Source organism: Lactuca virosa, chromosome 4 (genome assembly GCF_052849685.1).
Source record: "Lactuca virosa cultivar CGN04683 chromosome 4, Lactuca_virosa_CGN04683_v6, whole genome shotgun sequence".
Classification (NCBI taxonomy): domain Eukaryota; kingdom Viridiplantae; phylum Streptophyta; class Magnoliopsida; order Asterales; family Asteraceae; genus Lactuca; species Lactuca virosa.
The window spans coordinates 417,667,272-417,739,360 of NC_136429.1; positions in this window are offsets into that span (position 1 = coordinate 417,667,272).

The following is a 72,089-nucleotide window of genomic DNA, read 5'->3' on the forward strand; positions in this document are numbered from 1 at the left end:
ATACATGCAAAAATACTTTTTTCCATGGTGCATAATCCTATCTAGCATACATGGGGAACTTTAAACATAAAGATAGCTAGAATTACATACCTTGGAGTTGATTTGTTTCCTTGAAAAAACCTTGAGAGCCTAGCACCCCAAGTGTGATGCCTCAAATGTTTCACACAACACCAAATGCTTTGGAATAACTTTAGAGAATGTGTAACACTTGTAAAAATCGGCTTGCCCTCTCTTGTTCTTAGTGTAGCCGATTTTGGTGAGTATCATGTTCCCTATATAGTGTGTCACATCTAGGGTTAGACCATTTAAACCCTAATGTGACATGACTCTTCATTTCCATGACCCATGTGTTTGTAACTCCCATGGAGCCTCCATGGAGTATCCATTGGGTTTACCCAACTTGATAATCCATGTAGCTTTTTAGCCCACTACATTATCCCATAATGTTTTTTTATATAATTGGGCTAACCGATCGGCCCAAGGAGAGAGGAGAAAGAAAAGATTTTTGGGCTTGAAGGGTAACCGAGAACTCCTAGGCCCAATGACGTTTTCGAGCTTTTTGGGCTTGGCTCGGCCCAATACTGGTTTCGGTTTAGGTGAGAGAGCCCAATAGAGATCTTTGGCCAATTAGGGCCCAAAGAATGGTCTTTGGCCCAATGAGACTAAATAGAAGAGTTTTCGGCCGAAAATATTTCCTAATAGAGGTATTCGGCCCATTAAGCTTTGAAATAATTATTCACGGCCCAATAAGGCCCAACAAGGGTCTTACGGCCCAAAACTATGTTAAATAAGAATTTTCGGCCCAACTATGGCCCAAATGTGGGTTCTCGGCCCATATAAAGGTTAACTAGGGCTTTTGTCCCAAAAAGGGTCCAATAAGAAGGTCTAGGTCCATTAAGAGGTTTGGACCGAGAAGGCTTGGGTTAAGTCCCAAAGTTGAGTGAACATAGCTTATTGGGTTAGATTTTGGGCTTACATGAGGAAGTTTCGACGTGAATCACAATTTTTGGATGTATAAACTTAGATAACAATGACGTTGATTTTTTCTACACGTACTGTTACATAGTTACACAAAGAAACTATATGTACATGGATAGAAATTCCTAGCCCCAAAATGCTAGTTGTGACATCATCCCCCCGTTAGAGGGAATTTCGTCCCGAAATTCTTTCGAAAGCTATCCTTAAGAACTAGAGAAGAGGTGAGGGTGCTTCTTCTTCATCTGATCCTCGCGTTCCCATGTGAATTCAGGTCCGTGTTTGGCACTCCACCGAACCTTCACAATTGGAATGCGGCTTTGTTTCGTACGTTTCACTTCCCTATCCATGATGTCAATCGTTTGTTCAACGAACAGGAGATTTTCATTTACCTCCATCTCATCGAGTGGAACAATGAGGGTTTTATCTGATAGGCATTTCTTCAAGTTTGAAACATGAAAGACAGGGTGTACGTTGCTGAGCTCCGATGGTAGCTGCAGCTTGTAGGCCACCAGACCGATCCTGGAAAGGATCTCGAATGGTCCGATGTATTGTGGGTTTAACTTTCCCCGCTTTCCAAACTGTATCATCCCTTTCCAGGGAGAGACTTTTAGCAGTACGCGATCTCCCACTTGAAACTCCAACGGCTTTCATCTTTTGTCTGCGTAGCTCTTCTGTCTGTCCCTAGATGCTTGGAGCCGTACCCTGATTTGGACGATTTTCTCAGTTGTTTCCCGGATGATCTCTGGTCCTGTGAGGGTGATGTTTGGTACTTGTCCCCTTGCCAGTTGGGTGTCCCCTACCTCAGCCCAACATAGAGGTGATCTGCATTTCCGACCGTACAAGGCCTCGAAGGGAGTGACTTTAATGCTTGTGTGGTAGCTGTTGTTGTAGGAGAATTCGATTAGTGGCAAGTGGGTATACCATGCCTTGCCAAAATCTATTACACAAGCTCGGAGCATATCTTCTAGTGTTTGAATGGTTTTCTCACTTTGGCCGTCAGTCTGGGGGTGGTAGGCAGTACTTGATGGGTTTTGAGCATTCTAACACTCTTATGGTGTACATGCAACCCTAGAAACCTTGGATCTATGTTTTCTCTAATATACATGCAAATTTGATTTTTCCAAGGTTTTCATCCTAACTAGCATGTTATGGGGAACTTGCAATATAAAACCTAGTATAATGACATACCTTTGTGTTGGATTAGTGTCTAAGGCTGTAACTATATTTGGTAAGTACTTGACCCGGTTATGCATGGTCCTTTTGGGTTGCCTTCACCATAGCAACTTGACAGGATGATTTGTTTAGAGAGAAGAGATATTATTAATATATTATGAGAATAATATATATTTAAGGAATAATAATATTATTTGATTAATATAAGTCATATATTAATTGAGAATTAATTTGGTGACTTAAAGAGGTTAATTGAATAAAGGGCATAAACTGTCAAATGTGTGATAGTTGTATTTTGGGCTATGTATCCTTATGGATATTGGGGTGGACGAAATTTAGGGTTTGGGAACCTTAAATTCGTCCAAGCCTTGTATCTAGAAGGATCTTGGATTGCTTAGGGCCTAAGTCATTCAATTAGGGTTAAAGGAGAAACCCTAATAGCTCATAGTATAAATAGGACCCTTGGGGTGGAGAAATCGGCACTCTTGCAAGCCAAGGAACCCTAGGGCCGATTTCTATCCCTCCTCCCTCTCTCTCAAGATCATCTTCTTGCTAGTTGGTGTTTGTAAGCCATTAGAGGAGTGACAATTGTGACTCTAAGCTCCAAGAAGAAGAAGTATCAAGCAAGTAATTCAAGGTATTCTTTCAGATCTGATTTCATATGATTAGATTCAATATATTACATTAGATCTAGTATTGCAAGTCTTGGATTCAATGCATGATCAATTAGAGAAACCTAGATCCAAGCAATTAGGGTTTGCATGTACACATAGGAAAGTTCTTATGGCTCAAACCCATCAGTGGTATCAGAGCTTTGATTGATTTCTATTGAATTGATGCATTGGTTGATTGCTTGTTGCTTGAAAAAAATTCAATTTTGTGATTCTGACTGCTGTACTCGGCGAGTTCCACTGTGGACTCGGCGAGTAGCTCCAACTCGGCGAGTCCATAGAGGTACTCGGCGAGTTCGAGCGTCAGAATGAGGAAGTTTCGGGATTTCTTGCTGTTTTACTTGAGGATACTTGCCTTAACTGTTTTGGGTCATTAAAATCCGATTTTAATCATATATATGAGTATATTCTTGACCTAACAAAAGATAATTACCAATTAGTTGAATAATAATTTCCTTATATGATAATTGTTGATTATTTGAATTGAATTGGTAAATTGTTTTGCAAGTAACATTAAATAAGATCAAATTGAGATAATCTAATTAGATGATTTATATTATTTGCTATTTGATCCTTATGCTTTGAAAAAGTTCAAGACTTGTCCTCAAGCTTTGAAATTTTAAATTTTGTGATTAAAAGTTTAATTTGGATAATTTTAAATTTCAATCCCTAGAATTTTACAAGTTTAAAATTCAACCCTATACTATTATATTATTACAAGCTTAATATATATATATATATATATATATATATATATATATATATATATATATATATATATATGATTTACAATGCTAGTCTTACCGTTAGTAGGCCTCATTCATGAAGCCGGTCTATAAGGTGGGTATAAGGTTGCTGCCTATAAAATGGCGCTTAATGGGTGTACATTCACACCTACCGCTTGCTTGACTGGTGGAGGGTCGTTAGCCGAACGGGTAGGATAGGGCAAACCTCCTCTCATTAATAAGTATAATGAATCTATATAAAGTAACTAAACATGTTTTATAAAATTCCCAATCTTAGTTACTTTAGGAAAAGTGAATTGATGCAATCCGATGAAATTACACTTTGTACCCTCGCTAAGACATTAATGGAGCGCGTGTGGTTAACCGGCACATTAATTGGGTTCTAAGCAAAGGTGACAAAGGATGACTCATCGTTCGTTATAGTTCAATGGAGCGTGTGTGGTTAACCAGCACATTGAATAGGTAACTGTAACAGTGAGGGCACCATGTACATTTGCATGGTTATTCACACCCACTTTGTGACCCTCGGCATCCCAGTCACAAACGAGAGGGGCATATCGAGATTTAAACATGCCATTGAAAGGTTCAATGAATCTCAAAGAAATCTAGGAATTCTCAATACATTTAAAAACTTAAAGCTTATGTTTTTATGGTGAAGAATTAGTGAATCGTCATTCACTTACCTCCAAATTATTTGCATATTGGATTACGTCATCCCTTTTCTAATGTGTAAATAACGTTGTTGGGTCCTAGCCCTAATTTTTCATTTTGGGTGTTAATTAGGGACTTAATCTAATCAAACTTTGTTCTTTCTATTTGTAGATGTCTAACGCAAACAACGCAGCTGCTAGCTCATTTCCTCTAATGAGCCTTTGTCAAAAAGTGACATTCGATGGAACGAACTTTGGCGAATGGATAAGATACATTCGCACAATCGCGCGTTACGAGGACAAAGAGTATGTTCTCGATGAGAAGCTCGAAAAGATCAATCCAGAAACTGCTACTCCTGAAGAAATGGCTGTCTTTGAGAACCATGAGCGTGATGCAACAAAGGTCCATTGCATCATGATAGCCACAATGAACTCAGAATTCCAAAAGTCCTATGAGGACATGTATCCTTATGAGATGCATCTAGACTTGATGGAGAGGTATCACCAAAGCACGAGGCAAGAGCGCTATGAAATCATAACGAATATGATTACTGCTAAAATGGGAAGTGGAGAGTCTCTTACTGTGCACTTGCAAAAGATGCAAAGGTATGTTGATCGTCTTCGCAAGTTGAATGTCAACTTTGGGGAAGATTTGGCTATCGACATTGTTCTTCACTCCTTGCCCTCATGCTAAAACCAATTTAGGATGACCTACCACATGAACAAGGAAGAGGTCACCCTAAGCAAACTCCAAGGGCTCCTGAGGACTGCTGAGAGCAACCTCAAGGACAAGTCTGTTGCACCAACTCCGAATCCACCCGTTGCTCCTGTTTTGGCTATTGGACAGGGAAGGGGCAAGAAGAGGAAGGCTTTTTCAAAGAACCACCACAAAGGAAAGTCCCAAAATGGTTCCTCTTCTAGTGGGACCAAGGTTGATCCTGCTAAGCCCAACCCAAACCCAAAGGAGGCAGAGTGCCACCATTGCCACAAAATAGGGCATTGGAAGAGAAGCTGCCCGGAATATCTGCAAGCCATCAAGGATGGGAAGATCAAGCCATCTTTCGCAGGTATTTACACAATTAAATCTAATGATTCATCTCATGCTATTTCTTGGGTTCTTGATACAGGGTGTGGTTACCACATTTGTTCTGATTTGTAGGGACAAGGAAGAAATAGGGATGTGGAGCTTGGAAGAATAAATCTGATCATGGGAAACAGAAGAACGTCGCCTGTCACCAAGATTGGAGTGTATTCTTTAGAGCTTAGGAATGGTTTGAATTTAGAATTAAATAATTATTGCTACTCGCCAGATATGGCAAGAAACATCATTTCTTTTCATGGTTTATTTAGACAAGGATTTAGATATTCGTTTAATAATGAGAATGGTTCGATTTATGCTTATCTAAATGGTGTTTTATATTTTAAAGCAATGCCTTGTAATGGAATTTATGAAACTGTTATGGTTGTAGATAACCTAGGAAATGATGTGTTGTGTATGGATTCTTCCAATGGTATGGATAAAGCATCCTTGTGGCATTGTCGTCTTGGACATGTCAACAAGAAGCGCATAGCCCAACTCCAAAAGGATGGAGTGTTGGAGTCGTTCGACCTTTGGGAAGATGACACGTGCAAATCTTGTTTACTTGGAAAGATGACAAAGTCACCCTTCACTGGCACTTGTGCGAGGGGTGAGGGTTTATTGGATCTCATACATACAGATGTATGTGGACCCTTTAGATCCACCACAAGGGATGCAAATCGCTTCTATGTGACTTTCACAGATGATTATAGCAGATATGGGTATATCTACTTAATCAAGCACAAGTCAGAAACTTTTGAAAAGTTCAAAGAGTTTAAACAAGAAGTGGAGAATCAATTGGGCAGGAAAATCAAGATGCTTCGATCTGATCGAGGTGGAGAGTACCTAAGTCTTGAATTCCACGACTACCTCAAGGAATGTGGAATAGTTTCACAATTGACGCCACCTAGGACACCACAATTGAATGGTGTAGCTGAGAGGCGTAATCAAACCTTGCTAGACATGGTTCGTTCCATGATGAGTCGTGCTTCACTACCTATCTCATTCTGGGGGTATGCCTTAGAGACTGCCGCCCATATCCTTAATTTAGTACCCACAAAGAAGGTTGCCAAAACACCTCACGAGATGTGGACAGGGAAAGCTCCCTCGTTGGCACATATCAAGGTTTGGGGCTGTGAAGTTTTCGTAAGACGAGAAACTCACGACAAGCTCGAACCTCGTAGTGAGCGATGTATATTCATCGGCTACCCACAGAAATCCTTTGGATATCTCTTCTATAGACCGAGTGACAATGTTGTCTTCATTGCGAGGAGAGGGGTTTTCCGAGAGCGAGAACTCATAAGCCAAGGAGACAGTGGGAGGCAAGTCGATCTTGAAGAGATTCAAGAATCTAGCGATGAAGGAACCTCTAACACTGGCGCTCAACCCGAGGAGGAAACTCCAGTTGAACCAATTGACGAGTCCTTACCTCTTAGACGTTCCGAAAGAGTTAGAGTTCAACCCCAGTTTTATGGTTTTCATATTACTACCGAAGGGGACACGTATATTAGTGATGGTACACTAATAAATCTAGATGAACCTAATAGCTATGAGGAAGCCATGGCAGGCCCAGAGTCTGTGAAATGGAAAGAGGCGATGGACAGCGAGATCCAGTCCATGTATGACAACCAAGTTTGGAATTTGGTTGACAATGTACCAGGTCGTAAGACGGTCGGGTGCAAGTGGATCTTCAAGAAGAAGACCGACGTGGATGGAAACGTGTACACTTATAAGGCGCGATTGGTTGCGAAGGGTTTCACTCAGACTCCTGGAGTTGAATACGACGAAACCTTCTCACCAGTTGCGAAGATAAAGTCTATTAGGGTGATGCTAGCCATTGCTGCATTTCATGACTATGAAATATGGCAAATGGATGTTAAAACTGCTTTCCTTAATGGGAAGTTGGCTGAGGATGTTTACATGGCTCAGCCAGAGGGTTTTGTAGATCCAAAGCATCCCAATATAGTGTGTAAGCTTGAGAAGTCCATTTATGGGCTTAAGCAAGCGTCTCGCAGATGGAATCTTTGCTTCGATGAGAAAGTCAAAGAGTTTGGATTTGTACGAAGTGAAGATGAATCATGTGTATATGTCAAGGCCAGTGGGAGTATAGTTAGCTTTCTCGTTTTGTATGTCGATGACATACTGCTCATAGGAAACAACGTCCCGACTCTGCAGGAGGTTAAGTCCTGGCTCGGGAAGTGTTTCGCTATGAAGGACCTCGGAGAGGCTTCCTATATTTTAGGAATAAGGATAGTGAGAGAACGAAGTAAGAGACTAATAGGACTTAGTCAGAATACTTACTTGGATAAGGTACTAAAACGTTTTAGTATGGAAAACTCGAAAAAGGGAGAACTACCGATACAGAGTAATGCCAAATTGAGTAAGACTCAAAGCCCGAGTACAGAAGCCGAGATAGCTGAGATGAGCCGAATACCCTATGCTTCCGCAGTTGGCTCAATCATGTACGCTATGACTTGTACTCGCCCTGATGTGGCCTTTGCTTTGAGCATGGTCAGTAGATATCAGGGGAACCTAGGTAGAGCTCATTGGATTGCAGTCAAGAATATACTTAAGTACCTTCGGAGGACCAAGGAATGGTTTTTAGTCCTCGGAGGGAGTGATGACTTAAAGGTACGAGGGTATAGTGACGCCAGCTTTCAGACCGACAGGGACAACTACCGTTCGCAGTCGGGCTGGGTCTTTACCCTTAATGGGGGAGCGGTGACTTGGAAAAGTTCCAAGCAAGAAACAGTAGCTGATTCAACGTGCGAATCAGAGTACATTGCAGCGAGCGAAGCGTCAAAGGAGGCTATGTGGTTGAAGAACTTCATTGGTGATCTTGGAGTTGTGTCTACCATAAAGGAGCCTATGGAAATTTTCTGTGATAATGAAGGAGCGGTTGCCTTGACCAAGGAACCGAGGGATCATGGTAGATCTCGAAATATCGACAGAAAATATCATTTTATTAGACATCGAGTAGAAGAAGGACACCTCGTGGTAAAGAGGGTATCGTCAGAGGATAACCCAGCAGATCCGCTTACGAAGGGACTTAGCAGGGTTAAGCATTTGCAGCACGCTAAGAGCATTGGGCTAAAGGACGATATTAGTTTAGATTAGATAGTTTGGAAACGTGTAATAGATAAGTGTAATTGACATTTGATGATTAAATAAAGGAGTATTATTTATAAGTAAAGCTACTGTCTTATGTTAATTGTTTAACTATTGTTTCATTTTGCATGTTTTGACTTCCTGAGTAATTAATTATTTGATAATAATCGAATTATTCGAATAGTCCACAGTCGTTCATATGTTGGAAGTAGGTATGAATGAAGACTGTCATGAATTGGTGTGTAGATTGTCTAAAGTGTATTAGACATTGCAAAGGTTTGCTGCAACGTTCATGAGTGCTTATGAACTTGATTTGAGCATTGGAATAAACCCGCACTTGTTGGAATCACTTCATGGAATTTATCACGAGTGATCACAAGATGGTAATATCATATAGTCTTAAAACCTAGATATATGGTTTATTGTTTGTTAATTGGTTATGCATTGATAATGCGCAAACGCATCAGTAACTTGATGTTATAAAACGTATTGTTGTGTGTAATTTGATTAGTGGATAATAAATGCATATAAGTCGAAGTTTATCTGTTCCTTTTATCCTAAGAGGGTAAAAGCGATATCAGGGCCCCTCGATGATTTGATTTGACTTATGTGCCGGGCCCGGTCAGAACTAAATTGATGTGTTCGATTAAGTTCTATGTCAACTGAATCTGAGATCGAGAAACAAATTGCAGGACAATAAGTATGACCATGTTCCATGTAATTGTCCGCACGATATCTAGAACAGAGGATTATACGATCCCTTATCTAAAGGACAGGATACTGATAAGATCAGAGTTGACAGCGTCTTTGAGAGCTACGATTGCTAATCGGATTGTGTTTGCATATATAGTTACTAGACTTACCCAAGTGGGAGACTGTTGGATTAGTGTCTAAGGCTGTAACTATATTTGGTAAGTACTTGACCCGGTTATGCATGGTCCTTTTGGGTTGCCTTCACCATAGCAACTTGACAGGATGATTTGTTAAGAGAGAAGAGATATTATTAATATATTATGAGAATAATATATATTTAAGGAATAATAATATTATTTGATTAATATAAGTCATATATTAATTGAGAATTAATTTGGTGACTTAAAGAGGTTAATTGAATAAAGGGCATAAACTGTCAAATGTGTGATAGTTGTATTTTGGGCTATGTATCCTTATGGATATTGGGGTGGACGAAATTTAGGGTTTGGGAACCTTAAATTCGTCCAAGCCTTGTATCTAGAAGGATCTTGGATTGCTTAGGGCCTAAGTCATTCAATTAGGGTTAAAGGAGAAACCCTAATAGCTCATAGTATAAATAGGACCCTTGGGGTGGAGAAATCGGCACTCTTGCAAGCCAAGGAACCCTAGGGCCGATTTCTATCCCTCCTCCCTCTCTCTCAAGATCATCTTCTTGCTAGTTGGTGTTTGTAAGCCATTAGAGGAGTGACAATTGTGACTCTAAGCTCCAAGAAGAAGAAGTATCAAGCAAGTAATTCAAGGTATTCTTTCAGATCTGATTTCATATGATTAGATTCAATATATTACATTAGATCTAGTATTGCAAGTCTTGGATTCAATGCATGATCAATTAGAGAAACCTAGATCCAAGCAATTAGGGTTTGCATGTACACATAGGAAAGTTCTTATGGCTCAAACCCATCACTTTGTGTGTTGATGATTCCTTAAGACCTTGTGAGCCTAGCACCCCAAGTGTGTTGCCTCAAATGTTTCACACAACACCAAAAACCCTTGGAATAACTTGAGAGAAGAATACTTCACCTCAAAATCGGCTAGCCCTCTTTGTTCTTGTCTAGGTGCCGATTTTGCTAGCCTATGGGGTCTTTATATAGTGTGCCACATGTAGGGTTACATCATGTAAACCCTAATGTGCATGGCTTTTCATTTTCCCCATGATCCATGGGTTTTAACCTCCATGGAGCATCCATGGAGCACCCAATGGGTCCTAGCCCAATCTAGTGAATCATGGATCACAAGCCCACTATATAAGAATGAAGGATTTACACAATCAATCCCCATATATTTAATCATTCTCTTTTTTATCACAAAATTAATTGCAAATTAATTTTTGTTCAATACTAATTAAATATTAATATATTAGAACTTATAATATATTAACAAACCACAAGTATTCTTTTCTCATTTGTCTATCCAATTGTTCCAATGCCATGCAACCCAAATGGACCATGCTAAACCGGGTCAAGTACATACCCAATATAGTTATGGACTTAGACACCTTATCCAACAGTCTCCCACTTGGATAAGTCTAATAACTATAGTTACCGGTATGACTTCAGGAACCGATCAACAATCGTAGCTCTTCAAAGTCTCGCGGAATTTAAGATGACTAGCCATTTAAGATAAGGGATCATATAATCCTCTGTTCTAGATATCAGCCGGACAAATACATGGAAAAATGTCGTACTTATTGTCCAGCAGTTTGTTTCCCGATTTCCGATTTGTTTGACATAGAACTAAACTGAACACATCAATTTGGTTCCGACAGGGCCCTACACATAGGTCAAAACAAAATCATCAAGGGGCCCAGATATCCCTTTTAATCCTCCAAGGATTAAAAGGAACAGATAAACTTCGACTCATATGCTTGTTCTACTACTTGTTGAATTATACACAAAAGCACGTTTTATAACATCAAGTTACTGATGCGTTTTCGTGCAATCAATGCACAACCAACTCATAGGAAACAACTCATATCTCTAGGTTTGAAGACATATATGATATTACCGTCTCATGATCACTCGACATAAATTCCATGAAGTGATACAAGTGAGCGTGGGTTGAATCCAATACTCAGAACTTATGAGCACTCATGAATGTTGTAGCAACTTTTACTATGTCTAACATCTTAGACATCTACAAGCCCGATTCATGACAGTCTTAATTCATACCTACTTCCAACATATGACTGACTGTGGAGAGTTTGAATAAAGTAATTATTATGGAAGTCAAAACATGAAAAATTGAAACAATAGCAAACGATTGACATAAGATAGCAACACTTTACTTATAAATAAACAACAACTTTTACTCAATCATCAAATGTCAATTACATTTTACAAATTTCAGAAATAGCTATCTAATTTGTAAAAATAATATCATCCTTCAACCCGATGCACCTCGCATGCTGTAAATGCTTAACCCCATACAGTCCCTTCGTGAGGGGATCTGTTGGGTTCTCATCTGATGATACCCTCTTTACCACGAGGAGTCCTTCTTCTATCCGATGTCTAATGAAGTGGTATTTTCTGTCGATGTGCCTGGATCTGTCGTGATCCCTTGGTTCCTTAGCTAAGGCAACTGCACCCTCATTATCATAGAAAATCTCCATAGGCTCTTTAATAGATGGTACAACTCCAAGGTCTCCAATGAAGTTCTTTAGCCATATCGCCTCCTTTGCTGCCTCGCTTGCTGCTATGTACTTTGATTCACATGTTGAATCAGCTACCGTTTCCTGCTTGGAACTTTTCCAAGTAATTGCTCCTCCATTTAGGGTAAAGACCCAGCCCGACTGAGAGCGGAAATTATCCCTATCAGTCTGGAAACCAACATCACTATACCCCACTACTCTCAAGTCATCACTCCCACCGAGGGTAAGGACCCAGTCCCTAGTCCGTCGTAGGTACTTGAGAATGTTCTTCACCGCAGTCCAGTGAGCCTTGCCAGGATTCCCTTGATATCTGCTGACCATGCTCAAAGCAAAGGCCACATCAGGGCGAGTACAAGTCATAGCTTACATGATCGAGCCTACAACGGAATCATACGGAACTCGACTCATCTCAACTATCTCAGTCTCTGTACTCGGGCTCTGAGTCTTACTCAGTTTGGCGTTACTCTGGATTGGTAAGTCACCTTTATTCAAATCCTGCAAGTTTAACCTTTTCAGCACCTTATCCAAGTAGATACTTTGACTAAGTCCAATTCGTCTTTTACTCTTGTCTCTCAATATCCTTATCCCTAAGATATAGGCAGCTTCTCCAAGGTTCTTCATAGCGAAACACTTCCCAATCCAGGATTTAACCTCCTGCAAGTTTGGGATGTCATTTCCTATGAGTAGTATGTCATCCTCATACAATACCAAAAAGCTAACTATACTCCTACTAGCCTTAACATATACACAGGACTCATCTTCGCTCCTCGAGAAGCCAAACTCTTTGACTTTCTCATCGAAACAAAGATTCCATCTGTGAGATGCTTGTTTCAATCCATAGATGGATTTATCAAGCTTACACACCCTATTAGGGTGCTTTGCATCGACAAAACCCTCTATCTGACTCATGTAAACATCCTCAGCCAACTTTTCATTAAGGAAAACGGTTTTGACATCCATTTGCCATATTTCATAATCATGAAATGCAACTATGGCTAGCAAAACCCTAACAGATTTAATCTTCGCTACTGGTAGAAGGTCTCATCATAGTCAACTCCCGGAGTTTGAGTAAAGTCGTTCGCAACCAGTCACGCTTTGTAAATGTGTACATTCCCATCCATGTCGGTCTTCTTCTTGAAGATCCATTTGCACCCGACCGTCTTACGAAACCGGTACATTGTCAACCAAGTTCCAAACTTGATTATCATACATGGACTGAATCTCGATGTCAATGGCCTCTTTCCATTTGGCGGACTCAGGGCCTGCCATGGCTTCCTCAAAGTTGTTAGGCTCATTCAAATTTACCAGTGTACTATCACTGATAAATGCATCACCTTCCGTAGTAATATGAAAACCATAGTAATGCTCAGGTGGATTCCTAACTCTTATGGAATGCCTCAGAGGTACGAACTCATTAACAGGAGTTTCCTCCTCAGGTTGATTGCTAGGGTTTGAGGTTCCTTCACCGGTTGACTCTTGAAGTTCTTCAAGGTCAATTTGCCTCCCATTGTTTCCTTGGCTTATAAACTCTCTCTCTCTCGAAAGACCTCTCTCCTTGCCACAAAGACCACATTCTCACTGGGTCTGTAGAAGAGGTAACCAAAAGAATTCTATGGGTAGACGATGAAAAAACACCGCTCACTACGATGTTCGAGCTTGTCCTGAGAATGACGTCTCACGAAAGCCTCACAACCCCAAATCTTGATGTGGTCTAAATTGGGAACTTTCCCAGTCCACATATCGTGAGGTGTTTTGGCAACCTTCTTGGTAGGGACTAGATTAAGGATATGGGCGGCAGTCTCTAAGGAATACCCCCAGAATGAGATTGGTAACGAAGCTCGACTCATCATGGAACGAACCATGTCTAACAAGGTTCGATTGCGCCTCTCAGCCACACCATTAAGCTGTGGTGTTTTGGGAGGTGTCAATTGTGAAACAATTCCACACTCCTTAAGATAGTGAAGGAACTCTGTACTAAGATACTCTCCTCCTCGATCGGATCGGAGCATCTTAATGTTCCTACCCAACTGATTCTCCACTTCCTGTTTAAACTCTTTGAACTTTTCAAAGGTTTTCGACTTATGCTTGATTAAGTAGACATAACCATATCTACTGTAATCATCAGTAAAAGTCACATAGAAGCGGTTAGCATTCCTTGTGGCGGTTCTGAAGGGTCCACACACATCTGTATGTATGAGGTCCAACAAACCTTCACCCCTAGCACAAGAACCAGTAAAGGGTGACTTTGTTATTTTTCCAAGCAAACAAGACTCGCAACTATCATCTCACCTTAAGTCAAATGACTCCAAGACTCCAGCCTTCTACAGTTGGCCTATGCGCTTCTTGCTGACATGTCCAAGACGACAGTTGCACAAGGATGCCTTATCCAAACTAGTGGAAGAATCAATGTGTAAAACATTATTTCCTAAGTTGTCTATAACATTCATAGCTTCATACACACCGTTACAAGGTAATGCTTTAAAGTAAAATACATCATTGTAATAAACCTTAATAGCACCGATTTCATTATCAAACGAAAAGGTAAAACCTTATTTGTACAAGCCATGAAAAGAAATAATATTCCTCGCTATTTAGGACGAGTAACAACACTTATTCAAGTCTAACACTAACCCACTACTTAGCAACAAAGAATAAACTCCAATCTTGGTGACATGTGAAGCTTTCCTATTCCCCATGATCAAGTTTATCTTTCCATGCTCCACATCCTCACTTCTTCTTAGGCCCTGCAAATCAGAACATATTTGAATACTGCAACCTATATCAACAACCCAAGAAGTAGTATGTGGTGAGTTATTAGACAATATAGTGTAAATACCTGCATGGGTAGGTTTGACCTTCCCATCCTTAACATCTTGCAGGTACTTGGGGCAGTTTCGTTTCCAGTGCCCCTTTTCTTGACAAGAGAAGCATTGAGCTTCTTTTGGGTTGGAAGAAGGAGTGACAGAACCACCTTTGGTTCCACTTGAAGAGGAGCCATCAAGGGACATTCCCTTGGTACCCTTCGAAGGGGTTTTCCTCTTTTTCCCTCTACTTTGCCTGATTGGCAAGACAGGGGCGGAGTTAGGAGTAGGAGTAGTAACAACCAATTTACCTTTGAGACCACTTTCGGTGGTCTTCAAAAGTCCTTGAAGTTTGTTGAGTGTGACCTCCTCCTTGTTCATGTGATATGTCATACGGAATTGATCATAACAAGTAGGTAAGGAGTGAAGTATGATATCAATAGCCAACTCCTCAGGGAAGTTCACATTCAATTTCAGCAAACGGTCCACATACCTTTGCATTTTCTGCAAGTGGCCTGTCATGGATTCACCATCCTTCGTTCGAGTTGTTATCATGGAAGAGATGATATCATACCTCTCTTGATGAACACTCTGATGGTAGCGGTCCATCAGATCCAAGTGCATCTCAAAAGGGTAGAAGTCCTCATATGACTTCTCGAGTTCACCTATCATTGTAGCCAACATGATACATGCCACTTTGGTAGCATCTCTCTCATGTGCCCTAAAGTCAACGATCTCCTCTGGAGTTGCAGTAGACTCATCAATTTCCTTCAGCTCCTTGTCGAGGACATATTCCTTGTCCTCGTAACGCGTGACCATCCTGATGTTCCTGATCCAATCCATAAAGTTGGAACCATCATAGATGACTCTCCTACAAAGGTTCATGAGAGAGAAGGAGCTGGTAGGGTTTGAGCCAGAAGCAGCATTGTTGGAAGACATTTGAAAAGAAGAAAGACAAGTTTAGATTAGATATAGAATCATTAATAAGACACCCAATTGTAATATTAAGGCTAGGACCCAACACAATACTTTATAACTTGGAAGAGGGATACCGTAATTCAAGCTATAAAATATTTGAAGGTAGGTGAATGACGATTCACCAATTTCCACCATTAAAACGAAATAAATTATTAAGTTTTAATTGGATTGAAACTCCTAGATCTTTTGAGATTCATTGAACTTTTCAATGGCATGTTTAAATCTCGATTGTGTCCTCTCAAGTTTGAGACTGGGATGCCGAGGATCACAAACAAGGTGTGAATAACCATGTAAATTAACTTGGTACCCTTAATCTTTATCACCTAATCGATGTGCCGGTTACCCACATGCGCTCCACCGATCTATGATAAACATTAAGTCACCTTTTTCCACTCTTACTAGTCCATGTTAGTGTCCCGGTTACCCACACATGCTCCACCAATGAATTGGTAAGGTACAAAGTGTAATTTCATGGGTTAGCACCAAATTCACATTTTCCTAAAGTAACTAAGATTGGGAATTTATAAAAAGTTTAGTTACTTTAAATTTATCATTATACTTTTAATGAGAATTTATAGTCCTTTTCCTACATGTTCGGCTAACGACCCTCCACCAGTCAAGGAAGCGGTGGGTGAGAGTGGACACCCATTAAGTTGCCATTTTATAGGCAACAACCTTATACCCCCTTATAGACTGGCTTCGTGAATGAGGCCTACTAACGGTAAAACTGACTTGCTATTATACATACGTATATATATATATATATATATATATATATATATATATATATATATATATATATATATATAAACTTATAGTACTATAAAGTATAAGGTTTCAATTTTAACTTTTAAAACTCTAGGGTATGGAATTAAAGTTTTCTAAAGTGACTTTACAAATTCCAAAACTTGAGGGCAAGTTTTGAAACTATCCAAAACCTTTCATTTCATAACCTATGAGTTTAATAGTCTATTAAAATGAAGACTCTTTATTTTATGTAACCTATGGTTCTTTAATGGATCTTTAAAAGAAATGAGTTTTGGTAATCCATAACTTGAGGACTAATGATGGACTCCATTAAAAACATTTAGATCAAGTATTAAACTAACAAATAGTTTGCAAATAATTCCTATGATCTACCAAAACTCATAAGTGTATGAACATTCATATCAACAATTTCAAGAATCATATAAACACACATAAAACTTGAAATTTTGATAATAACCTTTGAAATTAGATTAGCATAATCATTACCACATCAAAAACAGGTTTTATAAGTACAAAACAGTTTAGTGTAATGCTTCTAATCCAATTCCAGCTTAAAACTCAAAAAACTGCACTCTGGGCCTCCTACTCGTCGAGTGCACGGACCTAATCGACGAGTAGGATGAAGATACACTTGGAATCGTCGAGTCCCCCATTGCACTCGGCGAGTCCATTGGATAGTGAATAGATTTTTGATTTTTTCAAGCATTTTGCATCAAGTATATAGAAAACAAGCCTAGATTCTGATACCACTGATGGGTTTTGAGCATTCTAACACCCATATGGTGTACATGCAACCCTAGAAACCTTGGATCTATGTTTTCTCTAATATACATGCGAATTTGATTTTTACAAGGTTTTCATCCTAACTAGCATGTTATGGGGAACTTGCAATATAAAACCTAGTAGAATGACATACCTTTGTGTGTTGGTGATTCCTTAAGACCTTGTGAGCCTATCATCCCAAGTGTGTTGCCTCAAATGTTTCACACAACACCAAAAACCCTTGGAATAACTTGAGAGAAGAATACTTCACCACAAAATCGGCTAGCCCTCTTTGTTCTTGTCTAGGTGCCGATTTTGCTAGCCTATGGGGTCTTTATATAGTGTGCCACATGTAGGGTTACATCATGTAAACCCTAATGTGCATGGCTTTTCATTTTCCCCATGATCCATGGGTTTTAACCTCCACGGAGCATCCATGGAGCACCCAATGGGTCCTAGCCCAGTCTAGTGAATGATGGATCACAAGTCCACTATATAAGAATGAAGGATTTACACAATCAATCCCCATATATTTAATTAGTTTCTTTTTGATCACAAAATTAATTCCAAATTAATTCTTGGTCAATACTAATTAAATATTAATATATTAGAACTTATAATATATTAACAAACCATAAGTATTCTTTTCTCATTTGTCTATCCAATTGTTCCGATGCCATGCAACCCAAATGGACCATGCTAAACCGGGTCAAGTACATACCCAATATAGTTATGGACTTAGACACCTTATCCAACAGTACTCATATCCAGCTGGGTTCTCAATGCTTTTTGGAGTGACTGCCAAAATCGTGAGGTAAATCTACTATCTCGGTCAGAGATAATAGATATCGATACTCCATGTAGTCTCACAACCTCCTTTATGTAGATCCGTGTTAGTCTCTCCATTTTATATGTTTCTTTTATTGGTAGGAAATGGGCGGATTTAGTCAACCAATCGACAATCACCCAAATGGCATCCAGTCCGTCAGCCGACTTAGGCAATTTGGTTATAAAATCCATCGTTATTCGTTCCCATTTCCACTCGGGTACCACTGGTTGTTGTAATAATCTTGAGGGCTTCTGATATTCTACCTTAACCTTTGCGCAAGTCAGGCACTTTCTCACATAGGTAGCAATCTCTGCTTTCATATCCGGCCACCAATAATGTTGTTTGATATCCAGGTACATTTTATCGGAACCCGGATGGACGAAGTATCGTGTCTTGTGTGTTTCATTCATGACTACGTCTCTGAACCCTCCAAATTTTGGGATCCAGATCTGGTCCATGAGATAGTAAGCTCCGTCCTCTTTGATTTCTAGATTCTTGTCTATCCCAGGTAGTGCTTCGTTTGCAGAGTTCTCCGGCTTCAAGGCTTCCAGTTGAGCCTCTTTGATTTTTGAAGACAGGTGGGAATGGATGGTCATCGTTAGTGTTTTTAATCGGCGGTCCGAGTATTCTTTTCTGCTTAATTCATCGGCCACCATGTTAGCCTTGCATGGATGGTACTTGATCTCGCATTCGTAGTCGTTTAGCAGCTCGACCCATCACCGCTGCCTCATGTTCAGTTCTTTTTTATTCAGGATATGTTGGAGGCTTTTGTGGTCTGTGAAGATGGTGCACTTCGTACCGTTTAGGTAGTGCCTCCAAACTTTTAGAGCAAAGACCATAGCTCCCAGCTCGAGATCATGGGTGGTATAGTTTACTTCATGGGTCTTTAGTTGCCTGGATGCGTAAGATATCACTTTTCCGCGCTGCATAAGTACACAGCCTAACCCTTTATTGGAAGCGTCACAATATACTACAAAATCTTCCGTTCCCTCTGGCAGAGACAACACCGGAGCACTGCAGAGGGCTTGCTTTAGGGTTTGAAAAGTACCTTCTTGTTTTGCATCCAAGTTGAAGGGTACTCCTTTTTGGGTTAGGGTGGTGAGGGGCTTGACGATCTTGGAGAAATTCTGAATGAACCTTCTGTAATAACCAGCAAGGCCTAAGAATTGCCTGATCTCCGTTGGCGTTCTCAGGGTTGCCCAGCCCTCAATGGATTTGATCTTCGAAGCATCTACATGTATCCCTTCTTCACTGACTACATGTCCCAAGAAATACACCCTGCGAATCCAGAACTCGCACTTGGAGAATTTTGTGTATAGCTTCTCCGCCCTTAGAGTTTCCAAGACCTGCCTTAGATGCTGGTCGTGCTCTTCCTTACTCTGAGAATAAATGTGTATATCCTCGATGAATACAATTACAAAGTTGTAGAAGAATGTTCGGCAGACTCGGTTCCTGAGGTCCATAAATGCTATGATTGCATTCGTTAGACCGAAAAGCATAACCACAAATTCATAATGTCCATAACGAGTTCAGATGGCAGTTTTGGGGATATCTTCTTCTCGGACTCACAGCTGATGGTATCCAGATCTCAGATCTATCTTGGAAAAGTAACTGGCTCCTTGAAGCTAGTCAAATAGATCATCGATCTGAGGGAGGGGGTATCGGTTCTTGATGGTGAGCTTGTTTAACTCCCGATAATCGATGCACATTCTGAAAGACCCATCCTTCTTCTTGACAAAAAAGACCGGAGCTCCCCAAGGTGAGAAGCTCGGTCTTATGAATCCTTTGTCTAGGAGTTCACTCAATTGGCTAGATAAGTCCTGCATTTATGCAGGGGCCAATCTATTCGGTGACTTTGCAATCGGTGTGGCTCCTGGTAGAAGGTCAATTCGAAATTCGACTTGCCACTTAGGGGGTATTCCTGGGAGGTCTTCTAGAAATATGTCTGGAAAGTCGCGCACCTCCGGAATATCCTTGATATTCTTTTCCTCTTTCTGTTTGTCCACTATGTGGGCTAGAAAGGCATGATTTTTCTTGTGCAGGCACTTTTGTGCCTTGATGCTTGATATGAGACGAAGGTTTGCGCCAGGTTTATCGCCGTAAATAATTAGTGTTTTGTTGGTGTGTAAATGAAGGCGAACAGCCTTCTCGTGGCACATAATATCTTTATTGTGGGGGCTTAACGAATCCATACCAAAAATCACATCAAAACTTCGCATATTAACCGGAATCAAGTTGATTGGAAACGAGTGGTTATTTAGTGTTAACGTGCACCCTATGAAAATGTCTTTGGTTGTTTCAGTTTTCCGATTAGCCATCTCCACTGTGAAGGCTTCGCTTAGCTTTTGGTGGTTTTGATTTAGTAGGTGTTTCAATTTATGACTCACGAAACTCCGATCAGCCCTACTATCGAATAAAATGCATACGTAAGTGTTGTTGAGGGAAAAACGTACCAGTGACTACAGCCAGATCTTGTATCGCCTCCCCCTATCCGATTGCTAGGACCCTACCCGATCATCTTGCACCTTGAATGTTGGCTTTGGGACAATATTGTTGGGTTTTAGAATACTACAACATCTTATGGTGCACATACAACCCTAAAAGCTTTGGATCTATGTTTTCTCTAATTATACATGCAATATTGTTTCCAAAGCTTTAAGCCTACAACTAGCATACAAATGATATAACCAACATAAAATACTAGTTAGGAGTTTACCTCTTTATGTAGCTTATAGAAGTTGTAGTATTTGGCGTTTAAGAACTTAGCACCAATAGTATGAATGACTCAAATGGAATCACAACACACCATGGACAAAGGATGACATTTTGAGAGAGAATCCTAGCAACCAAAATCGTCCGTAATCTCCAAGAATACATATGTCATGATTTTGGCTATGGAGTAACATATTTATATGTGGGATTCCAAAGGTCATGGGTTAACCCTAACCCATACCCATGGGTTTATGATCCATGGTTCATGTGGCCCAAATCTTTATTTATCCATATATAAACTTAGTCCAACATGGATCATAAGCCCAACATATAAATATAACTAATTTACACAATTAGTCCCCATTGATTTAATTAGTCTCTTTTGATCACTAAATTAATTCCAAACTAATTCTTGATCAATACTAATTAAATCATATGATTTCATATTAATATATTAGAACTTATAATATATTAATAAACCATAAATAACCTCTTCTCAAAAGTCCATCCTAACAAATTGTCTTGATGATATGCAACCCAAATAAACCATGCTACTCTCGGGTCAAGTACATACCAGTTATAGTTATGGGCTTAGACACCTAATCCAATAGTCTCCCACTTGGATAAGTCTAACAACTATTATTGCAAGTACGACTCCAAAATCCCGACTAGCAATCGTAGCTCTTAAAAGCCGCTGTCTAACTCTGAGCTAGTCAATGAAGCGTCCATTAGGTAAGGGATCATATATTCCTCCATTGTAGATATCATATGGACTGAGACATGGATTATAATCATTCTCTCTGTCCATTTGTTTTTTCCCGATTTGCGATTTATGATGACCGGCTAATTGAACAAATCAAAACAGTCCAGGCCAGGCCGAGCACTTAGGGTTGTCATCACTAAATTATCGAGGGGTACACATATATCGCTTTTATCCATCCAAGGGTAAAAGGAATGGATAAACTTCGACTCAAATGCTTGCTTGTACTTACTCATCAAATCACACACAACAATATGTTTTATAACACCAAGTTACTGGTGCGTTTACATACGTCAATGTGAAATCGAATTGTCAACTACAACTCACATGTCTTGGTTTCAAGAATATAAGATATTATCGTCTCACAATCACTCGTCATAAAATCCATGAAGTGATTCAAATGAGCGTGCGTTGAATCCAATACTTGAATCTTATTCCAGGAGCAATCATGAACACAATAGCTATGTCCTACACAAACTACAGACTCATTCATGACAATCTTGCCTCAATACCTACTTCCAAAGTATGATCGACTGTGGATGGTTTGAATAACCTGGTTATTCGGGAAGTCAAAACATGCAAAGTGAAACACAAGAATAATACTAATCCTATATGGCCCCAAAACGTTTGAGCCATATTGATTACTCATTATTCATTGTATAATGTTTCGAATAATCAACTTAATACTAGAATTAAAAACAATAGTCATGCCATGCTCCAAGCATGCACACTATGTTTGTCTATGGTCCTTACTTTGTGAAATATATCAATTGACAATATTTCAATGATGCTCATTTCACAATCCCAAATCCTTACTGTAAACGTAAGAATATCAAATTCTTGCCATTTACTGTAATATGTTAGATTCTAAACTTATATGCAATGATCCTTTTGTAATGACTATGCACAAAAGTCACAGAGACTTTGCAACAACCATTACAAAGTATTCCAATGGAGAGCAATTCCATGGAAACGAAGTCTCACATTCAAAGTACATTCCTTTGAACATCCTTCCTGCATTACGTTTTCTAATCTTAAAAAGATTAAAAGAATGACTTCCACTTATGGAAACATTTCCATATTCCCATTTTGACTATCACTTCTAAACAAGAGTTGCCTCTTTTCAGAATATATCAATATGGTCCTTTCAAAAATTTACACCATACTTCTAAGTGTCCATGAGCAACCAATCTTTGGTAAACCTCAGATTGTCCTCGACAATTGCTTAATCATTTTAGTCATATCCAGTTCTAGTCCTTTTCCCTTTTAATGCCCTAGGCATTTGGAAAATTTAGAACGGATGAATATTACAACACATATAATCGATCCTATATCCGAAGCATATGAGACACGATTCATGATACCAAACCAGTCTTTTGCTATAATATTTCTATTTCTATTTCCCATGTTCTCATAATTCGAATTTTCATAATCGAATTTTAGAACGCAAATAATATTTCCATATATATAATTTCCTTATTTTGAACCATTCCAACATATCATTCATATATATACTTGACTAAATTTGATTAAAATCTCAATCTAAGCTTTTAGAATTGAAATGAAGTATGAATTCCTCTCCTTTAATTATAGAAAACAAAGGTTTCAATTCGCCAAGTTGCAGGGTTTGAAAAGTCGTTTTGCTATAATTAAATTGAGAGGAATTCATACTTCATTTCAATTCTAAAAGCTTAGATTGAGATTTTAATCAAATTTATTCAAGTATATATATGAATGTTATGTTGGAATGGTTCAACATAAGGAAATTCTATATATGGAAATATTATTTGTGTTCTAAAATTCGAATATGAAAAGGGATGCCGTAATCATAATCGATTAAAATTACTTATGTTGAACCATTCCAACATAACATTCATATATATACTTGACTAGATTTGATTAAAATCTCAATCTAAGCTTTTAGAATTGAAATGAAGTATGAAATCCTCTCCCTTAATTATAGCAAAATAACTTTTCAAACCCTGCAACTTGGCGAATTGAAACCTTTGTTTTCTATAATTAACATTGCTAACTTGCAACACTTACCATAATTGATTATGCTCCCACTAGCATAATAATTACTTTACTAGCATAACACTTATGCTCCCACTAGCTTTAACATTTACCTAGAAATCAGCTGGACTTCTATAAATCAATACTTTATTGACTTTCTTACCAAAGTTCAGATTTCTGATACGAGATTCTTTGATAAGATTTTATCAAAATCATACACCTTACCTTAGATATCTCACATGTGTGTCTAAACAATTATGAATAGGAATATCGTAATCATAGTGTTTAGAACTTTTGCCCCTTCTCACAATTTGAATTATGAAGAGGGATGCCGTAATCATAATCGAATTTGAGAATGCAAATCCCACAATTGCTATCTCTTTAAAATCTACTTATTGAAAGTGTTTCCTCACAATCATTTTCATGAATTGGAGAGAAACCTTATGAAACTTAGATTTTATTGTGTGTATGTTCCTATCCATGGGAATTTGTCAAACCATAATCAGAAGAAAAGGTTAGTGACAAATCTAAACTTATATGGACTGAACTTGATCAATCTCAATTTCTTGCCATCAGGCAGCACAATGGCCTACCGTTTCTTCCAAGTTGTTATGAAAAACAATTGAGAACTCATAGAACTCACATGCATAGTCAACTTTTAACTGGAATGAGCACAGAAATAAGAATATGTCAACACGATAGGTTACAAACCTCAAGTTGTGTGCTAGTGATAAACAACGGGTTTTATTCGTGATTAGTTCTTGAAACGCTTTTCAATATCATTAAAACTCCCACTGACACCATAACATATGAGATTCTCTTGTCAAGAACCATTCCTTGACAAACAAATATTCAAGAGTTAGTGCGGATTCTTATCAAGAAAAACACTTCACACTATTGGTCTTAGTTGGTCTTTGTTTTATCCAAAACATCACAACTTACCAATTTCAATTGTACAAGAGTAGAAAGCATTTTACTCTACATTTGACAAGTGTTATAAACCTTTCTTAAGATTATGTCACTCGAGTTACAATCTTGGAGTATGACTCTAAGACTTGTTTTGGAACGAATTATGACTCATCTTCTTGATTTAACCATTTCAACAATTCACGATTCCTCTTCTTAGCCAAACAAATGCACCAAGATGTCCTTAGAGGATCAATTGTGATATAGTTTTCCATAATATTTAAGATGATCATAAAACATGATACTGAAGTACTCTCCCATCTCTTCAGATTGGATAAACTTTTATCTTTCTGCCTAATTTGATTCTTCTCATTCGTCCTGCCATACATTGAAACTTTTCCAATGTTTCATAATTACACTTAAACTTGTAAGCATAACCATATTTACTAAACTTTAGTAAATCATGACGAATAGTCTTATCGATCTTTGTGGTGGACTTGACCAATGCATAACCAAGTGTACCCGATCCCCTAGTCCTTCACTTGACTCACATATACATGTGAACAAGGAATTAGTCTTAATTTCCCAAAGATGAAAATTCTCATTCATCACACAAGTTGCATGATTCCAAGTTTCTATCCAACTAAAATTGGGTGATGAGAATCTTTCCTTATTCGGAATTTTTTTGACACTACCACAAACGAAAGAATCAAATCCATTTTCCAATATTGCTATCAATGGAATCATATGAACAACAATTTTCACAAATCCCATTGTAAGGATACTTAAAATAAATAAAATCAAAATTTTCTTTTTATTTTAAAAAAAAGTGGAAAAACCTATCCCTACAATGCAAATACATATGAAAACTATGTTGTTATCCATTCCTATGCAATCTATCAAAACTCTTAGCAACAACTCAAAATTCTGATCTTCAGATAATGCGATCGAAATCCATCTCTTCACGATCAGAATTAGCTTATTCTTCCTTTAAGCTTCCTTTCTTTTCTTTGATTCTACAAAACATCAAATTGCGACCTAGTCACATCATGTCATAACAATCTCCGAATAGGAACTTAATAGAGTTAGATAGTGGACTTTACCTGAAGCATAGTCAAATTTTTTGACTTTTACCATCTTAGTGAACTTTCAGGTAAATAAGGCAGCTTCGCAACCAATACCCCTTCTTTTGACAATAGAAACATATGGACTCTTTAGTAATGGTACACGGAACTATCTCAGACTTAGCCTTTCTCTTTACCATTTGGTCAACCGTGTTGACTATGGCCGATCCCTTTCCATTGGGAAGAGAAGACTTTTCTGTACTTCCAATGTTTCCATTGTCAATGTCCATGTATGTTTGGGAAGTAGATATTCCAATCAAATTTGCTTTACCAGTGCTCCAAATCATTGATGATTCAGCAGCAACAAGCAAATAGGTAAGATCATTAAGGGTCATGTCGTGGTCTGTCACATAGTAGTCCTTAATGAACTCACTATATGTCTCGGAAAGTGATTGAAGAACCCAGTCAACAGTCAAATTCCTTTAGACTTCGACACCCAACTCTCCCAGCCTATCAATATGTGACTTCATCTCCATGACCTTGAACTTTTTCAAGTCTTTGAACTTGTGGGTTAGGGAGAATAATTGGAGGGGTAGAGAAAGTGAAATATGATTTCGACTCCCATTCATGCACGACAAAAGGATTAATCTTTCACCTTTATCGTCATGTGGGATATCATCTTCATTAGGAAAGCTTTATCCAAAAGGATAAGGAAGACCATAGTTGTCATAACTAGACATCTATGAGGGAGAAATTCAAGTTTAGTTGATTTAAGTCCTTAATATAACACCCAATTTGAAATATTAAGGCTAGGACCCAACAAAATATTTAACAAATTGGAAGAGGGATGACGTAATCCAATTTGCAAAATATTTGAAGGTATGTAAATGATGATTTACCAATTTCCACCACGAAAAACGAAAAAGAATTTTAGGTTTTAAGTGAACTGAAACTCCTAGATCTTTTGAGATTCATTGAACTTTTGAATGGCATGTTTAATCTCAATTGTGCCCTTCAAGTTTGTGACTGGGATGCCGAGGATCACAAACAAGGTGTGAATAACCATGCCAATTAGCTTGGTACACCTAATGTTACATCCACCTAACCAATGTGCCGGTTAACCACACATGCTCCATTGATCTATGATTAACATCAAGCTACCCTTTGCCACGCATTGTCAGTCCCAGATTAGTGTGCCAGTTAACTACACATGCTCCACTAACGACTTAACAAGGTGCAAGGTGCAATTTCATGGGTTAGCACCATATTCACATTTTTCCTAAAGTAAACAAGATTGGGAATTTAATAAAAGTTTAGTTACTTTATATTTATCATTATACTTTTAATGAAGGTAGAATTAGTGTCCTATCCTACCCGTTCGGCTAACGACCCTCCACCAGTCAAGGAAGCGGTGGGTGAGAGTGGACACCCATTAAACTGCCATTTTATAGGCAGTAACCTTATACCCCCTTATAGACCGGCTTCGTGAATGAGGCCTACTAATTGTAAGACTCACTTTGTTCTTATACATATATATAAATATTAAACCTATAATATTATAATAGTATAAGGGTAGAATTTTAAACTTTAAAATTCTAGGGTTTGGAATTAAATGTTTCAAAAGATAGACTTTTACAATTACAAATTCCAAAACTTTTGGGAAAGTTTTGAACTTTTCAAAAACTTTTGGATTCCATAACTTATGAGTTTAATAAGGTTTTTATTGAAAACTTTTCAAGTTTCATAACTTGAGGACAAGTTATGGAAGACATTAACACCATTAAAGATGAGACTCTTCCATTTTTCGTAGCCTATGAGTGTTAATGACACTTTTAAAAGAAAAAAACTCTTCATTTTCCATAACTTGAGGACAAGTTATGGAGTTCATAAAAAATCATTAAGATCAAATATACTAATTAACACAATAATCAAATAATTTTCTATGATCAAGATTAAACTCATAAGTAAAGATAATGCACATCAACAATTTTCAAGAAATTAGCTAATCATATAAACTAATACAAATCTTGAAACTTTGACAATTATCTTGTTTTTGGATGAGGATAATCATTACCATAGCATCAAAATAAAATTTTATGAACAAAAACATTTTGTGGTAATGATCCTAATCCAAAACAGGCCAAAAAAACTCGAAAATCTGTTGTCAGGGCACCAACTCGTCAAGTGCATGAACTGACTCGGAGACTTGGTTGAATTATAAGGTGAAATCGGCGAGTTCTCCAGTGGACTCGGCGAGTCTACTGTCCACACAACACAAAAAACAAATTTTTCACTTGAAAACCAATAATAACATCAAGTATAATAAAAAACAACCCATGGCTCTGATACTACTGTTGGGTTTTAGAATACTACAACATCCTATGGTGCACATACAACCCTAAAAGCTTTGGATCTATGTTTTCTCTAATTATACATGCAATATTGTTTCCAAAGCTTTAAGCCTACAACTAGCACACAAATGATATAACCAACATAAAATACTAGTTAGGAGTTTACCTCTTTATGTAGCTTGTAGAACTTGTAGTATTTGGCGTTTAAGAACTTAGCACTAATAGTATGAATGCCTCAAATGGAATCACAACACACCATGGACAAAGGATGACATTTTGAGAGAGAATCCTAGCCACCAAAATCGTCCATAATCTCCAAGAATACATATGTCATGATTTTTGCTATGGAGTAACATATTTATATGTGGGATTCCAAAGGTCATGGGTTAACCCTAACGCATACCCATGGGTTTATGATCCATGGTTCATGTGGCCCAAATCTTTATGTATCCATACATAATCTTAGTCCAACATGGATCATAAGCCCAACATATAAATATAACTAATTTACACAATTAGTCCCCATTGATTTAATTAGTCTCTTTTGATCACTAAATTAATTCCAAACTAATTCTTGATCAATACTAATTAAATCATATGATTTCATATTAATATATTAGAACTTATAATATATTAATAAACCATAAATAACCTCTTCTCAAAAGTCCATCCTAACAAATTGTCCTGATGATATCCAACCTAAATGGACCATGCTACTCTCGGGTCAAGTACATACCCGTTATAGTTATGGGCTTAGACACCTAATCCAACAAGTATCACTTAAAATGACCCGTCTCTCCACATGCTCGGTTGGCCCTGATATCGTTGGGTTGGGGGTTGGTTTGTTGTGGCTGAGACCTGCAGTACCGGGCGGTGTGCCTTGTATGATTGCAGTTGGTGCACTGCAAGTCTCGGCAGGCGCCATTGTGGTGGAAGTTGTATTTATCACACTTGGGCAGAGTACCTGCGTAAGGCTTTACAGGTGTTGGTGTGGTTGAGGCTGATGCAGCTGGAGTTGGTGTGATCTGAGTGGTAGCAGCGTGGACTGCTACTGTTTGCTGCTTTTTGGATGATTCTTGATTTTGTCGCCCCTTTCTTTTATTGCCCCGGTTGTTTTTGTTTTTGTACTCTTTCTTTGTTTCGGTACCAGAAGTTTTCGCACCCTTTCCATCCCCGTGGTTGTACAACTTTTCTGCCAGACGCTTGGCACTATAAAAGGTCGAGGGGTTGGCAGCAATTACATTCCCCTATATTGGAGGTGTTAACCCCTAAATGAAACGTTCGAACTTTTTTCCCTCTGATGTTATCATCCCAGGGCACAGAAGTGCCAGCTCACTGAATCTGGCACGTTTCAATGTCGGAGTTCTGCACGGTCAGGTTCCACAATTCCTGCTCAACCTTTTGTACTTCACCCCGGGGATAGTATTCATCCAGCATCATCATTTTAAGATCCTCCCACGACATGGCATTTGCAACCGGGAGAGTAAGGGCCTTGATGTGGCCGTTCCACCATGATAGAGCCCTATCAGCAATGGTACAGGCAGCGAATTTCACCTTGCTCTCGTCGGGGCATCTACAGATTTCGAAGACCGATTCCGTTAAACGACTATCACCCCTCCGCTTCCGTTAAACGGCTTCGGCTTTGCATTTGTGAAATCTTTATAAGTGCAAGTTTTTGGGTGTCCTTAAGTATCACCGTGATTGGAACTTCCAGTTCCGTTCCCGTTGCCACCTCCGTTGGTTCCTTGATTGATATGTGCCAATGTTGTCGTCACCACAGCCGAGACTGCCGCCTGGAAAACGGTAGAGTTCATTTATAGAGGAGGCGGCAGTGGTGGTGGTGGTGGTGCTGTAGTGTTCTTGAAATGTATCTTCGTGGGATTTTCCTGCTATAAGACAAGAATGACGATGAGTTTATGAATTCCTTTTTATTTCTGACGGTTACGGTGTTTCGAGTGTACTTATAATTGCACTATATTATATCAAATATAAATAAAGAGAGAGAATATAGCAGATTACAACATCACAAATAAAACATAGAACCATTTCATTAATGATAAATTTCTTCGTACAATACATGAAAATTGGCCTTTAAACGACCTACAGTACATAGAGAAAATAAAAATCTGCTAGCATAACGACTCTACGAGTAGTGTAATCACTTAATCGTACGGTCAGTCCTACATACAAAAAGTATATGAAAAGAGAGTCCTATCGATAGTAGCGGTGAGTAGGACAAATCCTACTAGTGGCGGGAGGCAACTGGTGGTGTTGATGATGAAGTGGAAGCGCCCTGAAGTCCGGCTAGCTGGCGCTCGGTGACCCGTAACCTCACCTCGAGTGCGGCCTGCCGCTCCTGGTAGTCTCGCACTATCTCCTGGGTCTGCCTCTCTGCGCGTTCCACCGTAGCTCTCATCGCATCCATCTGATTGGCGGTTGCATGGGCCTGCTCAACAATATCACGGGTCCGCCTGCCCATCACCGGAAGGGCTCGGTCACTCGGCCCTCCATGTCTGAGATCGAAAAATCCCTGCTCCAGGCCAAATGGCGGACGCAACCGCTGCTGCCTGCTCCACCTCCTGATTTCGTGGGCCCACGGGGGCATAGGGCCATTGGGGCCCATCCTATGTGCAGGCACCCTAGCCATGTAGGGTGGGTCAATGACTTTGGAATCTACGTCCGAGTCATCTCCGTCATCCTCCGCATCCTCTTCAATGTCCTCATCAATATCCTCTTCCTCAAACTCCAACTCTTTCGGGTCCTCTTCTGGTTCTTCCTCGAGCCATCCCCCATTCCCCTGATTGGGGAAGTAGGAATCTCCAGGGAGATGAAAACTAGCCATAGCGTCTGTACGAGAATATAAGCACAAAAGGAGATATAAGAAAATACAATGAAGGTTTCACATACTGCCAAAATACTCCTATAGTATTTTAATTGTTTATGTTTGATTCCTTAATCCTTTGGGTATTAGGTTTGCAAGTTTTAGATTCGCCATCCACCCCGATCACTCCCCAAACACATGTTGGTCGTATTTTGAATAAATATAGTTGATCAGGCTATATTTATCCCCAACACGGTTACATAACTGTTTGGGTTTAACCGCGATGTCCAACTCTTCTAAAAACTTTTAATTGTTTCTTATTTTTGTTCAGAGAGTTTTAGTCCCATTGTATTTATAGTTGCATATCTTGTATGGTTAGATATTCTAGTTCACAATAAACAATGCTCTGATACCAATCTGTCACACCCCCGAACCAGGACGGCGGAAACGTCCGGGGGCAGGTGACTTCATCTTGGAATATCATAACAATTGAATATGAATGAAACGTAACAACCATCATCATCATACATTACGATATCAACATACATAGTTTATGTCATTGTATTTGTTTACGAATTACATCCATCATCATCATACATTACGATATCAAAAATACATCAAATATCCAAAATTCCATAGATGCCAACCTGCTTAGTGAGTTCTTGAGAATACAAGTCGTTTTGAAAAGCGTCAACATAGAATGTTGGTGAGTTCATAAACATGTTTGTATGAAAACTTTGTAATAATTTGTAAACATCCAGAAAATCCAATATTTTCTTGTAAAAATAGTTTACAAGCCTCGTTTCAAATCATGTATAATTGCATGTGTATCATTTGTTTATCTTGTTTGAAAATGTATAGAGAGTGATTCACAAAAAATCCTGTATTTTCTTTTATATGAAAAATTGTGGTCTTAAACCCTAAGACCCGAGTAGTGAAATTAGATGCAAAATAGTCGACACATATATTCGTACTTCGTAACGTGAGTGGAGTATATGTATTCCGTAAATTTTAATATAATATTGTTATTCTCTACGTGGGTCGTTACAACCATACTAATATGACGAGAGCGCCTGTCTTGACGTTCTTTAGGCGTCGGTTTTTAAAGATAATTGTCACCCTAGACTGGCCTGTCTAGCTATAGCGACCAACACAGGTGTGGGGGTGTCAACCATGTATAGATCTATACACAATATCCCGCTCTCCCTCCAGGAGACTCTGTTTATAACTATAGGACTTACTGTGTACACTAGGTAGGTACGAGTGAAAGAGTGACTCACAAGAGCCTTAACAGAAATTTACGCGAACATTAAATTCCATTATTTAACGTTATAAATAATATTACTATAGTGTATTTTCGACCTATAAATTATAAGTGACAAAATAGCCCTTTTTACAATAAGTGTCATAAATAATCCATTTTTATCATTTTAATAAAAAATAGTCCAATTTTACAAAAATTGTCAATAAAGGCCCAAATTTTTGCTAAAATGCCAAAAGTGGCCCAATATTATCTAAAATGTCAATAATGGTCCATTATTACCAAGAATGTCGAAAATGGCCCAATAATGCTTAATTTGTCAAAAATGGCTCAATAGTACCGAAATTGTCGAATGTGGCCCATTTTTACTAAAGTTGTCAAAAATAGCTCATTTTTACAAAAGTGTTCAAAAATGGAACATATTTACTAAAAAGTCCATTTTCGGTGCATTTTTACTAAAATGTTCAAAAATGGCCCATGTTTACTAAATAGTCCATTTTCGGCCCATTTTTATTAAAATGTTCAAAAATGGCCCATTCTTACCTTTATGGCCGAAAGTAGTACATTTTTAGTGAAACTTTCATATTTTATCATTTTTCCTGTTTTCATGCCAAAAATTTGTTTAAACATATTCTTGGACTAATCCTTGTGATATTTACCATGCATCATGTGAAACATATTTCATTTAGAAACTAGTTTTCATTTTTAACAACATATCAAGTTAACTAAGTCCAACAACTTGAGATTCAACCAAAAATCTCGAGTTCAAGGACTCTTAGCATGAATTTCACAACATTTAACACACATATCATACAACACATGCACATGCAAGCAAATATACAAAGATTTACACAAGACATTGACTTTTATTCCCCCCCCCCCCCAAAGAAGGAAAAACTCGAAAACAAGGGGTATGAAGCTCACCTTGGGGCTTTTTCGGTTTTGAAGAGGAAGAGGAAGGAGGTTTTCGGCCCTAGCTTGTTTCCTTGAAGAGATTTGTGAAGTTTTGGTGTTCTAAGAACATAATCACGAAAATGAAGTGGTGTGAGGAAGGATTTTTAGTGTAACTTTGGAATAAAACTATAGAATTTACCAAAAACTTACCAAGTTTGTAAGCTTGAAGAGGTCTTCTTTGAAACCACCACACACCTCACGAATTTTTGAGAAGAAAAGTGGGAGAGTTTTCTTGAGTTTGAGAGAGAATGAGATAAGAGAGTAGGCTTGAAAGTGAAAAATGGAGAGAGATGTATTTGTGATTTGAGAAAGAGGGAAGGATCATAGGGTTTGACTTCTAGCATTTGTGATGTGAAGTCTCTTGTTACATGAGAGGTATTTGCATGGATAAATAATGTATAATAATGAGGTGGCTACTACATTATCCCATAATCTTTTTTTAATATAATTGGGCTAACCTATTGGCCCAAGGAAAGAGTAGAAAGAAAATATTTTTGGGCTTGAAGGGTAACCGAGAACCCCTAGGCCCAATGGCGTTTTCAAGCTTTTTGGGCTTGGCTCGGCCCATGAATGGTTTCAGTTTAGGTGAGAGAGCCCAATAGAGATCTTTGGGCCATTAGGGCCCAAAGAATGGTCTTTGGACCAATGAGACTAAATAGAAGAATTTTCAGCCCAAAATATTTGCTAATAGAGGTATTCGGCCCATTAAGCTTTGAAATAATTATTCACGGCCCAATAAGGGTCTTACGGCCCAAAACTACATCAAATAAGAATTTTCGGACCAACTATGGCATAAATATGGGTTCTCGGCCCATATAAAGTTTAACTAGGGCTTTTGGCACAAAAAGAGCCCAATAAGAAGGTCTAGGTCCATTAAGAGGTTTAGACCGAGAAGGCTTGGGTTAAGGCCCAAAGTTGAGTGAACATAGCTTATTGGGTTAGATTTTGGGCTTACACGACGAAGTTTCGACGTGAATCATAATTTTTGGATGTATAAAATTAGATAACAATGGCGTTGATTTTTACTACACGTAGTGTTACATAGTTACACAAAGAAACTATCTGTACATGGATAGAAATTCCTAGCCCTAAAATGCTAGTTGTGACAGAAACGATGGTAACAACGGACATGAACAAAACAAATTCAATTACTCGTGCCTTAGTAAACTTGTGACTAATCCTTATTCAAGTATGAATCCTATGCTTCTAGTAGTACGGACCCATACTACCTTCCACACATACTCATACTTGTCCCAAGATTTGTTTCATAGTTCTTAAGTTACCTCATATAAAATCACATAACAACTTAGCACATATAAATACACTCCTTTAAGTATGTAAGGAAAATTTCTCTAAATTCTAATAGGCCTGTTTTTTTATTCCCATGATTATATTCACAATGATTCCACTTCAAAACCACCTTGTAGAAATTCTTCCTCGTGTGGTGTCCTGTCTTATACCAGAATTTATTATACGCCATTCATCCTAACTGTCCCATTATATTGAAATCATAATTTCTTAATGTCAGACAACGAACAGTGTAACATAACTAGGGATTTTATAACTTTTGAAAATGATTAGAATATTTATTCATACTTAATGCCTCTTATATTAGCATATACAAACTATTAGTATTTATGTAGGATGACTACTTTGCATCTTGAAACTTGGAGAAGTGGTTTCCTTTTCCTGTCTTCCTTAGCCGTCATCTGCTTCTGCATCCAAGATCATATGGAATTCCCTCGCCTTAGTCGTATTCGGCTTTGCAACTCCTTTCTTCTTCGGTCAGTCATCCTTGAAATTCCTGGTTTCTCTACTCGAAGCACAATTTATGGTCAATTATACATTTGCTAGCATAGTGACCAGTCTTGCCACACCTATAGCTGGTCACAACCTCTATACATTGTCTGACATGCTTCACTTTACAATTTTCACACCACCTTGTCTCACTTTTATCCTCATACTTTATATTGTTGGGGACAAATTTCGAGAATTTTCTCTTCTTGTTAGAGTTTAGGAGTCTTTCAATCTTCCTCTTCTTGCCAACTTCAGGGTTGTCGGCAATTCTCCTCTTGATTATATCTTATACAGACCTTACAGTCTAGATGGCTTCTTCAAAAGTATGTGCTTGTTTAACCAACACAACGTACTCTCATAGATATCCCTTGGCATACCTATCGGTCTTTGCTAGTTTGTCCGGAGGTGAACTCCATTTTGTCAGTGAAAGCATTTGTATACTCATCAACATACAAGCTTCCCTTCTCTAGTGTTAGGAGTTGACTCTCTAACTTTCAAGTCCTGAAGTCCTTATACTTGCAGTAGCCTCTAGGTTCATTATTCCTTTGGATCCTTGATTCTTCCAAAGGATGAAGTGGTCCTTGATGACTTTCCTAGTCATCGTTCCCTTCTTGAACCGTTGTTGGACAAGAGGGAATTGGACCAAGGTTAACTCGCTCGATGACTGTTGGTTTGTTGACCACTAGTACTCGACCCCTAACGTTGGTTAGCTCTTGGGTTAGGAGTTCTCTAAACTTGCGCCTTTGCTGGTCTAGAATTTCCTGCATCATCAATCGAACTTCATCATTCGTGAACTGGGAAACTCCTACTCCAACGTTTTGAGGTGTTGGACCTCCTTCGTTATTGATGACTCTACCGCTATTTATGATCGTCATGACGTTCTATATCCGTGGGTTCGAGTATTGTAATATAGTAATATTTTACTTACGATATATAATTACTTATTTCGCACTTAATAAGGCATTTTAGTAATTAAAGCATCTCCCTACAGTATGCTAGTGCATAAGTCATATAACAATTTAGGCATCTATCCTAAATCATGCTACCATATAAATCATTTAGCACATAATAGCAATTAAGGCACATTCCTTAATGTATTCTAGTGCTTGTGTCAATTTAGGTATAATACCAAAAATAAAATAGATACTTACCTCACAAACATTGCTTAACATTTTAAGTTTAAGTCTAGAATTCCTCAAAATTTGTAGTTCGCTTAAACTAATGCTTTGGTAGCAACTGTGACATCCCCACTTTTCACGGTACAAGAAGACCCTTTTATTTATGCTTATTTTAAATCATAGTTATCTTTATAAATGTGGAATTTGTCCCATTAAAAGTAAATTTGGGATGTTATAACTGATACAAAACATAAACATAAACATAATTATAAGCCTTACATTAACTTATTGTACTAATGTCCTAAGCTCCTCGAATCTCTCAGTGAACTGTACCTTCGTACCACTACCTGTGATACAAAGAAACTGAATGGGTCTGGCTTGGGAGCCTAGTGAGCACATAGGGTTTTCAACCCACAATATTGTAATTATATGTTATTGACAATAAACAAAGAACCTCTATTACCCATTCCCATAATTCTTACTCTCTGATCCCTAAATGCTAATCTCAAGAGACCTACCCTAAATGATATGTTTGAGTAGACAATACCGCTTCGTGGAATCCGTAGCAATATGTGTCAACAAGGTAATCATGAGGGAGATAGAGTACCCAAATGAACAACTTTCCTTTTCCATGAAAAGTAGGGGTGTGCAGAAAACCGCACAAACCGCATAAACTACCCGCACCGCACCACACCGCACCGCATAACGCGGTTTGGAACATTCGCGGTGCGGTTTGTGGTTTCTAATTTTGTTAAACCGCACTACGCGGTGCGGTTTACGGTTTTTTAATATGAAATCGCGGTTCAAACCGCACCGCAACACATATATATATATATATATATATATATATATATATATATATATATATATATATATATATATATATATATATATATATATATATATATATATATATATATATATATATATATATATATATATATATATATAACCAATTGCTCATACATATAAATAAACGAAGAACATATCGAAGATTGAAGGATGCAAGATATGGATTGAATTGATTTCATAACTAAGATGAAGTTTTTATTTCATTCAAATTATTGATAATCGTGTAGTTTAACCTATGTGTGTGTCATTTATCATAAACATCTTTTTTGGTGTTAATTCTTTATATGTTTTTTTATTGTATCGTATAATACTTTTATAACATATATATAATTCTTCAAACCGCATAAACCGCACCGCACCGCACCACATGTTGCGGTTTACATGGTTCGCGGCGCGGTTTGTGGTTTTCGAAAAACTCAAACCGCATATGTGGTGCGGTTTGCGGTTTTGGCTGTAAACCGCACCAAACCGCACCGCAAACACCCCTAATGAAAAGTATGATCATTAACACCTATAGGTGGTGAACCTGCTAGTGTTCCATTAGATTGCCTAGAATAGTCTGTGGTCGTCATCTATACTCTGTTAAATGACTGGTCCCGATAATACAATGTGTGGCCTCTCACCGTTATTTTATTTTTCCTAAAAGCCCTTTACTACCCGACGCAAATTAAAATATGATAAAGTAATTTATACAATAAAATCATATCATATAATTGCATATAGCACGTACATCAATAACACAAGTAATAAGCATATATAGCAATAAAGATACTTCATATCTATGTGTAAGCTGAAAGTAGCTATCCACTCACTTATTAAAAGTGGATGACTCATAATTTAGGCAGTGTTTCGCCTTAGCATCTTGATGTTTCCCTTGACGTGACCTATGTATTATTATTAATAAGTCATAGTTTGATATTCCTCATAACTAATGATTCTCTATATTTCTTAACAATCTCAATGTCTATATCAAGATTTATCAAGTAAGGAATAACCAGATAGGATCATATCGGAGGTAGGGTCTGTTTGGTATATAGAGTATATTGTTTGGAAATCCCACTTTAAACACCTTATTAAATCCAGCCTAGACATTATCTCCGTAAGTAGATAAATAAGTATAATGATTTGGAATCACTGGTAGATCTTATTTATAGGTTCATAATAATGAAGAAATCTACAACTTTCGTTTAGATTCCGTCGGTTAATTCTCACTTTATTTATTTATTTTTTAGAAGGCTTAGACTGCTAAACTTTGTTTAAAATTCGTATCTTTTTCATATGACATCCGTTCTCGACTGTCTTTATATTGATAGACTCCTATCTACGAGATCTTCAACTCTTGTTTAGGTTGTTTCAGCTAAAAATCAACCGATTTTAATTTCGATTTCTGTGGCTGCAATGCTGTGTTGAAACTTCGAAAAATCATAACTTTCTCTCACGAAGTCAGACTTGTAAGTTCTCTATATGCATGCTCTCGGATTTATGACTACTACAACTTTCGTTTAGAATACTTAGTCTACTAAGCAATCTATCAAATATTCACTTTTTACGATACGTAGAGTCGTGTCGGTTTTGATCACGAAACTTCGAAGAAGCATAATATCTTCATATGAAGTCGGATTTCAGAGTTGTTTATATTTATAGAATCCTTGTCACATATACTATAACTTTGGTTAATATTATTTATCCTAAATAATCTTCTATGAAAATGTCGTTTTTATAACTTATTTTATTTTAATTTTCTAGCCCGAATCTGCGGGCGTTACATATATATATATATATATATATATATATATATATATATATATATATATATATATATATATATATATATATATATATATATATATATATATATATATATATATAGATCATATTGTCTTTTATACATAAATCATATAACTAACCATGCTAAAATTTTGAGATCTTACCCTATATTTTTGCTTGACCAAGTATTCGGAGAGACTCAACGTTTATTCTTGTTGACCACATGATTGATTGACTTAGTTTTAGTCTTTTAGTTCCGCACGGAAAATGCAAAAGATGCAGCAATACTGCCAAGATGTTGGTTTGTTCAGGATCCTAGATCACTCAAGATGTTATTAAATATTCAATACGTTAAGCATAATAAAGTAGAAGTAGAAAATAACACCCTTAACAAACTCCATTGGTAATTCGTAATTTCGTTATAATAAAATGACATGGTGACACTAAAATCACAAACACGGTAAGCTTATATGAATATTAATAAGCATAAGATAGTTCGACGTTTTAAAAGAATAAAAGGTTTCTGTTTGTGAGATTTCAAAATAATTTTTTTGTTTAATTTGGATTTTGTATTTTATTTGTAATTTTAATAGTTATTCAGCAAGTTAATTCAAAATTTTGATCAAATATGAAAATTTCATTCAATAGAAATATATAAAATGTTAAAATTGTAATTCTTATTATGTTGTTCATTCAACATAGAGAGTGTCTTAATCATTTAGGCCTCTGAATCCTATAGTGATTGCTAAACAGATAACGGTAAAGAATATTTTAATTCTCTATAATATCACTAATATGTATATTTTCCCTTTTGAAAAAAATATATTATATAATTTGACTATGTGCTCATCATTCTTTAGCTTAATAGTGTATTATTTAATTATATTTGAGTTTATAAAGACATATCCAATAATTTAATCAGTGGAAAACACCAATGACTTCCAGCCTAGCTGGGAAGAGGTACCGGGTTTAATACTCACGTGGGGTCAGAGGTCGGGAGTTCAATCCCTGCAAAACCCAATTTGGGTGCCTCTTAAACTTGTGCCACATGTGGGAAAATTTTCCCTGGAAACCCCTATGGGGGTTGGGTTTGCCCTGTAAAGGAGCTCGAACCCGGGGTGCTTGTTGAAATGTGCGAGTAGGCTTCCGTTTAATCATTTGCCGTTTCCAAAAAAAAAAAATCAGTGGAAAACCATAAATTCGGTCTTTGTGTTCGTCAAAAAGAAATCGGCGGTTTTAGCTACTAAACTTTCATTTTAAATCCATAATCTACAAAATGACTCATTTACACTAATGTAACTATTTTATAAATTTTTAATCTTAAATAAATATAAGACAAACACGCGGTTGGTCTATGTGGTTTGTCAAACCATATTGTTTCAGCATAACTATCAAATCGTCTACACACTTGGTTCTTGTGTTTTTTTTTTTTTTCGTAGTTTAGGGATGTTATTCGGTCCAGAATCGAGCCAAACCGAATCAGAACCGAATAAACTGAAAACCGAAGAACACTAATTGGAGAAACCAAAAACTAGACCGATTAAACCAATACGGATTCGGTTCGGTCCATATTTACATGTTTCGTTGTGGTTTTAGTCCCTGCTTTTAAATCCATAATCTACAAAATGACTTATTTACACTAGTGTAACTATTTTATAATTTTTTAATCTTAAATAAATATAAGACAAACACGCGGTTGGTCTATGTGGTTTGCCAAACCATATTGTTTCAACATAACTATCAAATCGTCTAAGCACTTGGTTCTTGTGTTTTTTTTTTGTTTTCGTAGTTTAGGGATGTTATTCGGTCCGGAATCGAGCCAAACCGAATCGGAACCGAATAAACTGAAAACTGCATAACACTAATTGGAGAAACCGAAAACTAGACCGATTAAACCAATACGGATCCAATCCGGTTCGGGTATTAATCGGTCCGGTTCGGTTATTACCCGAATAAACCGAATAACATCTACAATATGATTAAGAACTGAATATAACCAAATAAAACCGAAAAGAACCGAATAAACCGTGTTGTTTGGTGTTTTTTTTAACTTAGGGGGTCGTTTTTATAATTATTTAAGGTATTAGATATGTAATAAGATATATTTTCAGATGTATTAAACTATTCCTATCGTTGGGTTTCATAAGTTTTAAAATAATATTATTATTTTATATTTTTAACATGTTCTGGTGCTACAGTTAAGTAGTAACTCATATCAATTTATTAATAAAAAAAATCAATCACAAATAGTAACTCATATCAATTTATTAATAAAAAAAATCATGATTATTATAGGTAACTATAAATTATATGCATTCAAATCTTGTGATATAGTTATCAAAGCAATATGATAAACACTAAACATTAAACACTCAAAAATCTATATATAAGTATATAAGTTATACATTAAACATTAAACATCGAAAAAAAATATGAATATTCAGTTTTAACCATATCCAAAATAACATTTACCAAATATGAATTAACTATTCGAGAATATTGATTGGTTGTTTTCCATTTCCACCTCCATTGTTTATCGCCTCTTCCAAAGCTTTCGCGACCTTATCGTCTTTCAAAATTTCATCAATGTTGTCCATAATTGGCTTTCTTGATTTCCTGACCCAATATTGGATGAAAACCAAAGCCTCTACTATATTTGCAAACATATTTGTACGTTATGGATCTAATATCCATCCACTTGTACTAAAAGTCACCTCAGACACCATGGTAGAGATTTTGTTGTGACATCCTCTCATTTTGGTTATTTTAAAAAACCAACTTAAACTAAATTTAACAAAAAAAAATCTTTTATATAGTAGTGAAATTTCCCAGTTTACTAAAACTTTTTTTTTCCAGAACATTTGTTATTTGAAAACCTTATGGGATGTCAACTCGTATATCAAATCATAAGTAAAAGCATAAATTAAATTAGTCAAATATATTACATTAACTAAGAGTCTAAGTTGTAGAACCTCCAAATATCTCATAGTCTCTAAAGCATCATCTACTAATCTTCACCTAAGACACACATCAAAATACAATGTCAGACAAGAAATTCTGGTGAGATACAAAGGGGTTGACTCATAATAAACTCTTTATATTAAAACTCTTTATAAATAAGCTCCTTATGAAAATCAAGTCTTCAAAACACATATTTCATACAATCCTCATTTAGCACATTGCAAGGGAAGCATCATAAAACTCATTAACATCATTAAACTCTCAAAACATCATATAAGAAAAACCCACCCTAAGTCCCTTGAGTCACTTACCACCTTTAGTCTTTGTGACAACACGGTTTCGAGGTTTCCTACTACACACGTTAGTTAAATCATGATGGTGAGATGCTTATAATAGCACATGCATGGACCCTGGGCCTTTTTTATCCCTCCCGTGAACATGATACCAACATGTCACCCGATACAAGAACGTCTTACAAGGCCCTTCTTACCAAGGCGACCTAAGGGTAGCTAACCCAAAGACTATATATTTTCGAAGACTATCTAGAAATGTCAATGCATATTTAGTGTTAACTCTTTAAACTATTTATGTATCCAGACCATACAAGTGTCTTTACTCCTTGAACCCTAACATAAATCTTTAGCACAACTCATTACATCATTTAACACGTAATCAACATAAGCATCATAAACATAGAATAATTGCATCATAAACATAGTATAATCACATCATACATGTATCATGGAGCAACAACTAGCAAATAAATCTTATTTACCTCATAAATCAACGAAGCATACAAACCGTCATAAAATCCATATATAAGAACTTATCATTCAAGCATTTGCATATATCATATAGCATCACATAAAACACATAGATAAAATTACTAATAAACTTGAAATCATTTATTTTATAGGGATGCGTACTCGAAAAGCCAATGTACTCACCTTAGCATTCGCAGCCTGTTTATTGATACACTTCATCTTGTAATCTTATTAACTATATCGATACATGTACCATGAAGGAGTTATGAATTTTGTCTCCTTTGTTTTACTTCTCAGTCATGTAGCGTTTGATTAAGAACCCCATTCTTCCTTCTTCATCTATCCTCAACTTTCTGGTTACGTCTCCTTTTTTATTTATCTCTCCCTTAATCTTTCTATATCCCTCTCTCATACACACACATACACACACACACACACACACTCTCTCTCTTTCTTTCTCTCTCTCTCTACCTATCTCTCTCTCCCTATCTCTTTATCTTTCTCTTTCTTTCTCTCTCTCTCTCTCTCTCTCTCTCTCTCTCTCTCTCTCTTTCTCTATCTCTCTCTCTCTCTCTCTCTCTCTCTCTCTCTCTCTATCTATCTATCTATCTCTTTTTTCCTTCTCTTGTAACACCCATTTTCCTGATTTGATTAGTTGAACACTTAAGGATTTCAAAGATAAGGTTTTTGGGAAAAACCATATGCTACGACACAGTAGATTGTTCAACGCGGCGTGCCCACATCACTTAAATGAAGAACATGTCTTATTGGGGAGTGAGGCGTGGTAAGGCAATCACCATAACACGGTGAGTTGACTTTGTTGGCCGTTGACTTTTGATGAGTTTGACTTTGGGTCAAACCTGAATGTTTTGGATTTTAGACTAAGGTTTGACCTTTATTAGGTGTTATATGGTTCGCTGGTCTGATCAAGCAAGGAGTTAAAGGTGTAGCCGTATTTCTCCGGTTCTACGATTCAGGTGAGTCTTCTCACTATACCATGCATAACATTATATATCCTTTGTATGGTAGGATATAGATACTATTAGAGTACATGTATTCTAGTTGACTATGATAACTCCCTATTATATATGTGAAGTGTTGGACACTTGGTTTCATGGTATGTTAGACTGGTAAGGTCTTTGCTGTGGATTGTGTGATATTTTTAGGTGTCACGATTGGATAGAGTAATGATAGTATTGGTTGATCATTAAGTGGATACCCTAAGGGTTGTATATGGTCTAAATTATATAGCCTAAGAACTCTTAGGCTAAATCCTTGTTGTGTGGTTCTTGTTAGGTTGGATCATCTGTTCTATTGTCCATCTGATTCCCGACTACATATGACTATGTGTGTGACATCAGTCAAAACTCGGGTTAGGACTCGTCTAGAACCTTATCCTTTTCCATGTGTGCTCATAACTTGGCTTTAGATGCAACAAGTTGAACTAGATCGTGACTTAATAGATCCCTTGGAACAACTAATGTAACTTAGCTTGTACTAAGCAGTCACATTGATACGTGAATACTCCAACTAAGTTTTAAAGTGCCAAAGTTCAGTCTCAAAACTAAACACAAAAACCATGTTCGGAAGATCAAATCTCATGGGTATGTAGAATACCCTAATTTCTTAATCGGATCATATGGCGTGCTTAACTAGTTTGATAACTCATCAAACTCAATTTAATTAAATCATAATTTGATTTATTTACAAGTTGGAAATAATATCCACACATCATAATATGAATTATGAGCCAAAAATTGTAATCTAAGGATTGTCTAATCCCACATTCATATGTTATGAACCTTTATTTCATTTATTTCTAATATAAAAAAAATTATTATATAAAAATCCAATCATAAGTTATCATTTTTATAACTTAATTCAAGATAATTCAAGTTTATGAACTTAATTCTAAAAACAAATACTTCAACAAAAAACAAAAAAAAAAGCTCGTTGAAGTTTATGAAAATACTTAGAGTTTTTATAAAAGTTAAAGCCATTTTTTTAAACATATGGGAAGGCTTTAAAAGGGTACCCTTACAAATAAAATACTCATAATACCCATCTCTCATCCCCAAAAATTCGGCCATACACAACCTCTTAGTCAGTCTCTCTCACTCATTACATCTTGGCTCCCATATTGCAAAATCCCCAGACCAGATTTTGCATGTTAATATGACAGAGAAAAATCGAACTTAGGTTCAAACTCTCTAGGAGAGATTCAATCACTCCATTGATTATATGTTTACCTACTCTCCTATACTTTGGTGGCTGATTTTGGTGGAGTATAGCCCCAAAGAGACGACGAGAGAGATAGCCTATCCAGAGAGACAGAAATTCACTTTCTGTCATTCTTATTTCTAAAAACACTCAACTTCTCTTTCATTCTCCAAAGGAACCTCTCCCATCCCCAAAATCTCTTAAACATCTGAAAAATCATCCATCTTCTTCCTTATTTTTAGGATTCTTGAAGGCCTTGAGGAGTTCTTGCTTCACTAAAAATTGGAATCAAGGTGAGAAACACAACATATCATTACGATTTTACAACTTTACTTCTTCTTCTTCATGTTTTATTTTCTTTTTAGAATCTATGACTTCTAATGGCTAGAAATCCTTGATTCTATCTTGGTGTTTGTAGATTCTCACCATAACACATGACATGTGCTAGAAATGGTAAAAATCTGGGATCAAACCTATGCTAAGAGTGAAAAGAAGCATACATGTTCATATGATTTCAAAAATCGAGTTCTACATATTCTTCTTCATTTCCTTTGTGTTTTTAAATGAAAAAACCATTTCTAGTACATCTTGGATGCTTATTCACTCTATGCATGTGATAGAAATCGGATTTGTGGTGCAAATCCTAGTGCAAGATTCGGTTCCAAGGAGTTCTCTATCACAAGAACGAAACACCCATTTTGGCGCCTTGGATAACCCTAAATCTATGGCTTGATGCATGCACCTAAAAGGTTCTTGTTCCTCTGTAAAATCTAGTATATTGTCATTCATTTCGATCTTAAAAATGACCCTAAGAGGCACTCAAATCAAACCAAAGATAACATGCATTATGTCAGAATAATTTGTTCGGCTTTGAACAACCATATCTCACTCATTACTCAACCAAATCACGATATTTGTTTTCTGAGGACTTGTTCCCTGAGTTACTTTCGAACCTAAGTAGCCTTACTGTGAAACATTAAGAATTTGATTTTTGGCGATTTTTACAAAACAGTTGGGCAAACAACACTTTTTCTTTGATCACTATTTTTGCATTACATGATCAAAGGTCTTAAACCCCACAATAAATCTAGGGAAAAATATTTTAGAAATTTAACACATCCATCACAGAATACCTAAAACTTCATGAATTAAAACCGCATAGAAGCTTCTACACAAATTCGTGAACTTTCAGATTCATTTGGAACTCATGCACCATATAGTGCTACATTTCATAACTTGTTAAGGTTGAATACCCCATGTAGATTCGAAATAATTATGAGAAAAACTGTTTTATGAAAGCTCCTGTTTTTAGGAGGTGTTATGAGAAATCTGAAGTGCGTAAAGAAAATCCGTATTTTTCTATAAAAATAAGAATTTAATGACCATAAATTCAAAATAGTCATTTACATATGAGATAAAAATCTGAAGAATTGTAGAACTGATGTATTCATAGAATAAGGATCTCATATAAGTTTTTATACAATTTGGTCACTGTTTGGTGTTTTATTCAGATTTTTCATTGAATTAGAGCATGAATTTACAAAACTAGGACATATGACTCAAGGGCTTGAACCAATATTTTTCCCAACTTTGGGAACATTATGAGAACCTATAAAAATTAATTTGGGATTTTTTGAAACTTTTTTCTATATATTTTGAATTTTTCCTATTATTTAGACTTAAATTACAAATAAATAATAAATGACCTTAAAAAATTTCTATAAAATTTCAGGACACTAATACCCTCTGTTAGAACCAGAATAAGTTTTTACAATTTTTGGAGTTCATTTTCATGCCTTTGTGGATTTTTGAACACAAGACACCGTGAATTCAGTATTACCAATAATGAACCGAGCAAACTTTGGGCACTTTGCGACACTACTAGTTGGATAGACAGTTCTTAGATAATGGTTTAGTGAATTGTATCTCACTAGAAACTATTTGTTCCATAGGACACTAGTAGAAATCGATCTCTACAACACCGAACCGTGAAGCTCGAACCGCGAACTCTCCCTTGTGAGTATTCACGACCCCCTTTTTACTGTTTTTATGTTTTGGGGTGGAAAGCACGCTATTATCTTATCAACTATCAGTATTGTTTTATGAACTTGCTAAACTTTGTTTTATGAACTTGCCGAGCCTTGTTTTATGAACTTATTGAACTGGGAACAATATTGTTTTATGAACTTATTGAACTTGGAACGATACTCTTTTATGAACATGTGCTATGAAGTTTTGATATCAACTTTGTGATATGAATTCTATGTTATGAACTCTTTACGTTAAGTCCCTGAGAACCGAAGTCCACAAGAACTGAACTAGAACCTATTAACTCGTATTCGAGCTGACGGTCTTATGGATAACGCTATTTGGAGTAGACGACCCCCACTCGCCAAGAACCGAGAGTGAATATTTCCATGAACTAACATCATGGGAACCATGGAAATGATGGAATGGGTCAATAATGGTCATTAGGCTTGGTTGTGAACGGAGTGCTTTGGCATTCAACACTCATTTTGAGTTCGAACTTTTGTTGAAGAAATCTATATTTTCTTACCGAAATGATGTACCTTTATAAAACTGTGAACTCACCAACTATTTTATAGTTGACTCTCGTTTTTCCATGCTTTTTAGGAAATGGTCAGTGAGCCAATTTAAGATGCCACAATGATTTATGTTTATTGCTCTTGTTATGTACTGGACTATGTAGTATGGAACTAAAATGTAATATTGTTTCGAATATGATGTAAACTTAAAATGCTTAATGATTATGGTTGGTACTCCTATTTTACCTTGTTTTATGAGACCATAGCCTGTTACCCTTCGTGTTTCCGCTTTAACGGAGTGTTACAGATTTGGTATCAGAGCTGAAGGTTATAACGAATACCGGTGTTCTTGGAGAGCCATACCATCTAGTATAACTAAAACGGGTAGTGCACTACTAGACACTATTATACATAGCCTGATCACCTATGTATAATTAAGGAAGAGCAAGTGCAAGACCGGAATTAGTTATAGTAAGTGGTATGAGCAACCTAGGATTTACTTAGACACGAAATAAAAATAATAACCCTTAGGTGCACATAGCTACCAAGTTACATTAGGCTGCTAAAATGCTTCTAAACGCTAGGATTCCTTATGTACAGTTTAGTTAGGTCGAACTCTATGTTTCGTGCTCCCAGATCGGGTGACGCGTAAGTATACATTACCGGATGTGCATTAGTTAACTAATCCATTACTGAGATAGAAAAGGATCCCTCTTTGGGATCGGAGTCCAGAGAGGAGGTTATTAGTCTGGAACCTACCCAGGAAACCACACACTAGTCAGTTGTGGTATAATCTCCTTTGTTGGATTAGGTGTCTAAGCCCAGAACTATAATTGGTATGTACTTGACTCGAGAGTAGCATGGTCCATTTGGGTTGCATATCACCACGACAATTTGATAGGATGGACTTTTGAGAAGAGGTTAGTTATGATTTATTAATATATTATAAGTTCTAATATATTAATATGAAATCATATGATTTAATTAGTATTGATCAAAAATTAATTTGGAATTAATTTAGTGATCAAAATAGACTAATTAAATTAATAGGGACTAATTATGTAAATTAGTTATATATATATATATATATATATATATATATATATATATATATATATATATATATATATATATATATATATATATATATATAGGGAAGGGTTATTTGGAAAACAAAAAAACCCTAAAAAAACCCTAAAAATTATAAAAATGCATAAAAAATACCAAGATATCACAAAACCTTTTTATCAAACAATCGCAGCATTTTTTACAATTTCGCTGAAAAAAAAAATAAAAAATCATTTTTTTTTTCTTTATTGTAAAAAAAAAAAAATTCAAATTTTTTTTAGCGATTTTGACCTAAAAGTTGCGATTTTTTGATAAAAAAATTGAAAAAAAAGTGTTGTGATCTCTAAGTATTTTTTTATGCATTTTAATGATTTTTAAGGTTTTTTGTTTTCCATAGAACCTATATATATATATATATGTATATATATATATATATATATATATATATATATATATATATATATATATATATATATATATATATATATATGGTTTGGGCTTATAATACATGGTGGACTAAGTTTATGGATGAATCCATAAAGAGTTAGCCCACTTGAATCATGGATCATGGATAATAAGCCCAAGTGTATGGATTAGGGTTTACCCATGACTCTTGGATTCCTACACTATATATATGACACCCTATAGCCTAAAATTGGTTGCACAAGTTTTGCTAGAGTGTTCTTGGAGAGCCATAACCGATTTTAGTGTGCATAAACTCTCTCAAAAGCCATCCTTTGTCTAAGGTGTGTTGTGAATCATTTGAGGTGTCACAATTAGGGCTCTAAGTTCTTAAAGGCCAAATACAACAAGTTCTACGAGCTACATAAAGAGGTAAACTCCTAACTAGTATTTTATGTTGTTTATGTCAATTGCATGCTAGTTGTAGGCTTAATGCTTTGGAAACAATATTGCATGTATAATTAGAGAAAACATAGATCCAAAGCATTTAGGGTTGTATGTGCACCATAGGATGTTGTGGTATAAAAAACCCAATAGTGGTATCAAAGCCTGGTTTGTTTTCTATTATATTTTATGCATTGCTTAAGTTTCAAAGCTGGAAAAATCGTTTTTCTACATTCTGACTGGTGAACTCGCCGAGTCCATTGGGTGACTTGACGAGTCCACTCAGAAATGGACCAACTCGACGAGTCCAGTTCATGTACTCGCCAAGTTGGTGCTCCAGTGTGCAGGATTTCGAGTTTTGGCTAGAAATTTGATTAGGATCATTTCCCCAAACTGTTTTTTGAACCATGAAATTTGTTTTTTCATAAGTTAATGATCATGCTTGTCCAATTTAAAGATAATTCTCATAATTTCAAGATTTGTATTAGTTTATATGATTAGGCTAATTTCTTGAAGATTGATGATATGAATTATCTTGTACTTATGAGTTTAGTTAGATCATGAATAAATTATTTGATAATTTTTGTTAGTTAAAAATATGATCTAATTACCTTAATGAAATCCATAACTTGTCATCAAGTTATGGAAAATGAAAAGGTTTTCTTTTTAAAAGGTTATTAAAACTCATAGGTTATGGAAAATGAAAGGTCTCATTTTTAAGAGTTATTTTTAAATGGTTTTAAAGTCTTCCATAACTTGTCCTCAAGTTATGGAACTTGAAAAGTTTTTCATAAAAACCACATTAAACTCATAAGTTATGGAAACCAAAAGTTCTGACAAGTTTCAAAACTTGCTCTCAAGTTTTGAAATTTGTAAAGTCTCACTTTTGAATACTTTCATTCCAAACCCTAGAGTTTTAAAAGTTAAAATTCAACCGTTATACTATTATATTATTATAAGTTTAATAATTATATATATGTATAAGACAAGTCATTCTTACCGTTAGTAGGCCTCATTCACGAAGCCGGTCTATAAGGGGGTATAAGATTACTGCCTATAAAATGGCAGTTTAATGAGTGTCCACTCTCACCCACCGCTTCCTTGACTAGTGGAGGGTCGTTAGTCGAACGGGTAGGATAGGACAGTAATTCTCATTATAAGTATAATGATAATTATCAAGTAACTAAACTTTTATTAAATTCCCAATCTTAGTTACTTTAGGAAAAATGTGAATATGGTGTTATCCCATCAAATTGCACATTGCACCTTGTTAAATCGTTACTGGAGCTTGTGTGGTTATCTGGCACACTAATCTGGGATTGACAGTGCGTGGAAAAGGGTAGCTTGATGTTTATCATAGATCAATGGAGCGTGTGTGGTTAACCAACACATTGATTAGGTGATTTGTAACATTGGGTGTACCAAGCTAATTTGCATGGTTATTCACACCTTGTTTGTGATCCTCGGCATCCCAGTCACAAACCTGAAGGGAACAATAGAGATTTAAACATGCCATTGAAAAGTTCAATGAATCTCAAAGGATCTAGGAATTTCAAACCAATTAAAACTTAATAATCAATTTCGTTTTTCACGGTGGAAATTGGTAAATCGTCATTTACCTACCTTCAAATATTTTACAATTGGATTACGGCATCCCTCTTCCGAATTGTAAAATATTGTGTTGGGTCCTAGCCTTAATATTTCAATTGGGAGTTATATTAAGGAATTAAATCAACTAACTTGAATTTCTCCCTTGTCGATGTCTAGTTCAGACAACTATGGTCTTCCCAAATCTTTTGGAAAAAGCTTTCCACATGAAGATGATATTCCACAATATCATACTTCACTTCCTCCACCTCCTCCAATAATTCTCCCTGGTCCACAATTTCGAAGACTTGAAAAGTTCAAGGTCACTCAAGCCCTATTGGCCAACAAACACCAAGATGGAAGGTCTGTGTGTGCACATGTCTTGGATATGAAGTCACACATTGACAGGCTGGGAATGTTGGGTGTCGTCTTCCCGAGGAAGTTGGTTGTTGACTGGGTTCTTCAGCCACTTCCCGAGTCTTATAGTTAGTTTGTTAAAGAATACTATATGACAGATCACGACATGACCCTTATTGATCTTGCATATTTTCTTATTGCTGCTGAATCAACAATGATTTGGTGCAATGGTCAAGCAAATTTGATTGGAGGATCTACTTCCCAAGCTGCCATGGACATAGGCAATGACATAGATAGTCACGAAAAGATCCCTTCTCCTACGGGAAGGGAATTGGCTATGGTCAAAAGATCTGATCATAAGAGAAAATCCAGTTCTAAGATGGTTCCATGTGCCAATGCCAAATAGTCCACTTGTTACTACTGCCATTCGAAGGGATATTGGAAGTGAAGCTGCCCTGACTACTTGAAGGATCTAAGAGAAGGTAAAGTAAATAAGTTTGACTCTACTTTAGATAAGTCCACAATCTAACTCTATTAAGTTCCTAATTGTTGATTCTTAATACATGATGTGACAAGGTTGCATTTTGATGTTTTGTAGGATCATGCAAAAGGAAGGAAGCTTAAAAGTAAGAGCATGCTGAATCTTATCGCAAAGAGATGGATTTCGATCGTATGGTTCGAAGATCGGATTTTTGAGCTGTTGCTTAGGAGTTATGATAGATTGCTGAGAAATATGTAGTAACAAAGTTTTCATTTGTAATTGCATTGTAAGGAAAAGTTTTTTTCCGCAATTTTATAAATAAAAGAAAAATTTTGATTTTATTTTAAAGTTTCCTTGCAATGGCATTTGTGAAAATTGATGTTTGTATGTTTCTATTGTTAGCAATATGGATTTGATTCTTTCGTTTGTGGAAGTGTCAAAATTTACCAAATAAGAAATGATTCTCATCACCCAAGTTTTAGTTTGATAGAAACTTGGAATCATACAACTTGTATTGTGTGATGAATGAGAACCTTTGTCTTTGGGAAATTAAGACTAATTCCTTGTTTACATGAATATGTGAGTCAAGTGAAAGACTAGGAGATTGGGTACACTTGGTTGTGCGCTGGTCAGGTCCACCACAAAGATCGATAAGACTATTTGTCATGATTTACTGAGAGTTAGTAGATATGTTTATGCTTACAAGTTGAAGTATAATTCTGAAACATTGGAAAAGTTTCAATGTATGACAGAACGAATGAGAAGAATCAAATTAGGCAGATAGATAAAAGTTTCTCCAATCTGAAAAAATAGGAGAGTACTTTAGTATAATGTTTTATGATCATCTTAATGATTATGGAAAACCATGTCACCATTGATCCGCTAAGGATATCTTAGTGCATTTGTATGGCTAAGAAGAGGAATCGTGAATTGTTGAAATGGTTAAATCTAGAAGATGAATCATACTTCGTTCCAAAAAAAAGGTCTTAGAGTCATACTCCAAGATTGGGCCTTGAGTGACATTAAATTAAGGAAGGTTTATAACACTCATCAAATGTAGAGTAAAATGTTTCTACTCTTGTACATTTGAAATTGGTAAGTTGTGATGTTTTGGATAAAACAAAGACCAACTAAGGTCAATTGTGTGAAGTGTTAGTCTTGATTAGAATCCGCACTAACTCTTGAATAATTGTTTGTCAAGTAATGTTCCTTGATAAAGTGAATCTTATATGTGAAGAGGTCAGTGGGAGTCTTAAAGATCTAGAAAGTTTCAAGAACTAATCAAGAATAAACCTATTGTTAAGCACTAGAACACGACTTGAGGTTTGTAACCTATTGTGTTGACATATTCTTGTTTCTGTGCCCATTCCAGTTAAATTGACTATGCATGTGAGTTCTATGAGTTCTCAGTTTTGTACATAACTACTTGGAAGGAATGGTAGGCCCTTTTACTGTCAAGTGACAAGAAATTAAGAATGAACAAGTTCAGTCCATATGAGTTTGGATTTGTCACTAACCTTGTCTTGTGATTATGGTTATGACAAATTCACATGGATAGGAACACATACACCATAAAATCTAAGTTTCATAAGGTTTCTCTCCAATTCATGAAAATGATTGTGAGGAAACGCTTTCACTAAGTAGATTTTAAGGAGATAGCATTTGTGATATTTGCAATCTCAATTTCGATTATGATTACGACATCCCTCTTCATAGTTCGAATTATGAGAAATGGCAAAAGGTCTAAACATTTGATACTTATTGATGTAAGTTCTAAAATTGTTTAGACACACATGTGAGCTATCTAAGAAAAGGTGTATGTGTTGGGTTTTAGTATACTACAACATCCTATGGTGCACATACAACCCTAAAAGCTTTGGATCTATGTTTTCTCTAATTATACATGTACTATTGTTTCCAAAGATTTAAGCCTACAACTAGCATACAAATGATATAAAAAACATAAAATACTAGTTAGGAGTTTACCTCTTTATGTAGTTTGTAGAACTTGTTGTATTTGGCCTTTAAGAACTTAGCACCAATAGTATGAATGCCTCAAATGGTTCACAACACACCATGGACAAAGGATGACATTTTGAGAGAGAATCCTAGCCATCAAAATCGTCCATAATCTCCAAGAATACATTAGTCATGATTTTGGCTATGGAGTAACATATTTATATGTGGGATTCCAAGGGTCATGAGTTAACCCTAATCCATACCCATGGGTTTATGATCCATGGTTCATGTGCCCAACTCTTTATGTATCCATACATAAACTTAGTCCGACATGGATCATAAGCCCAACATATAAATATAACTAATTTACACAATTAGTCCCCAATGATTTAATTAGTCTCTTTTGATCACTAAATTAATTCCAAACTAATTCTTGATCAATACTAATTAAATCATATGATTTCATCTTAATATATTAGAACTTATAATATATTAATAAAGCATAAATAACCTCTTCTCAAAAGTCCATGCTAACAAATTGTCGTGATGATATGCAACCCAAATAGACCATGCTACTCTCGGGTCAAGTACATACCAATTATATTTATGGTCTTATACACCTAATCCAACAGTATGAGGTTGAGAAGCCTAGATAAAGTCTTATCGAAGCATCTCGTATCAGAAATCTAAACTTTGGTAAGAAAGTCAATAAGTATTGATTTCTAGAAGTCCAACTGATTTCTGGGTACATGTCAAAGCTAGTGGGAGCATAAGTGTTATGCTAATAAGAATGTAATTATTATGCTAGTGGGAGCATAATTATTACGTTAAGTGTTGCGAGTTAGAAATGTTAATTATAGAAAACAAAAGTTTCAATTCTCAAAGTTGCAGGGTTTGAAAAGTTGCCTTGCTATAATTAAGGGAGAGGAATTCATACTTCATTTCAAATCTAAAAGCTTAGATTGAGATTTTTTTTAATCAAATTTAGTCAAGCATACATATGAATGCTATGTTGGAATGGTTCAACATAAGGAAATTCAATATATATATATATATATATATATATATATATATATATATGGAAATGTTAATTGCGTTCTCAAAATTCAATTATAATTACGGCATCCCTCTTCATTGTTTGAATTGTGAGAACATGGCAAATAGAAATATTATAGCAAAAGACTGATCAAGTATCATGTCTTTATGCAAGACAATGTAAATCGTGTCCCATATGCTTCGGGTATAGGATCGATTGCATATGCTATAATATTTATGTGTTCTGAATTGTCCAAATGCCTAGGGCATTAAGAGGGAAAAAGGACGAGAACTGGAATCTTGGAAAGACCATATTGACATATTCTGAGATTTTCCAAAGATTGGTTGCTCATGGACAGTTGGAAGTATAGTGTGAATTTTGGAAGGACCATATTGACATATTCTGAAAATAGGCAACTCTTGTTTAGAAGTGATAGTCAAAATGGGAATATGGAAATGTTTCCATAAGTGGAAGTTATTCTTTTAATCTATGTAAGATTAGAAAACTTAATGCAAGAAGGATGTTCAAAGGAATGTACTTTGAATGTGAGACTTCGTTTCCATGGAATTGATCTTCATTGGAATACTTTGAAATGTCTATTGCCAAGTCTCTGTGACTTTGTGCATAGTCATTACAAGAGGATCATTACATATAAGTTTGGAATCTAATAGATTACCGTAAATGGCAAGAATTTGGTATTCTTACATTTACGGTAAGGATTTGGAGCTGTGAAATGAATTTCATTGAAGATGTGTTCAATTGATCTATTTCACAAAGGAAGGACCATAGGCAAACATAGTGTGCATGCTTGGAGGATGGCATAATTGTTGTTTTAATTCAAGTATTAGGTTGATTAATCGAAACATTAAACAATGAATATTGTGTAATCAATATGGTCATTAAATAAAAGGTGTTTTATTTATATTCATAAGTTCTGAGACCATATTGGATTCGATTATTCTTGTGTTTCACTTTGAATGTTTTGACTTCCCGAATAACTAGGTTATTCAAACTATCCACAGTCGATCATACTTTGGAAGTAGGTATTGAGGCAAGACTGTCATGAATCTGACTGTAGATTTTCTAGGTGTTTTAGACATAGCACAAGTTTGCTGCAGTGTTCATGAGTACTCCTGGAATAAGATTCGAGTATTGGATTAAACTCACGCTCATCTCAATCACTTAATGGATTTTATCACGAGTGATTGTGAGACGATAATATCTTATATTCTTGAAACCAAGACATGTGAGTTGTTATTTACAAGTCGGTTGCACATTGACATATGTAAACGCACCAGTAACTTGGTGTTATAAAACATATTGTTGTGTGTGATTTGATGAGTAGGTACAAGCAAGCATTTGAGTAGAAGTTTATCCATTCCTTTTACCCTCAGGGGGATAAAAGAGATATTTGTGGGCCCCTCGATGATTTAGTGATGACAACCCTAAGTGCTTGGCCAAGCCTGGCTGATTTGATTTGTTCAATTAGTCAGTCATCATAAATCGGAAAATCGAGAAACACCAGATAGACATAGAGAATGATTATAATCCATGTATCATGTCCATATGATATCTAGAATGGAGAAATATATGATCCCTTATCTAATGGACGCGTCATTGATTAGGTCAGAGTTCGACGACGACTTTTAAGAGCTACGATTGCTAGTCGGGATTTTAGAGTCGTACTTGCAATAATAGTTATTAGACTTATCCAAGTGGGAGACTATTGGATTAGGTGTCTAATCCCATAACTATAATTGGTATGTACTTGACCCGGGAGTAATAAAGTTATTACCTTGTGTATTCCTCCATTAAACCCTTTCTTATGCTTGTTATGCCTTCCATCGAGCCTTATATGATTCAAAACTTGAGATATGGACTTTCCTTTTGATGGAAACCTTAGATCTGGACTTTGTTGAACTCCAGGAGCTCATTATAGCCACCTTTATGTAATCATGGCCTTGTTCCAAACCCTAAGTGCTTAGTATTTGATGATTTTGGTATTTTAGCCTCATACTCTTGTGCATGCACGTAAAGTTGGAAACTTTACGTGTAAAACGAGTCCTAGAAGCTAAGATCTATGATTTGGAAGCATTGAAATCGATTGGAATCGACTGTATAGTAATGGCATGCCTGGGACTCGGCGAGTTGTTCTTCAACTCGACGAGTTGTTCTTCAGGCTCGACGAGTTGTTCTTACGCCTCGGCGAGTCACAGACTGGACGTGTTCATATGATGAAGGGGAACTCGACGAGTTGTTCATGCAACTCGGCGAGTCGGATGAAGTTAGACTTGATGTATGTATCGAAGAGGAACTCGTCGAGTCCTTGCCAAACTCGACGAGTAGAAGCGAGTATATGACTAGAACGGATGAAAGGGACTCGGCGTGTAATTACCCGAAAATCCTACCGTAAACGACGTTAGCTTCTGTTACTCGAATAATAATTATTGTAAATGAGTTTTCGTTTTAATGATAATAAGTTAAAATAAAATGAGTAAAAATGATGTTAATTAATATCTAATAGAATTAGTTAATATTTAAAAAAAAGTATATAAATAAATTATTTTATATAAGCCAAATGTTTAATATAATTCAGGGTTAAAACTAATTCAATCAAAAATAGTTGGTTGGATATGAACAAAGGAGCATACATAGAGGGTTAATGTTGTAACTTGAGAATTAAAACAATTTCAATGCTACGTAAATGTTCGTCCGTTTCTTTCTTGGGTTAAGCCTTTACGTTCATTAATTAGGGTAACATTAAGAAAAACCAATCGTGCGTTCTTTTCCCTTCTCCTCATACGAACACAAAAAGAAAAAAAAAACCGAACCTCCCTTTGTGTGTTTGTGCGACATCGACAGCAAGAAGAAGAAGAAGAAAAAACAAATCGAACGAATTGTGGATAAAGGAAGGATTGGTGAGCAAAGGGGAAGGAGGGAGGAAGAAGAGGTCTTGTTTGATCGATCCTTGAGGGGAGGAAGAGGGCTGTGTTTTTGGCCAAGAATTGGTAAAAATCATATTCTAATCTCTTTGTGGTGTTAATTTATCAATTCCTTGTTAATTGATAATTGTTGTGGTCAATTCTTTTTCTAATTGGTGGTTTCAATCTCATCTTCTTCTTCCTAGAAACCTTGAAGGTTCATATGGTTCAATTTCACTTTTATTGGGTGTTTATGATGGCTCAATTGCTGTCAAAATTGCTTATGAACACCTTCAATAAGTTTGTTGTTCAAATTCATATTTTGAGCAAAGTTTTGGAGTCTTAATCTTTGTTGTTGATTTCTAAAACTTAAGTTAACTTCCACCATGAATCAAATGGATATGTTTATGTGATTAAATCATGCTATTTCTGTTAAGAAGTTAATTTTTACCCTTATAGGTGTTTTTAGTGATGGCTTAATGTGTTAAGTGGTCAAAAAGTCTTTAAAACCCCAAGCTGGAAAATTCAGCAAAAATTACCAATCTGTCCCTGTATTGGAAAAATTATATAAAAATAACCAGGAATCTAATTAATGATCTGTAAACTCTCAAAGTTTCCATTTTGAGTATAGTTTATCCATGAATTTTTCCAGAACCTGTTGTTGCTTCTAACTTAGGTGAAAATCGCCTTTTTCACCAGCTGGTCAGAATTTAGCTGCATTGATAGGCAGATTTGTAAAAATCATATAAAATTGTAGAAAAATCGTTTGGACCTTCAAAAGTACATTCTGAAAATCTAAAAGTCTGAAATTATGTAATATGAAATAAAAACGAAAGTTATACAGGTTCTAAGTTTGCTAAAACAGCTCTAAACAGGTGGCTGTTTTGGGTTCAAAAGTGGGAATTTTACTTGCTAGTTGATTTATGTGTTTGGCTTATAAACTTGTCATCTTTGGCATTGTAGAACTCCAATAACCTTGTTATTTGAAATGTAATAGGGGAAAGGGTGATACTTCAACCAATACAATATTTGAAGTGTGAGTTGGTCATATTTTTGGCAAAGGTGAGTCAACTTGTGGTTTTAAAAGTACATTGTTAGGAGTATCCCATATCTTAGATGGATTGGGATGAACCTAGTTATCTAGGATGCATGTGCCTCTTTTGATGATTGATTGTTATGCAAATATTGTTGAAATGTTTTATGTGTAATGATATCCAGGGTGTTGCATGCTAGACTCTTTCTTGTTTGGTGTGAGATGTGAGTTAGGGTCATGCTAGATTGAGTGAAGTGTATGACCATTATGTGATGAGAGCATGTTAATTCTTGTTTGAAAATATTTGTTTAAAATGTTTTAGGACAAGCATGCTAGTGTTGTATCAACTTCATTGATGTGTTGTGTATGGAAGTAGTGTGTGATGTAAAATGTAATAACTTCATGAATTTACATGTTTGCATGAAAATAACCCTTAAAGAGGTAATATGTTAATAAAAGAATATTCATAATAATTACATGATTACTTGAAAGGGTAAAAGTGTAACTCCTTATTTAATTAATCATTATTAAATTAAAAAGGGGAACACACTAGCGGGGCGAAGGGTAGAAACCTAGACATAGGTATATACCCAATCCGGATATTATGATGGCCTAGTGGGTTGAAAGATACCTATAGGAAAAGAGCTTAAGCCAACTTTGACGCCGACTGGTTTTTCTAGACAACCACTCGGGACATGGTCTTGGTACACCTTGGTATACCGGGACTGGAGTGATGTTGGTCAAGCGGTGGGACCAGCGCAAACATCACGTGGGATTTGGGAGGTGTATCTGTTGGAATTGGCACCGTTCGTACCAATCCTGAACGACAACGCATGTATACGTATGTGCACAGTCGGAGTAGCGAACGCAGCGCGCCGGGGGCAATGATTACGGGTGAGAGTCGCGCCTCACTTAGTGCATTGGGTCGTGCTGGTCACGTTAGTAGCGAACGGGGTCTAGCTTTGGGGAGGTTTTTGAGGTGAATAAATAGACCCTAACTAGGAGGTAATACTTTAATAATTACAACGATGAGCGGTGAGTGATTATTAATGTAAAGCGGAGAAACAAAATATTATATATTAATATTTAAGCGGTGAGATTAAATTAGTTACAACGGCGTTGAGGAGAGTAACTAATAAAACAAGCTCTAACTGAAGAACTAAAATAAATTGAGCTAAACATGTGTTTGTTATGTGGTGTGATGTTGTATGTCTTGCTAGTGAGTCATTGACTGTGTGTGGATGTTTTGTGTGAATCCATCTATGATATGAGTGTTCTCTTACCACTGTACTATATTGACTCACTTAGCTTATGCTAACACTTGTTCTTTGCTTGTTGGTTTCTGTGGAATGGAACAGGTAGCTTGACATGATGCCTTGGTGAGGATGGGAATCTTTGGGTAGTATAATTTAGTATCTTTAGTTATGATACCATTTGGACATGTTGGGTTTTCATCATCATGTTTTTTGTGAACTTTATATTTTGATGAGTTTATTTTGACATGAAAGTAACATTGGTGATGTTTCTGAAACAATCATAATAAGTCTTCCGCAACGTATTCTGTTAAATAAGTGTTTTAAAAATAAAAAATTTTGGATGAAAAATCGCGATGTTACACGGCGAGTTGGCGGCCAACTCGGCGAGTCCGGTCAACCAGGAAGTTGACTTTGACCAGGAGTTGACTTTGACCAGGGGGTAAAATAGTCATTCCACCCTGAGATTTGTTATCTGTATTTGATTTAGTGTTTATGGGATTTGTAGCCGGGGAGTTCCGGAGCAGCAGTCAGACAGTCTCAGATTTAGCACCTCAGCAGTCAGCGTTACGAGGTGAGTTTCCTTCCAGTAGGAACGGGTCTACGGCCACAATGCCGGCCCGTTTAGTTAGCAGTAGTTCCAGACTTCAGTCTGATGCAGTAGTTCAGTGTGCTTGATGTCTTTATGATTCAAGCATGTTTTGTGATATGTGTCCCGGACTTCGGTCTGATGCAGTATGCAGTATATGTGTTTATGCCAGTAGTTATGATTATGCTATGCTATGTTCAGTTAGTTCCAGACTTTGGTTCGATGTCGCGCGGGTGCCCGATGTAGTGGGCGGGGCCCAAGTTAGTTCCGAACTTCGGTCCGATGCCGGGCGGGGCCCGATGTTGTGGACGGGGCCCAAGCTAGTTCCGGACTTCGGTCCGATGCCGGGCGGGGCCCGATGCAGTGGGCGGGGCCCAGTACTTGCTTACATGTCATTGTATGGTATGTGGTAGATTGGGGGAACTCACTAAGCTTTGTGCTTACAGTTTTAGTTTTTGGTTTTAGGTACTTCCACAAGTAAGGGGAAGAGCTCGGGATGATGGCATGGCACACACCACAGCTTCAGTTTTTTCCTGGGAGTTTTATTCAGATATTTTGATATGATTGTTACAGTTTTTGTTTGACGCAGTTACTTGACTTTTGAGTTACTCATTTTATGGTTCTTAGTATGTTTGACATTCGATGATGTGATTTTTAGTAATATTAAAACAAAAATTTTTGGGTCGTATTTTGGGATGTTTCATAATGACTCACAAACACTCTATGCAAGAGGATGAGAGGAGAGACAAGGAAAATCGGCTAGGGTTAGGTGTAACACTCATAGGGCCGAAAGTCTTATGGCTTGGGGTTTATATAGGGCCAGGTTCCTTGATCTTGAAGCTGGACTTTAATAAGGAAACCCTAGCTCCCATCGAAAACCCTAAGCAACCCATGGACCTCCTGAAGGAAGTCCTTGGACGAAATCTTGTAGGGCTACCTATAAATTTCATCCACTCCATCCAAGGAGTCCTTAAACCCAGTTTCACTACTATCAATGATTTGCAAAACAGCCCCTCAATTATTTATCAGTTCCTTTAATCCCGAAATTAATCCCAGACTAATTTTTGATTAACTACTAATTAATAATATGATTTCCAATTAATATATTATTTTTATAATACATTAATAAATCAATTATTCCAATTTATTATTCCAACTAATAAATTGAACTCTCTCTCCAATAGTCAACCTATCAAGTTGCATGAGTAAAGGCAACCCAAAAGGTCCATGCTACTATCAAATCAAGTACATACTAATTATAGTTATGGGCTTAGACACCTAATCCAACAATCTCCCACTTGGATAATTCTAATAACTATGATTCCAAGTATTACCTCAAAATTTGACCAAAAATCGTAGCTTTCAAAAGCCGCAATCGAACTCCGACTAGTCAGTTACGTGTCCTTTAGATAAGTGATCTAATATCCCACCGTTCTACAAGATATTGTTTGGACATGAGACATGGATTATAATCATTCTCTCTGTCCAAAATTTGTTTCCTGATGACTGACAACAGACTACAAATTGAACAAATCAATTCAGTCCAGGCTTGGCCAAGCGCTTAAGGTGTGATCACTAAATCATCGGGGGGCCCACAGATATCGCTTTGATCCCTTTTAGGGTAAAAGGAACGGATAAACTTCGACTCATATGCTTGTATTATTCATTCATCAAATCATGCACACCGATATGTTTTATAACATCAAGTTACTGATGCGTTTACGTATTATCAATGCACAACCGACTCATAAACAACAATTCACATGTCTACGTTTCAAGAATATAAGATATTATCGTCTCAAAATTACTCGTGATAAAATCCATGAAGTAATTCTCTGAGCGTGGGTTTCATCCAATACTCAAATCCCCATTTTAGAAGTACTCATGATCGCTGCATCAAACCAGTGCTATGTCTAAGCTCTTATACAATCTACAGTCAGATTCATGATGGTCTTAATTCACTACTTACTTCCAAAAGTATGATTAACTGTGGATGTTTGAATAACCCAGTTATTCGGGAAGTAAAACATGCAAAGTGAAACACAAGAATAACCTAATTAACTATGGTCTCAAAACTTTTGAATATAAATAAAACACTTATTATTTAATCACCATATTAATCAGACTTTATTCATTGTATAATGTTTCGAGTAATCAACTTAGTACTTGAATTAAAACAACAGTCATGCCTTGCTCCAAGAACGCACACTATGTTTATCTATGGTCATTCCTTTGTGAAATAGATCAACTAAACACATTTCCAATGATTCTAATTTCACAATTCCAAATCCTTATTACAAGTGTAAGAATTCCAAATTCTTGCCACTACTAGAATGTGTTAGAGTCTAACTTTTCATGCAATAATCCTTTTGTAATGTCGAGACTCCAAAGTCATAGAGACTTGGCCAAAGATATTACAAAGCATTCCATTTGAGATTTGTTACAAAAACAATTCCATGGAAATGAAGTCTCACATTCAAAGAGCATTCCTTGAACATCCTTCTTGCATTAAAGTATCTAACTTACACATAGATCTTAATATCTGACTCCCATTATGGAAACATTTCCATTTTGCCATATGACCATCAATTCTGAACAAGAGTTACATCCACTCAGAACAAGTCAATATGGTCCTTCCAAATTTAAACTATACGTCCAACTGTTCACAAGAAACCAATCTTTGGTAAACCTCAAATTGTTCTTGACAGTTGTTTAACAACTTTAGTCATATCAGGTTCTATTCCTTTTTCCCTCTTAATTCCCTAGTGATATTGTCATATTTATACATATTTTTAGGCAATATTTGAATGCATTTTGATTAATATTTTGGTTATTTGCATAGACAAGTGGTACTTATAAGATTAAATTGTATTTTGCAGCCAGAAGGAGCATTCTTGAAGAACAAGGACTAAAAGCGACAAGTTATGAAACTTTGGAGGCTTTAAGAATTTAAAGAAAAGAAAACCCAATGAAAAAGTTGAAGCCACGTCGTGGACTTCACTTACACGATGTGGCATGGACAATTCTGGAAGATGAGTACAGGGAAAGTCGAAGTCCTTGCCCGATAAGGATTCATCCGAATTCAGGACGTGGAGTTCAAAATCCTGAATATATATATATATATATATATATATATATATATATATATATATATATATATATATATATATATATATATATATATATATATCCTTGGTGCTTACGATTTTGAAGAGACTTCTGGAGATTGAGAAGGTTAGAAGACGATTTCTGGAAGAGTTTAAGGCAGAGAAATTGATCATTAACATCCAAGGAAGAAGAAGTGGTCATAAACTTTTACTTATTTGGTACAATTGACTATGTTCTTATTGATGAAGTTTGTGTGTTTGAATTCAGCCATGAGTAGCTGAATCTAGCTACTTCTGTTTAGCTAGATGAACCTTCAACTCATGGTTTAGTTGTTTAGTTATGGATTTTGCTAGTTGGTTAATTGCTTGTGTTTGATTGCTAATACCTAGCTTGTTATAATTTGATACTTGAATTGCTTTAACTCATATTCTGTGTAGTTTTGTGAATATTGAATTGCATGAAATTGAGGCCTAGTAATTTAGTGACCATTGAATTTCTAGAGCTAGGATCCAACAAATCTTAGTTAAGTGATTAAAGTATTAGTTTTGGCTGTGCTAGAGAAAATATATTGTGACTATAATATTGTGTTTGTTTAGTCAATCTTACATAGCTCCAATAATAATTTATAATTGATTCTGTGTTAAATTATGTGTGACCATGCATAGCTCTACATGAATTAATTCAACATTAGTAAATTTGGATTTGAATTGCTAGTAATATATTAATTGGCAACCAACGAGAATCGTCTATAATTAATAGCTAACCCTTGATGTCACACCCAAAACCAGAACGGCGGAAACATTCTGGGGTGGAGGACGTCATGTACAGTATCATAACAATGGATAATAGTAAAGACAAGCAACAACATCCATTGCATTAATATAATAATTAATTACATGTGTGTTCTATTGTAAGTTCAAATGACACCAAAAATGTACAATCAAAATAAGACGAGTCTTGGATCCACTTCGTCCTTCAAAAGCTACATGGATATACATGTCTTACTGGTCCCCTGAGAATACAAGTTATTTTGAAAGAGAGTATCAGCATAAAATGCTGGTGAGTTCATAAGTATTTAGTGTCATTGCTTGTATGAAAATGTTTGTAACAACATAATGTAAGTGTTAGTGAAAAGTTTGTAAAAGTTGCAATTGCTTGTACTTCTTAGAAAATCCTATCTTTTCTACTGAAATGTAGTCTTCTACCAAGACCCGACTTTTGTATGTTCGTTCATTTGTAAAAGTATGAGTTTTCCTATGTATGACTATCATTATCAAAATATAGTTTTCATTAACATCTATGTGAGAAGATCACAAAGTCAGGGAAAATAATGTTTTACCTCAGCAGTGACACTGCTGACTATAAGTGATAAAATGCAGACTCCAGGTAGTATAGAATGTACAATACACCTCGGGGAGTCTTTTTGCCTTTAATCGTTTGTCGGTTAATTAAAGGTTGGAATGTGAACTCGTATGTAACCATGCTGATCGACGACTGAATAATTGATGACTCTCCGGTGTCATATGTAGTGAGGTAACATTTTGTCACCCCTTGCCCTTGTCGGCTGGGACTGTAGCTAGCAGTCGGGGAGTAGGAGTGTCTGTCCCGTATAGATCTATACACACAATGCCCGCCCTCCCTCCAGGAGACTCTGGTTACAAGGTGATACAACGATGTAGTGTCGTATCGAGAAGTAGTATGTCACATCCAGATTATCGTATTCAAATGTTTGTATAGTATGTCATAGTATAGTAATGTTTTCTCTGCACTAATGTATAGTATATCCTCTTGTATAGTGTATAGTATGTTCTCTTATATAGTGTATAGTATGTATTGTTTCTCATTATAGTATGTATGTAATGACTCGTAACTGCACTGACTCTTGTATGTGTCATTGTAATAGTAATAGTGGGTAGTGATCTCTTAACTATACCTATTATAGTTAACTAGTATTGTTGTATGTATGCCTTTGCTACCCAAAGGTACTAAACTGAAGTGAAAGCTTTTATATCCTCACACCTATATACGATATATAATTAAGGTTTCAACGACATTCGGACAAATAACAAGATACCCTAAGTCCACAACCAAACAAGGAACAGGAAATAAAGTGACCTATCAGTCCTAAGTCCTTCAAACCTTACTTATATAAATATATCTGTATAGATATGAGTTTGACGATAATGTAAGTTTAAAAGAGTTTGAGAAAGGATTTAGCATTTAAAAGAGTTTAATAAAATGTTTTGAAGTGTTTGAAATCCATAAGTTTGATAACAATTTAAAAGTAATAGAAAATCTTCTTGTTTGTTCTAGTTATTAATCACATATGATCAATGCAATAACTAGAATGCTTCAACTTGTATTCCCCCCCCCCCCATAAATGCATTTAAAATCATTTCAAAGGTTGATTAAGGGGTATGAACTCACCTGTAGTGAGTGGTGCGAATGAAAGATCGGGTTGAAGGATGCTAAGTGTTAAGTGTAGACTTGAGCACAACGGACCCTAATGAGCATATATTGGCAGATATATGAGTATAATTAGTCTATATACCACTAATCATGAAAGGAAACACTCTAGGACTTAGAAAAAACTTAGATTAAAGTGTTAGAAGCATCAAAAGCCTTCTAAAGTGGGTGTACGGCCGTACAGGGTCGTGTGCGGCCACCTGGTGTGCTGCCCATTGGGTGTGCGGCCAGGTGTGTGCGGTCAGGGAGTGTGCGGCCACACACTCCTAGGGAAAATGGTCAAAAACATGTTTTTAAGGTTATATCGTGTATCCCTTAAGTGTGTTTGATCGTTTGCTAGCATACTAGATAAGTTTGAGGCCTTAAAGCACCAAAATAAGGGGTGTACGGCCACATGAGTGTGTGCGGCCGCACACTCCTTGTAGATCGAGTTCAGGACTTTTAACAAGGCTCAAATTTAGCTAAACACATGTAGGAGTAGGGTACTTACAGTGTATAAGTGTATGGGGGTGTTTGGAGCTCAAGAACTTAATAGGTGTTCTTGGTGTTTTTGAAGAACACTTGAAGATCTAAACAAAAGGAGTAATTTCATGGATGAAATCATGTGTTGTTACTTAGGAAGTGTATTAAATCATCTTAACATAAGGATAAACACTTACCACTTGAAGATCTATAAGAAAATTCGGGTGATAGTTGAGAGAGAAGTGTGTTCTTGGATTAGGAGTGTGAAAAGAGTCTAAGGAAGGATGAGTTCTATTATATACATTCGTGTGTGCTGCCAGAGGAGGGGTGTGCGGCCGCACACCCAGGTGTACGGACGTACACTCCTTGAGTTGGAGTGTTTGGCCACTTTTTGTGTCGGGTGAGCTTGCGGAACACAAATCCGAACTTCTAACTTGCATCTACTAGGTTTAGAACACCCAAATGACTCAAAAAAAAAAGCTAGAAAATAGTAAAAACGAGTCTAACTTTAATTGTTTTGAATAATAGCTCTAAATGAAAATTGCGGGTTGTCACATCATCCCCCCGTTAGAGAGAATTTCGTCCCGAAATTAGAGTTTAAACAAGTAAGCCATTACAAATAACTAAGCGAAAAGATGAGGATATTTCAGTCTAAACTGATCCTCACACTCCCAAGTGAATTCAGGTCCTCGCCTGGCGTTCCAGCGAACCTTCACTATCGGGACACGGCTTTGCTTTGTTCGCTTGACCTCTCGGTCCATGATCTCTACAGGTTCTTCCACTAAGTTTAGGCTCTCATTGATTTCGATCTCGTCGAGTGGGATTACAAGAGTCTCGTCGGACAAGCACTTTTTCAAGTTTGAGGCGTGGATAGATTAGGGTGGAATTTATGGAATCCCTAAAGTAGTTGAGGTCTTGACGGATGCTGGACCAATTCTTATCAAGAATCTCTGATATTCCTAAGTTCTTGGGAAAATAGAACGTTTCAGTACCTAGAACATAATGTACTTCCATGGTCAGATCATCACTTGGCGTGATCGCCATTCTGAAGATCCAAAAGTTTTCTCTTACTAGAGGTGTAGTCCTTTTGATTGGTTGTTAGGAGGCTCAGGTCGTCTTCGGATTCGTATTTCCTACTGGTTGGCTTTCGGAGGTCTTCTGGATCATTGAAGGTGCTGACTATATGCTGGCATCTATTGGTTGCGTGGCATCTACCTCAGTCCAGTGCAGAAAGGACCTGCATTTCCGACTCATGAGGTGTTTCTAACGGAATATCTCAACGTCAGGATGATAGAGGGTTTTACTAGATGATGCTTAGATAATTCCAATTTTTATCATCGTCTAATAGATGCTTTCACAGTATGATCCCTAATCGGAAAGAATCATTCTCACTCGGTTCGCTGTTTCATGGATAGCAGTCTCTGATCAGGGCTAGCTTCGCCCTTAGAGATTTTCTGAAGTGATTGACTATTTCGGGAGGTGGTTCTACTATCTCTTTAGAGATAGTATTCCTTGGAACACCTAGTAGTCTAGGAATCGCTAGGACATGCTCCACTAGTTTTTCCATTGTGTCTGCTTCCTCAAGTTTGTAGGGAGCGCGTGATCCTGTATAACCCGTCGACTAACACCTAGACTGGTGTCTAGTCCATAATCTCTTTACGACCTGGGTTATAAAGCTTAACGCAACTTGCTGCCTACTTTCCTCAAGTATTCCTGGTCGCGGAGGAAATCATGCGGTTCTTTGTATCCTAGTATTAACTTTGGTGAATACAGACTATCATCTATAGGGCGATGGTAACTTTCTCACATGGCGAGGCACTATCACAACTCTTTCCGACCTAGGCGCTTCTTGTCTGTATCTGGATGAACGAAGTGCTTGAGTAGTGCGGGCATCCCTTGCAGCTACTCTTCCGATGTTACCGAGTTTCTCTATCCAGATTAAATCTAGAGGGCATAAGAATCTGTCACTCAGAACCTCTAATTTCCCCATCCATTCCTCTCAGAGTTTAACCTGTCAGAGCTTTCCAGGTTTCTTGGCCCACTACTGAGATTGCTTAATTTGTGGGATCAGGCGTGAATGGATGGTCGTAGTCAATGTATTGACTCTTACGACTTGAGTTACTTTTCCAGGGTGTCAGCTACCATGTTGGCCTGACCCAGGATGACAACAAATTTCGAATTTGTAGTCATTTTAGTAGCTCAACCCACAATTGTTTTCTTGACTTCGGCTCCTTCCCTATGGGTATATGATGAAGGGCTTTATTTTAAGGTTCGTGGTAGACCTCATACTCGGCTCAAACACTATTACTCAGTGTATATGAGTCGTATAAAATTGAGACTGACAGGATGTTCAGATGTGTGACCCCACCCCAAACCCACAACCAAACAAGGAGCATGGAGTAGGGCGGAAGCACACATCTTAAATCTTATCGACCTAAATTATATACCACTCTAATGCATATACTCAGTAGTAGTAAGTTAATACCATGAGTTCTTTCTCTTGATTCACGAACTAGATCGTGCGGTGCAAGTGGTCTTTCTGGAGGATCTACTGAGTAGGCCTCGGGCGGTTATTGTCTTCCGGAACATCTGCAGTGCCTTTCGCTTCTGGTTTTTAATGTCTAATGGGGTTGGTTAACAGCGCGTAGTACCCCTTTCCTGAGCACTTCTGAAGGTTGAATGAGAGAGACGACCGATGGTTCGCATTAGGTTTTCTATTAGGTTCGAAATGAATTTTATTTGACGCTTAGGATAAGGTGAAAGTTCTTTTTACACAGCACTAGGAATTCTCGCATGGCCGAACCAAGTCGAACCATGGCTGACGGTAGTGTCGAAATTAACAAACATCGACACGATATGGAATGGAGATTGATAGGACCATGTGCTGCGACGTTTTCCTTAACGAGGGAGTAATTTCAATTAGAATTGATATTTTAAGGTTTTCGATTAGCTACTTAAGGTTGAGAAGCGTACCAAAATTCTACCGGGTTCCATGATGTTCCTCTAGGCATTAGGGTTAAACTCCTCCTGCGTCCTTGTCATTTCTTTCAGTTGGGCAGTCCCTCTCGAGATGCCCAATTTCGCCACATAGGTGGCATATTGGACTGGTCCCAACATTGGTGGTTGATGTAATGAACTCAACCGGGGTTCTGCAGTTGCGATCGGTATGCCCCTTCATGTTGCACCTAACACAAAAGGGTTCTCGACAGACTCCATAATGATGGTAGTCACACTTGCTACAGTGGGGAAAGTTTCCTAGGTATGGTCTTCTTGGTGTTGAGATAGGCGGGTTCACAGGGGTATTGTCTACCTTAGCTTGCTGCCCTTCGGAAGGTCCTCGAGCCGAGGTACTCCCTTTCTCGTTCTCAAACTTTCTTTTCAGGGGATTAGATTGGAGTTCTTGGGTGGCTTTACACACCGGTGCTGGTTGCTGATGTCCATTGCTATGATCGGGATTCCAGATAGTGCTCCTGCTAACATTTGCGTTGTTAGCATTCAGGTGAGCCATGACAGCTACTACGGCTGCGGAAACTGCAGCTTGGAATGTAGCTTCATCAATCTGAAGAGTCGGCGTCTTGCTAGCGGGTTGGTTACGTTTCTTTGGAGGCATGGTTTTTCCTACACGATGAGGAACACAAACTGATGAAAAACGATGGTTACCACTAGACATATCTTTCTTTAATATAACAGTCCTAAATTTTTCCCGCGCTTTAAGCTATGGTTCTCTAAGTGTCGACCTACATCCCTATGATGCAGTCTTGGTAACAGGGTAGAAGTAAATGCATCGGAAAGCCATAAAATGGGTGTCGTTTCAACTAAGTTATCTTTATATTGAAGAGGTTCACTCTCCAGCTTTGAAAAGATTCGAAAGGGCTTCGGAACGAAAATTACACAAGAAAAAGATTCATGAAAGTTTAGGGCTAAACACTCTCAATGGAGGTTTTGTGATCCGATCTATTTATATTAATCGCGACAGGAAAGACGGTTTGCCTAACACATAGTGTGAGTAGTGTAACCACTAACTCACTAAGTTGTATTAATTTATGGGTTATTAGTGTGACTTTATAGGCGTAGAACACTTTTCGGGTTTCATACATTGGCTCCTTCTGTTCTCCGTTCACTCTTGACTGGAATAAACGTTGGTTTTCTTCGGGTACTTATATAGGGTTCTCTTCTCCTGTATACATATGTAATTTCTGATCCGCCTTACTTTCGATTATGACTCTGATTGTCATCACTTCATAATGGATGACTGGAATCTCAGAAATTCAGGCGAATTTCCCACCGACGTCCCTAAAAGGTATAGGCACATGGTGATTTAAATAGTCTCATCACTGTACATCTATTTCCTACTTGGAAATCTTTCTCAATGAACCTCTTTTGGGTCTTTATCGGCTCCTTTGCCGATTATTGAAGTAGAATAGGTTTTCTAAAGGGGGCTATCTGAGAATGGGAATGTCTAAAGAATCTTAAGAGATTATTAAAACATTTTACTGGGTGATCCATATCGAGTCCTGCTACAATTACATAGTGTACACAAATCATATATAACTTAGATCTGATAGACCTTCGAATATGTGATACTACTCTATATCCACATCCAAACAAGGAAAAGGAAGTAGAGCGAAACCACACATTCTTAGCCTATGAGATCCTCACTATATATAACCTTGGGAGCATACACTCTGCAATCATAGACCTATCAACAAGGGTCTTTTTAGTTTTCACGCAAGGTTATTTATGGTTCCTAAAATACTCCTATAGTATTTTAAACTTTATGTTCGGCTCTAGCATTCCTATATGTTAAGTTCCAGATTCATTGAAACACCACCATCACTCCTAAACACACGTTAGTCGCATCTCGAATAAATATAGTTGATCAGGCTATATTTATTCCAGCTACGATTACATAACTGTCCAGGTTTGACGGTAATGCTCAACATCCAAAGACTTTTATTCTTGTTCTTCTGGTGATACTTGTTCGGGCTTTTATATTCTGGATGTATTTATACTTTTGTAAAATATGGTTATATTTTAAAGTATAACTCTTGGTCAGAGTGTTTTTATCCCATTGAATTTATAGGTTGTATATCTTTTATGATTTGATATACTGAGTTCACTATAAACAATGCTCTGATACCAATCTGTCACACCCCAAAACCGGAACGGCGGAAACGTTCTGGGGTGGAGGACGTCATGTCAAGTATCACAACACATGCAATATAGTAATCAAAGTACAACAACCATTGCATTAATAGTATAAGTTTTTACATAGGTTACATTTAGCAACAACATCAAAAGTAGATATAGAGAATAACATAAGGTGCAGCTCGGTACAAGGCTGACTTCGCAAAAGCTCCCGGAGTGTACCTGTCTACTGAGGACCTAAGAATACAAGTTATTTTGAAAGAGAGTATCAGCATTTTAATGCTGGTGAGTTCATAAGTATTTTAATGACATTGATATAAATACATGTTTTTCCTCAAAATAATCTCATTAGATGATGGTGATAAAAGTTCATACAGTATTTGAATTCCTTCCAGAAAGTCCTATATTTTCTAAATAAAGTAGTCTTCTACCAAGACTCAACTGTTTCATGTTTAAAAGAATGAGTTTCTCTACTAAAAGCAGTCTTCTACCAAGACCCGACTGTTTTGTGTAAAAAGCATTTTTCCCAAAGGTTACTATCATTATCAAAATGTAGTTTTACACTATCGTTTTATGTCAAAAACGTTCTAAGTTTAATGTATTAGGGAAAATATTATAGCACCGTAGTTTTATATGTAGAAACTACCGTAGTACTAATTACCTTAAGACCATGAATTATAAGGTAAATGTGTAGATACTCGTAACCATACTGATTGACGGAAGTAAACATGACGACCTGTTGGCGTCGAAATGAATGTGACATTTGTCACCCCTTGGCTTGGTCGGTCGGGACTGTAGCTAGTAGTCAGGATGTGGGATGGTCTGTCCCGTATAGATCTATACACACAATGCCCGCTCTCCCTCCAGGAGACTCTGGTTACCAACTCGACAACGGTGAAATCCGCATCATGAGGATGTATCCCGTGTTTTGATTGCTATATACGTTTCTTTTTACTAAAAGTACAT